Source organism: Piliocolobus tephrosceles, chromosome 15, assembly GCF_002776525.5.
Source record: "Piliocolobus tephrosceles isolate RC106 chromosome 15, ASM277652v3, whole genome shotgun sequence".
NCBI lineage: Eukaryota > Metazoa > Chordata > Mammalia > Primates > Cercopithecidae > Piliocolobus > Piliocolobus tephrosceles.
Genome location: NC_045448.1, coordinates 90,651,241 through 90,720,580, shown reverse-complemented (window position 1 = coordinate 90,720,580; position 69,340 = coordinate 90,651,241). Strand labels below are relative to the sequence as shown.

The 69,340-nt window shown below is 42.8% G+C and overlaps 1 non-coding gene and 1 pseudogene across 1 annotated transcript; both read left to right on the top strand.

The window, feature by feature from the left end:
• Positions 1 to 18,108: 18,108 nt before the first annotated feature.
• On the top strand, positions 18,109 to 18,212 carry LOC111528211. Its single transcript, XR_002726908.2, has one exon. It is a non-coding gene; the product is annotated as a U6 spliceosomal RNA (small nuclear RNA).
• Positions 18,213 to 25,669: 7,457 nt separating this feature from the next.
• Positions 25,670 to 38,023, top strand: LOC111528193 (annotated as a pseudogene).
• Positions 38,024 to 69,340: the final 31,317 nt, after the last annotated feature.

Here is a 69,340-nt window from a genome sequence, read left to right as displayed (position 1 = left end):
ATTTATTTATTTTTGAGACAGAGTCTTGCTCTGTTGCCCAGACTGGAGTGCAGTGGCGTGATCTTGACTTACTGCAACCTCCTCCTCCTGGGTTCAAGCAATTCTCCTGCCTCAGCCTCCCGAGTAGCTGGGACTACAGGCATCTGCCACCATGCCCGGCTAATTTTTGTATTTTTAGTAGAGACGAAGTTTCACCATATTAGCCAGGCTGGTCTTGAACTCCTGGTCTCAGGTGATCCACCCACCTCAGCCTCCCAAAGTGTGGGATTACAGGCATGAGCCACAACACCCTGCCTACTTTTTTGAGTTTAGGAAGATCGTTTCAAAAAAAATTAACCAGGTGTGATGGTGTGAGCCTCTGGTCTCAGCTACTCAGGAGGCTGACATGGGAGGATTGCTTGAGCCCAGGAGTTTGAGGATGCAGTGAACTATGATCATGCCACTGCACTCCAGCCTGGGTGACAGAGTAAGACTCTCTGAAAAAAAAAAAAAGAGAGAGAGAGAGAGAAAGGATGTTCATAGCATTCCATATATATATGGGAGCTTATTAAATATTAGCTTACAAAATCACAAAGTCCCACAATAGGCTGTCTGCAAGCTTGAGGAGTAAAGGAGAGCCAGTCTGAGCTTCAAAACTGAAGAACTTGGAATCAGATGTTTGAGGGCAGGAAGCATCCAGCATGGGAGAAACGTGTAGGCTGGGAGGCTAGGCCTATCTCGCCTTTTCACACTTTTCTGCCTGCTTTATATTTGATGACAGCTGATTAGGTTGTGTCCACCAGATTAAGGGTGGGTCTGCCTTCCCCAGCCCACTGACTCAAATATTAATCTCCTTTGGAAGCATCCTCACAGAAAAACCCAGAATCAATACTTTGCATCCTTCAGTCCAATCATGTTGACACTCTGTTAACTAGCCCAGCATCTACTGATATTTCATAATGCTCCCAACGGATCTAGGGTAGCATCCTGTAATCAGACATATTAATTTTTTTTGCAAGGAAAGAAATGAATATTCACACAAAGTAAGATAAATAAAATCTACAAATAGCTTTACATCAGTCCTGGTCAGATTTTGCTGCAAATAAGTTTGTACCAAACTTAGGGGAGAAAAAATCTTTCTGTTTTGAGAACCTTTTGGATTTAAGAATTGCAGACAGGAGACAGTGAATCTATTATTTGACTTGGAATTTGGTGTTTCTCTGGATTTCTTTTTCTTCCTCTGTAGTTTTTGACAGAGTATGTTTGGAGTTTCTCCTCTCATTCATCTGTTTCCATTCTACATTCTGTCTTCTGGGAATTCTTCATGATTTCTGGTCTGTTAGTGACATCTGTTCTTATTTGCTATAATAAACTTACCATTAAGCCACTTTTCTGTCATTTTACGGGATTTGGGGTTGGCGAGTTTAAGAGATGTGTTTGCACTTGCCACCTGGATCCAGTGCACACCGTATCAGCCTGCTTTCTGCTTTATACATTCATGATGCACAGATGCACACACACAATACTTTTTTTGAATGATCATGTGCTACTGTTGTATTCAGTAAGTAAACATAGTCTTAAGCAGTTATAAATGGGATCCTGCCACCCTGAAGCAAGGCGGATATTGGCTATTCTACTTGTAAGAGAATGGTGGAAAGACAAAGGGGGAAGGGGCTTGCTCAACAGAGCTGGGTCCCTTGCCACAGCTTCACCACTTCACAAGATGTGGGTGGGACTCAAGGAGGCAGAAAAAGACCAGATAGAAGCATGCCCATGTGCCATCAGTGGTTCACTGTGGTTGGTCAGATCCTGAAAGACATTTACTGTCTTTTTTCACTTTTCCATATTTTACAGATTTTCTCTGGTGACCATGTTAAGTCTATTTCTTTTTAAATTATTGAAGATTTCTTATGGCTTGGTAAAAAATTGACACTTTGATTCTTATCTTTGCTTTTTTATTCAATCCATTGTACTATGTTTTATTGCTAAATTAAAGAAATTCATGATATTTTGGGCTGAATGATTTTGAAAAAGGAAATCCAGCCTCACATGAGTATATAGTTGAAAAGGTAAAAAACCTTCAGAATCTTCAGGGTTCTTGGCCCCCAATTTGACAATTATTTTTCTAGAGTAATTATTTTGGGGGTACACTTTACACTTTTTGTTAAGTTTACAGTTTAATAATTTTCAGTATAGTCATAGAGTTGTGTAACAAATACTATAATCAATTTTAGAATCTTTTCTTTTTTTTTGAGATGCTGTCTCACTCTGTCACCCAGGCTAGAGTGCAGTGGTGCGATCTCGGCTCACTGCAACTTTCGCCTCCCAGGTTCAGGCAATTCTCCTGCCTCAGCCTACCAAGTAGCTGGGATTACAGGTGCCTGCCACCACACCCAGCTAATTTTTGTATTTTTAGTAGAGACAGGGTTTTGTCATGTTGGCCAGGCTGGTCTCAAACTCCTGACTCACCTCAGGTGATCACCTGCTTTGGCCCCCCCAAAGTGCTAGAATTACAGGTGTGAGCCACTGAATATTTTCGTCACTTCAAAAATAAATGTCACATTCCTTAGCTATTTACCCCTAAATCCTTTATGCTCCTTAGCCTGAAACAACCACTAATCTTTCTGTCTGTCTATATCTGCCCATTCTGAATATTTTGTATAAATAAAATAATATGCATTTTGTGTGTATGTGTGACGGACTTCTTAGCATGTTTTGAAGGTTCACCCATGTTATAACATCTATCAGTACTTCATTCCTTTTTATGATCAAATACTATTCCATTGCATGGATATACCACATTTTATTTATCCGTTTATCAGCCGATGTACATTTGTGTTGTGTTCACTTCCTGGCTATTATGAATAATACTGCCATGAATATTCAGGTACAGCTTTTTGTGTGAATGTATGTTTTCATTTCTCTTGGATATGTATATAGAAGTGGAATTGCTGGATCAAATAGTAACCCTACATTTAACCATTTGAGAAACTTACAGATTATTTTCCAAAGTGGCTGCACCATTTCACACTCACCACAGCAGTGAAGGTAACCACATAGACTTCCACAACGAAAAACATTTGTATTTTCTTTTTCAAGAGAAAGAAAAGAAACATTGAAAAATAGTTATGGGTTCTAATTTTGTGTTTTCTGCAAAGAGGAAGTCACTTTGTTTTTATCAGTAAAATGGGAACAACCAACCATCTGGAATTCTCTGACCAGCACAACAGGTCTGTGCTTGCTAAATACCATGAACATAATTCTTTCACGGAAGCTCTTTGAACCTGAAACTGAGTAGTACTCAGTGACCATGGGTCCTCAATCTTAGGAAAGCCTTAATCAGCCTTGGCCAGGGAGGCAGAACCGATACAGGAGTATGTGGGGTCTGCCCCCAACCCTCAATTAAAGGGCAGTTTATGCAACATGCCTTCTTTTTGAATCAGAGCCAGGGTCATTGTTGGGCTGAGGTAACATTAATTATTTTTCCGCTTGTCGGATTCCATGAAAAAGATGTGAAAATGGCCTGTTTGTGAAAGAGTGCAGGCAGAGGCTGTGAGCTGATTATGTCAAACCTAGTCAAAGCCTCCTTGGTGTGGGAGATTGTAATCAACAAAGCATGGCGGCATCTGCGCCCAGTTCAGGAGGAGCCCCATCCAGCCTGGCTCCCCAGCAGAGACAGGAAGCCAGCTTTAACTCTTGCTGGGCTGAATTGCATTGATTATCTAAAGCAAATTTACTCTCATCAATTTCCCAGTACACATTCAGGGGACAGGGAAATGAAGGAGGTGATTATCCTTGTTTTAGGGGTGGGAAAAGCATTGAATTGCTCTCCTGATAGAGAAGATAGAGAAGAACATAATTCTTTCTGTGACTTGGGTAGCTATACTGATAGGTCAAGACACAGAACTGCAAATCTTTGAAAGATGTAGAAATAAACTGGGAACAAAAAGTCTGAAAAAGAACTTAGACTTCACTAGCAGAGTGCCCCAGACTTTCTACATAGATGGGGCTCATGGGCTGTGTTCTGTTTGAAAGAGATGTCCCAAGGTGGCAACTGACCTGCACTCTCTTTATGCCAAGTTGAGATTTCTCAATTATCCTTATCAGAGAACTGAGTAGGGTAGCTAATGATGCTATGGGCAAACTAAAGCCCCTCACCCAATGCTGCCATGCCCTGCTCCTGCGCTTGGCAATCCACCCTTAGATCCAATGATATTAATCCCATTGTGCCCAGTTTTCTTTTTTCATAACAGATATTTGTTATGTCCTCTTTCCTTTTCTGAAATAAAATACATCTATAATAAAGTTTATATACATGATTATAAAAGAACAATTTGCTGTAAACATAAAATAAATTGTTACTGATTTGCAATGAGGTAAAAACTTACACCAGAATAAAAACCAATACATCACTAAGCACACTAGTTTTGTTGACATTGTTTTTAGTCTCCATCAAGCAAGACTTTCTTTACCAGGCACAGTGGCTCATGCCAAGACAGGAGGCTAGTTTGAACCCAGGAGTTCAGGACCAGCCTGGACAACATAGTGAGACCCTTCCTTTTAAGACTTTTTTGTTTGTTTGTTTTCTTTTTTGAGACAGAGTCTCACCCTGTCACCCAGGCTGGAGTGCAGTGGTGCAGTCTTGGCTCACTGCAACTTCCACCTCCCGGGTTCAAGAGATTCTCCTGCCTCAGTCTCCCGAGTAGCTGGGATTACAGGCACATGCCACCACGCCCAGCTAATTTTTTTTTTTTTTTTTTTTTTTTTTTTTTGTATTTTTAGTAGAGACAGAGCTTCACTGTGTTAGCCAGGATGGTCTTGATCTTCTGATCTCATGAACCACCCGCCTTGGACTCCCAAAGTGCTGGGATTACAGGTGTAAGCCACCGCGCCCAGCCAACTTTTTTGTTTTTTGTTTTTTGTTTTTTTTGAAACGGAGTCTCCCTCTGTCTTCCAGGCTGGCGTGCAGTGTTGTGATCTCGGCTCACTACAACCTCTGCCTCCTGGGTTCAAGTGATTTTCCATCCTCAGCCTCCTGAGCAGCTGGGATTACAGGCATGTGCCACCACACCTAGCTAATTTTTTTACTTTTGGAGGGAGGATGGAGTTTCGTTCTTGTCACCCAGGCTAGAGTGCAATGGCCCGATCTTGGTCACTGCAACCATTACCTCCCAGATTCAAGCAATTCTCCTGCCTCAGCCTCCCAAGTAGCACCTCCACACCTGGGATAATTTTTGTATTTTTAGTAGAAATGGGGCTTCATCATGTTGGCAAGGCTAGTCTCAAACTCCTGACCTCAGGTGATCCACCTGCCTCGGCCTCCCAAAGTGCCGGGATTACAGGCATGAGCCACCGCGCACCCAGCCTAATTTTTGTATTTTTAGTAGAGACAGGGTTTCACCATGTTGGCCAGTCTGGTCTCAAACTCCTGACCTCAAGTGATCCATGGGCCTATGGCCTCCCAAAGTGCTGGAATTACAGGCGTGAGCCACTGCACCCAGCCAAAGACTTTCTTGATGAAAGAAGCAAGATGTTAACAGAAACATTCCAGTGCAGACTCCTTATCAGCATACTGACACTTTAGCCTGCTCTAGATGATGTAACATTCGGATGCTTAGACCCCTACATAGAGTCAACGTGAATGTTATAGCTACAAGCGAAGACTAATACAGACTTGAAATATTGGTAATTTAATTAAAACCTACAAGTAGTGATGCAATATTCCAAAGTTCTCAGCAAAGTTCAGAATATATCAAGTACAACTCTCTCAATTTGCAATGTAGTTGCATTCCTGGAAATTTTAGTGCATATTAAACCATTTATATACAGTTTGAGATTAGGTTGTAGGCTTGGATCATTGGTATCCAAGATAATCAGGTTTATGTTTTTTTTTTAACCTCCTGTGTGAATGTCCAGAGGAACGTCAGAAGATCATACAACCTTCAAGATATGAAACTATCTGTCATGCCACAAATCTCTAGCATCCATAGTCCTTTTCCATACTCCATGTCAGTAGTGATCCCCCCAAGTCACTGACAAGTAAAAATGGCCTCATACATTTCCACACCCTATGGGGTAGTGCCAACCAGTCTAATTCAACCCCTCCCTTAACAGATGGTCCTGGGAGGAAAGTGGCTTCCCCAAGATGAAACATGAGTTTGAGGGGACACCAGGACTAAAATTTAGGTGCTTGATTCCTAATTCATTCCTATCGTCATCAGCCTGGAGTTTCCTAGGACATTCCTGATACTCATCCTGCCCATTTCTGCTCTCTGGCTACTAGTCCTCCTGGCCATTAACACACTATTACCTGGAAAGTATTAATGATCTAAATGTTAACTTAAACCCTTGAAAGTCTTTTTGTAAGATTTTGATAAAGTTACCCTCAGGTGATTCTCATATAGAATGCCTATGACTCACACTTCACTAGTCCCTAAAGTTAGTGCTGGAAAATCTATTTTCACTAGTCCCTAAAGTTAGTGCTGGAAAAAAAAATGGTTCTATTGTCAGATATGTTTTGGAAATTCTGGATTAGCCAAAGTTAAAATATTATTTTTCAGGCCCTTTAATAAGTGAATATGCATGTAAATTCCCAAGATGGAATATGACTTGACTCATTTTCCAAATGTATTTGCTCATGAACTGCTCCCAACCACCTCTTTGGTGTTTTCTGGTGAAGTAGCTTGTTGCTAATCGGATGTAGATTATTCACATCTTTACCCTCATTTTGTAGATAAAAGAAAGTGGGGAATAGATACTAACTAAAGTGAGTAGTTTCAAAAAGCTGTAGGAAGTTTGTGTATTATTTTAAGTAGAACATAAAGGAGACAGTTGGGGACAGTGGTACACACCTGTAGTCCCAGCTACTCAGTAGGCTAAGGCAGGAGGATCGAGGAGTTGAGCTCTGGAGTTTGAGGCTATAGTGTGCAATTATTGTACCTGTCAATAGCCACTGCACTTCAGCCTGGGCAATATAGCGAGACTCTGTCTCAAAACAAATTTTCTTTTTGACAACTGTTTTCTCTTTAAGGAGAAAAGAAAGGAGAGATATTTTTGACTTTCGAATTTTAATTTTCTAATCCCCATGAGGACAATTTATGTTGTTTTTTTTTTGCAGTTGGGGAATTTTATTCCTTTCATTGCTTGGGCACAGAGTCTGGCCCGTAGTTGTTACCCAAATCATGTTTGCTAAATGAATTATTTGATAAATTAAATAATCAATAGCAGTCTACTTAAAAGGTGGCAGGATAGCTTCAGGTCATTCTGAGGAGGGGGATTGTTCTCTGTATTTCTTACGAAGATCAGGAAGATCAGAAAACTTAAAGAATACAGAAAGAGTATTACAGCAAAACCTTTTAACCTCCACATATAAAACTAACCATAATCAGGACAGGCAGGAACAGTTGGGTAGATTATACACTATATAAATTATGGTGATGCCATTCACTATTCCTAAAACGTGTGTTTACAATTGACCTGAGCTGATATGACATATACATAGAAATAATTAAAGAACAATCAGAGATTTACAGTTTTTTTTATGTGCCAGGGGGTGCTGTGGTTCAAGCTTTGAGATATATATATATATATATATATACACACACACACACACACATTTATGTTTTTTGTTATATTCTTTTTTTTTTTTTTTTTTCCTGAGATGGAGTCTCACTCTGTCACCCAGGCTAGAGTGCAGTGGCGCATTCTCAGCTCACTACAGCCTCTGCCTCCCAGCTTCCAGTGATTCTCCTGCCTCGGCCTCCTTAGTAACTGGGATTATAGGCATGCGTCACCACACCCGGCTAATTTTTGTATTTTCAGTAGAGATGGGGTTTCACCATGAGCCACCACACCTGGCCCTGAAAATGCTTTGTCCTTCTCTACCATGGGGGCAGGTTGCAAATATTCCAAATTTTTGTACTCTGTCTCCCTTTTAATTATAAGTTCCAACTTTAAGTCATTGCTTTCCTCCTGTACCTGACCATATGTTGTTTGACCAGGCCACGTCTTCATCTTGAACATGTTGCAGCTTAGAAATTTCTTCCACCTGGCCAGGCATGGTGGCTCATGCCTGTAATCCCAGCACTTTGGAAGGCCAAGGCGGGGGAATCACCTGACATCAGAAGTTTGAGACCAGCCTGGCCAACATGGCGAAACCCTGTCTCTACTAAAAATACAAAAAATTAGCTGGGCGTGGTGGTGGGCGCCTGTAATCCCAGCTATTTGGGAGGCTGAGGCAGGAGAATAGCTTGAACTGGGGAGGTGGGGGTTGCAGTGACCTGAGATCGCACCGTTGTACTCCAGCCTGGGCAACAGAATGAGACTCTGCCTCAAAAAAAAAAAAAAAAAAAAATTTCTTCCACCACTCTTAAGTTAAACCTTCCACAAATTCCTAGATCATGGACACAATCCAGCCAAGCTCTTTGCTAAGGCATAACACATTCGAGGTTTTTTTTTTTTTTTTTTTTTTTTCGGTTTGAGGTTCCTCATTTCCATCTGAGACTTCCTCAGACTGGTCTTTACTGTTGACATTTCATCAGCATTTGTGTCACAACCACTTACCCAGTCTCCAAGACATTCCAAACTTTCCCTCATCTTCCTGTTTTCTTCTGTAACCTCCAAACTCTTCCAATCTCTGCCCAATACACAGTTCCAAAGCTGCTTCCACGTCTTCAGATAGCTTTATAGCAGCACCCCACTCCTCAGTACCAATTTTCTGTGTCAGTTCATTTGTATTGTTCTAAAGGGAAGCCTGAGGCTGGGTAATTTATTTCAAAAGAGGTTTATTTGGATCATAGTTCTGCAGGCTATGCAAGCATGGCACCAGTATCTGGTCAACTTTTGGTAAAGGCTAAAGACACTTATGATAATGGGTGCTAGATGTAGTGGCTCACATCTGTAATCTCAGCACTCTGGGAGACCAAGGCGGGCAGATCACCTGAGGTCAGGAGTTCAAGACCAGCCTTGCCAACATGGCCAAACCCTGTCTCTACTAAAAATACAAAAACTAGCTGAGCATGGTGGCATGCACCTGTAGTTGCAGCTACTTGGGAGGCTGAAGCAGGAGAATCACTTGAACCTTGAAGGTGGAAGTTGCAGTCAGTCGAGATCATGTCGCTGCACTCTAGCCTGGGTGATAGAATGAGACTCCATCTCAAAAAGACAAAGAAAAAAAAAAAAAAAAAAAAAGAAAGAAAAGAAAAGAAAGGAAGAAAGAAAAAAAAAGAAACTTACAATCATGGTGGAAGACAAAGGGTGAACAAGTGCAGGGTGTCATACGGTGAGAGAAAAAGCAAGAGAGAGAAGGGGGAGGTCCTAGAATCTTTTAAACAGCCAGATCTCATTACCACTGGGAGGGGAAGGATGTCATTCATGAAGGATCCACCCTTATGACCCAAACATCCTACTAAGCCTCACATCCAACATTTGGAATCGCATTTCAACATGAGATATGGAAGGGACAAACATCAAAACTATACTATATCTGTGATCCCAACACTTTGGGAGGCTGAGGTAGGAAGATGGCTTGAGGCCAGGAGTTCAAGACCAGCCTGGGAAACATGGTGAAACCCCATCTCTACAAAACATAAACAATTAGCCAGGCATGATGGTGTGCATCTGTAGTCCCAACTACTCAGGAGGCTGAAGTGAGAGGATCACTTGAGCCCTGGAGTTCAAGGCTGCAGTGAGCTATGTTGGCTCCACTGCACTCCAGCCTGGGAGACAGAGCAAGACCTCATCTCTAATAATAATGATAATAAATGAAAGTTTTCTTAGTCTATCACTTATTTTTGGCATTGGGATTTGCTTACTCTTTTTTTTTTTTTGTCTTATAAATGGCACTAGTAGAAATATCTTTGTCCACTTCATTTTTGGTTATTTTTTGAGGGGGTTTATCTTCCAATGAAATTACCTAACCATGCCTATTATAATATTTGCAAGTTACTTACCTGATCCAACAATTCGCAGCTACCAAGTGATGTGCAAGCGAACCTGTTCCTCGTAATCACAGAATGTTACCCTTTTCATTTTTGAAATCAACTCGGTAGAGATATAATAATATCTTAAACCTGTTTGGTGTTGCAATTTTTTCCCCTCTACTGGGAAAGTTGTAAGTTTTTGAAGTGATCATAGACTGTCTGCATTTTCTTGAGTATAAACTATATTTGGTCACATTGAGTTAGTTACTCACTTTTCACCCGGTTCTGTTGAACATTTAATAATAATGAGACATAGTCAGAGATGGAGGTGATGATATTGACCAATATTGGACAGAACATAGCTGCTCATTTAGACAAAGATTAAGAAAGATAAAGAGCTGTTTTAAACCCCCCAAATAGAAGATATTTACAACAATCCCTAAATGGAAAGGATTAATGGCAGACAGGACTTCCACGACTCTTGAAGATTAGCAGGGTCCATCCATATACCAGTAGAAATCCTGAATACAATCACTGTCTTTCTTGTCTTAGATTCTAAAATTCAGACGCCTACAGGGACAAGGTAAGGAACATAAATGTGTACTGGGCCAGAGGATCACAAGGCAGTGGGAGGCGAGGACTAGGAAAACTAGCAAGTGATGCCCACCTGTGGCATTCTTATTAAGGAAAACATTCTTTGGGCCAAGCAACACACATCTGTGGGCAGAGTTTGGCTATTGGCCAAGACTTCTTTTAGAGACAGTGTACTCGAAGGAGTGTACAGGAGCCACACACAGGAAAAGAAAATAGGGCAAACAGGAGAGGTGTGAAAAACATGTCAGTAGACTATCTGTTTTCTTGTTTTTTGTGAGACAAAGTCTTGCTCTGTCGCCAGGCTGGAGTGCAATGGTGCGATCTCAGCTCACTGCAATCTCTGCCTCCTGGGTTCAAGCGATTCCCCTGCCTCAGCCTCCCTAGTAGCTGGGACTACAGACGCGCACCACCATGACTAGCTAATCTTTTGTATTTTAGTAGAGACGGGGTTTTCACCATGTTGGCCAGGATGGTCTCGAACTCTCGGCCTCAAGTGATCCACCTGTCTCGGCCTCCCAAAGTGCCAGGATAGACGTGTGAGCCATCACACCCGGCCATCAGTAGACTTTTAATACTACTAAGACAAATAGTAGCTCAATTCCAGTGAATGGTAACCAACACTCTGCCTCAATTACGTAGCACAAGGTGGGGACTGTGGCCAATTGAAGAATGCATACCCTGACTTTTTTGTTTGCTTTAAACCTATTATTATAGACATCTAAAAATACATGCAAAGAAGAGATGACAGCATAATGCAGCCCCTTGAACCCAACACCCAGTTTATCAATCCTAGGCAGGTTATGGAAATCTTGGTCCATTTGTGTATCTGATGAGTGGAAACAGCTACTATTCTATGCTAGCTTGGAGTTATATTCCAGTAGAGAGGTCCAGCACTGCCAGGTTTTTAAAAAATATATTTTATTTATTTGTTTATTTTAGACACAGTATATTGCTGTGTCACCCAGACTGGAGTGCAGTGGCATGATCGTAACTCACTACAGCTTTGAACTCCTGAGCTCAAGTGGTCCTCCCTCCTGAGCCTTTCAATTAACTGGGACTATAGGCACACGCCACCATTACCGCCTGATTTTTGTATTTTTGTGGAGATGGGTTTTGCATGTTGCCCAGGCTGGTCTTGAACTCCTGGGGTTCAAGCAATCCACCTCCCAAAGTGCTTGGATTATAGGAGTAAGCCACCACACTCTAGCCCAGGTTTTTTTTTGTTTGTTTTTTGTTTGTTTGTTTGTTTTGAGACAGAGTCTTGCCCTGTCACCCAGGCTGGAGTGCACTGGCATGATCTCTGCTCACTGCAACCACCGCCTCCCGGGTTCAAGCCTCCCAAGTACCTGGGATTATAGATGTGTGCCACCACGCCTGGCCAGTTTTTGTATTTTAGTAGAGATGGGGTTTCACCCTGTCAGCTAGGCTGGTCTTGAACTCCTGACCTCAAGTTATCCGCCTGCCTCAGCCTCCCAAAGTGCTGGGATTACAGGCATGAGTCACGGCACCCAGCCCAGCCCAGATTTTTAAAAGAAACTAGACATTTTGATTTTTATTTAAAACCTTTTAATTGTTATTACACATTTATTTATTTATTTTTATAAACTAATTTTTTTTTTTTTTTTTTTTTTTTTGTAGAGAACAGGTTCTTGCTATGTTGCCCAGACTGATCTCGAACTCCTGGTCTCAAGCGATTCTCCCACATTGACCTCCGGAGTTCCTGGGGTTACAGGCATGAGCCACTGTGCCTGGCCACTATTTTTTATATGTTACCGATTTGTTTAAAACTTTAATTTTGGCCGGGCACGGTGGCTCATGCCTATAATCCCAGCACTTTGGGAGGCCGAGTCTGGCGGATCATGAGGTCTGAAGATCGAGACTATCCTGGCTAACATGGTGAAACCCCGTCTCTACTAAAAAATACAAAAAATTAGCTGGGTGTGGTGGTGGGCGCCTGTAGTCCCAGCTACTCAGGAGGCTGAGGCAGGAGAATGGCGTGAACCTGGGAGGTGGAGCTTGCAGTGAGCCGAGATGGCGCCACTGCACTCCAGCCTGGGTGACAGAGCAAGACTCTGTCTCAAAAAAAAAAAAAAAAACTTTAATTTTTATTTATTTGTTTTTCTTAAGACAGGCTCTTGCTCTGCCACCCAGTCTAGAGTGCAGTGGTGTCATCATAGCTGGCTGCAGCCTCAAATTCCTGGGCTCAAGGATCCTCCCATCTCAGCTTCCCCAGTAGCTAGGACTACAGGTGCACCACCACTCCAGGCTAATTTTTTTTTTTTTTTTTTTTTTTTTGAGACGGAGTCTCGCTCTGTCGCCCAGACTGGAGTGCAGTGGCCGGATGTCAGCTCACTGCAAGCTCCGCCTCCCGGGTTTACGCCATTCTCCTGCCTCAGCCTCCCAAGTAGCTGGGACTACAAGCGCCCGCCACCTCGCCCGGCTAGTTTTTTGTATTTTTTAGTAGAGACGGGGTTTCACCGTGTTAGCCAGGATGGTCTCGATCTCCTGACCTTGTGATCCGCCCGTCTCGGCCTCCCAAAGTGCTGGGATTACAGGCTTGAGCCACTGCGCCCGGCCCCCAGGCTAATTTTTTAAAAGACAGGGTCTAGCCGTGTTACCCAGGTTAGAGTGCAGTGGCTATTCACAGGCACAATCATAGTACAGTGCAAGGCACCCCTGAAGTCCTGGGTTCAAGCAATCCCCCCCGGCCTGAGCCTCCCAAGTAGCGGGTCCCACAGGTGATGTGCTACTGTCCATGGCTACTTACTTCACATTTTCGAAACATTGTAGAGGTCACGATTGTGCTCTCAGTTGACAATTTGGGGTAATAACATATACCTGGAGAAAATGCTGCTGGTGAGAGAGGAAATGCAGTTAAATGCTGGGCTGATTCTGGGACCTTTGAGAATATCTGTGCGTGAAAACAATTGCGCTGTTGGTCAGGCCACTGCTGGGCCTAGAACGTTGCGTGATGACCCTTCTAGCACATTATCCTCAGCACTACAAGGATTTGGTCACAGGTTTACCTCTTACCTTAGACACTGAGGTCCTTGAGGAAACTCACAGTCTCTCCCCAGGGCCCAGCACATATTAACAACCAGTAGTAGTTTGAGAGATGAATAAGTGAACAAATCAGAACATGAGAGTCTTTGTGTCATGTTTGAGTCCTAAAGTCACTCCTCACATCATCGAGCAGAGGTGTCTCCAGGCCTACCGACATGACTATTATTTTCCTTGTTGCTTAGGAAAAATGTTTTACATTCTTATTAATTAAAATTTGAATAATTAATGCTATTTATTTTCTGAACTTCTTTCCATTTTTTGTCTTTTAGGAGGTCACAAATCAATTAATTCATCAAGAATAATGTGATTTGTGGTCACCTCAGAAAATAGAAATGTAAATTATTGATAATTAGATGATGTTGAACAGCAATGTTTGAACACTGAAGACCGTCGGCTATTTGAGAGAACTGTGCTTTAGACTTAAAAAAATTGATATATAATTTGCATACCATAAAAGTCATGCTTTAGAAGTGTACTACTTGGTGGCCTTTAGGGTATTCATAAAGTTGTGCAAGCATTACCACTGTCTAATTTGAGAACTTTTCATCAAGCCCCCCAAAACCCTCATACTCTTGAACCCAGGAGGCAGAGGTTGCAGTGAGCCGAGATCATGCCAGTGCACTCCAGCCTGGGTGACAGAGCGAAACTCTCTCTCAAAAAAAAGAAATCCTCATACTCCTTAGCAATCACTCCCCATTTCCTCCTCCTCTAGCCCCTGGCAATCACTAATATACTTTCTGTCTCCATGGATTTGCCTTTTCTGTTCATTTCACATGAATGTAAATGGAGTCATACACAGTTGGCCTTTTGCAACTGGCTTCTTTCACTCAGCATGATTTGTTTTGTTTTGTTTCGTTTTGTTGAGACAGAGTGCTCAGGCAATCTTGGCTCACTGTAACCTTCACCTCCCAGGTTCAAGAGATTCTGGTGCTCCAGCTTCCCAAGTAGCTGGGATTACAGGCATGCACCACCATGCCTGGCTAATTTTTGCATTTTCAGTAGAGATGGGGTTTCACTATGTTGGCCAGGCTGGTCTCAAACTCCTGCTTTGGCCTCCCAAAGTACTGGTATGACAGGCTTGAGCTACCACATCCACCTGTAGTATAATGTTTTTCAGGCTCATCCACATTATAGTATGTATCATACCAAATTTGTTTTCATTACTCTGTAATATTCCATTGTATAAATATACAGGTTGAATAGCCTTTATTCAAAATGCTTGGGACCAGAAATGTTTCAAATTTTGGATTTTTAAAAAATTTGGGAATATTTGCATTATACTTACTGGTTGAGCATCCCAAATCCAAAAGTCCAAAATTCTAACTGTTCCAATCAACATTTCTTTTGAGCATCATGTCAGTGCTCAAAAACCTTCAGATTTTGTATTTCAAATTATCAGATTTGGAATACTCAACCTGTACAACATTTTATTTATCCATTTATCTGATGATAGACATTTGGGTTGTTTCTACTTGCTGGATATTGTAAATAATGCTGCTATGAATATTCATGTTCAAGCTTTTGCATGGACATAACGTTTTCAGTTCTTGTGAACTAAGAGTAGAAGTGCTGGTCAATTTTATTCATAGGATTCCATGTTTGACTTTTGAGGCACTGCCATACTTTTTCCAGCATGTAAGTGGCTGCACCATTTTACATTCTCAGTAGGAATGTATGAGGTTCTGATTTTTCCTTGTCTACACTTATTATTGTCTATATGTCTGATTATAGCCATCCTGGTGGATGTGAAATGATAGCCCATTGTAATTTTGGTTTGCATTTTCCGAATGATTGTGTTGAACATTGTTTCATGTGCTTATTGGCCATTTGCATTATTTATTTATTTAATTTATTTTTTGAGACAGGGACTTGTTCTGTTGCCCAGTTTGGAGTACAGTGGCTCAGTCTCAGCCCACTGCAGCCTCAAATTCCTGATCCCAAGTCATCATTCTACCTCAGCCTCCCAAGTAGTGGGAACTACTGGCACAAGCCACCATGCCCAGCTAATTTTTTTCTTTTAGTAAAGATGAGGTCTTGCTATTTTGCTCAGGCTGGTCTCAAACTCCTGGCCTCAAGGGTTCCTCCCTCAGCCTCCGAAAGTAATGAGATTACAGATATGAGCCACTATGCCCCGCCCAATTTGTATATTTTCTTTGTAGAAATGTCTGTTCAAATCTTTTTCAATTGGATTATCTTTTTTTTTTTGCCTTGCCTTTGTCAGGCTAGCATTGTTTTTTTCTATCATTAAGCTGTCATTGTTCTTTATATATTTTCGATACTAGGCCACTGTCTAGGAGATAATGTACAAATATTTTCTCCCATTCTGTGAGTTGTCTCTTCTTGATGATTATAAATTATAGGATTTGATTTTCCAAGTTCAAGCTAGTTTATATTTGTCAAATTTACTTATGCTATAATGTGTGGTTTGGTTTATCATATTTTGTGTGAGATTTTTACTTAGATACTAATGTGTTTTTCTCTCTTATTTTAAAGGTATCCATTTATCATATCACATAATGAGATCCAGACATGGATGGGCTTAGATGCCCTTTCTCTGAAGTTCTCTGGGCTCTTCCACTTTCCAGGAACACACTTTTTTTCCTTTCCTTTTTTTTTTTTTTCAAGCTTCAGACTGTTTGTTGTCAAATAGAAGTACTATCACTCAGGTCTACCCATGAAGCACCTGGACACTAAGCATGGCTGGCAAGTAGATCCCAGGGCTGAGCCAGTACAGCTGGCACAAGGCATTGATGATCAGGGTAACATCACCCAGTAGAGAGGCAGTAAAGGGTGGTGTCACTGATGCAGGCTTGCTGAGGTCACCAGCATCTTCAGCTTTTGTGAAGGGGCTGGCGGGCAGGCATGCTGCACCTCTGCAGGCTGCCCTGAGTTTGCCCAGGGTGGCAGTGGTGGGAAGTGCCAGCCAGCACAGAATGAGGGGAACCCAGGTAGCAATTAAGTGGGGATAAATAGCCATTACCAAGGAGGCCTGACAACTGCAGGAGACCGCAGTCTATTCACAAGCAACTGCTTATTTTCCCATTGATCCTTGGCGGGATAGGGCCTTGCCTTCTGCAGCGCCCCAAATAACAGGCTCGCAAAGCCCAGTGCTAAGAGGTGGCATCTGAGAAGAATCCGCTCAGGTCTTCCTGTCTGTTTCATCTTAAGGCCTGCCAGGAGAAGAGATAATTACGGGTCTGAGATTTTGTTCCATCATAGACAATGGAGGGATCAACACATGCCTCTCTGAAATCAGATTAACAATTTTTTAAAAGGTTTCAGCTCAGGAAGATACCAGCATTTCCCACAGGTTTCAGTTGGATGAAAAAGGAGAGATTGAGAAAAAAGAAGGAAAGGAAGGAAGGGAGGGAGGGAGGGAGGAAGGAAAGGAAACTTGATGATTCGAAAAACAGAAATCATCAACATGGAGTGTGCTAAAGAGACTTTGCTTTCCTATTGTCCCGTCCCTTTCCCCCAGAATATCTTTCCCTTGGCTTGTCACCCAACCCGAAAGGCACCCATTCAGGACTTATTCCATTTGGAGCCAAGAATCCCTAGTGAAGCCCAAGCTCTCCAGGGAGGTTTCCCTGGGTGTTAGACCCTCTGCTGGACCTGCCTTTATCCTTCAAGGTCACTATAAGGCATGGTTTGGGTCTCTTTAGGGAGGCGGTACAGTCTAGAGTTAAATGCACAGGGTTCAGAATTAAATTTCTGCATTTGACTAGAGCCCTGTATTCACTAGTATTGACCTTGCACAGGCTACGTGACCCATGGCCTTATCTGAAAAATAAGGAGAGCAGTGCCTTTCCTCTAAAGCTAGTCCCTGGGATCTGATGACGTAATATATGGAAAGGCACTTAGTTCGTAGCAGGGACCTGTACATGTTAGCTGGAATTTTCCCCACCCCAATGAGGGGAGTAACCAGTCCATCAATGAGGACTGAGCGTACAGAAGGGGTTGCAAACTCACATGGCTTCAGTGGCCCAGTGATGATGGAGACTAGTTAAGCAGGCAGGATGTCACTTTTTCTTTCTTTCTTTCTTTCTTTCTTTTTTTTTGAGATGGACTCTCGCTCTGTCACCCAGGCTGGAGTGCAGTGGTGCGATCTCGGCTCACGGCAACCTTTGCCTCCCGGGTTCAAGCGATTCTCCTGCCTCAGCCTCCAGAGTAGCTGGGACTACAGGCAGGCACCACCACACCCAGTTAATTTTTGTATTTTTAGTAGAGATGGGGTTTCACCATGTTGGCCAGGATGGTCTCAATCTCTTGACCTCGTGATCCGCCTGCCTCTGCCTCCCAAAGTGCTGGGATTACAGGAGTGAGCCACCAGACCTGGCCAGGGTGTCACTTTTCAAGAACCACAACACTTTTTACAGCAGTGTCATGTAATTTGTTTCCACTGTAAATGACTCCCTATTGAAATTAGAGGCATTTACCACTCCCCCCAAATCTAAGTCAGAAATGTTTATATTTCTTTGGTTTGGTTTTGTTTCTACAATAAGAATGTATACTTTTATAATAATTTTTAAAAAAAACCAATGAAGATTTAGGCTTGCTTCCACAGCACATATGCTAAAAATTAGAACAATACAGAGAAACTTAGCATGGCCTCTGCACCAGGATGGCATGCAAATTCCTGGATCATTCCATTAAAAAATAAATAAATAAAGATTTGGGGTAATAAGAGAGAGAGAAGGGGAAATTGAGATGAATAAAGCCTAGTTTAAGCCAGAAAGGAAAAGTCCTTTCTTTTTCTTTTCTTCTTTTTCTTTTCTTACCCTCCCTCCCTCTTTCCCTCCCTCCCTCCTTCCCCGCCTCTCTCTCTGTCTCTCTCTTTGTTTCATTCTTTTTTTTTTTGAGACAGGGTCTCACTCTGTCACCCAGGCTGGAGTGCAGTGGCACCATCTCGGCTCACTGCAGCCTTGACTCCCTGGGCTTAGGAGATACTCCCACCTCAGCCTCTTGAGTAGCTGGGACTACAGACTCAAGCCACAATGTTCAGGGAATTTTTGTACTTTTTGTAGAGACATCATTTTACCATGTTGCCCAGACTGATCTCAAACTCCTGGGCTCAGGCAATCCATCTGCCTCGGCCTCCCAAAGTCCTGGAATTACAGGCATGAGCCACCATGCCCGGCCAGAAAAGTCCTTTCATATTAAATGATATTTTTCAGCTTTATTGAGGCATAATTGAAAAATAAATATTGTGTATATTTTAGGTATACGTTGTGATGTTTTTATATACGTATACATTGTGAAATGATCACCATAATCAAGCTAATTAGCATATCCATCACTACTCATATTTACTTTTTTGTTGTTTTTGGTCGTAAGAACACACCAAGTCTTTTGTGACAGTTTTAAGAGTGAAAGGAGTGGGTGAGGTGCTGTGTCTCCTGTCTGTAATCCCAGCACTTTGGGAGTCCAAGGCGGATGGATCACTGGAGTTTAGGAGTCAAGACCAGCCTGGCCAACATATTGAGTGTCCCTCTCTACAAAAAAACAAAAACAAAAACAAAATTAGCTGGGCGTTGTGGTATGTGTTTGTGGTCCCAGTTACTTGGGAATCTGAAGTAGGAGAATCCCTTGAGCCCTGGAGGTCAAGGCTGCAGCTACTACTGCATTCCAGCCTGAGCAACAGAAAAAAAAAAGAAAGAAAGAAAAGAAAATAGTGGAAGGAGTTCGCTGGGTGTGGGGGTTCACACCTGTAATCCCAGCACTTTGGGAGGCCGAGGCGGGCGGATCACTAGGTCAAGAGATCAAGACCATCCTGGCCAACATGGTGAAACCCTGTCTCTACTAAAAATACAAAACAATTAGTCCGGTGTGGTGGCGGGTGCCTATAGTTCCAGCTACTCTGGAGGCTGAGGCAGGAGAATCGCTTGAACCCGGGAGGCGGAGGTTCCACCAACCTGGGTGACAGAGCAAGACTCTGTTTCTTAATAAATAAATAAATAAATATATAGTGGAAGGAATCACGGGACCCGAGTCTGCCCACAATGGCTATCCCTAGGTCTGAGTAGGCTGTAAGGAGCTTCAACAGGGATGGCTCACACAGAAGCTGTGGCTCTGGGCCTGGCAAATTTCTGATCTGCAGAACAAGGACTCAGAGAGGCCGTGAGGTGGTGCCAGGTTAGATGTGGAATCACAAAAACCGGGTCCCAGTACTAGCCTCTGAACTTGACTAGCTCTGGGTTCTTGAGAAATTCTCCGAACTTATTTGAGTCTCACTTTCTTTGTCCCCAGGATGAGGATCCAGGCAGATACCTCGCAGGGTGGTTGGGAATATTAAAGGGATTATATGTGTGAAAATCATCTGTAGGTTGTTAAACTCTGTGTAAGTGTACATTACAAAAGAGCTGAATTTGTAATCTGAATGTCTAGTCCTCACTTCCTCACTTGCCAATCTAAGCATCAGTTATCTCCTATAAAAAAGGGATTTAGAAATCTTCCTCCTCTACCTTAGCAGGTTGTTTGGAGGTGATGTCCAGTCTACTCAGTGTACTTGGAAGTGCATTGGTTGTGGAACAGGTAAAATGTAACAAGAATAAATGACTTTTATTTGTATTATTTATTTTATTTTTTTTTTTGAGACAGAGTCTCGCTCTGTGGCCCAGGCTGGAGTGCAGTGGCCGGATCTCAGCTCACTGCAAGCTCCGCCTCCCGGGTTTACACCATTCTCCTGCCTCAGCCTCCTGAGTAGCTGGGACTACAGGCGCCCGCCACCTCGCCCGGCTAGTTTTTTGTATTTTTTAGTAGAGACGGGGTTTCACCGTGTTAGCCAGGATGGTCTCGATCTCCTGACCTCGTGATCCGCCCGTCCTGGCCTCCCAAAGTGCTGGGATTACAGGCTTGAGCCACCGCACCCGGCCTTTGTATTATTTCTATCAGAATTGCTGCACTATCTAGCACAATGCCTTGCCCCAACAGCTATTTGGTGAATTAAAATGATTCTGATTAATTTCATCCTATCACTCTCTGGTAAGCAACTATGGTGGTTTCTTATTGGCTGCAGGATGCAGCACAAGCTCCTCTTCAATCTTCATACCTCTTTCTAATTTGGTCCCACCCATGTAAAAATAAATAAATAAAACTTGAAGGCCAGGTGCAGTGGCTCACGCCTATAATCCCAGCACTTTGGGAGGCTGAGGTGCGTGGATCACCTGAGACCAGCCTGACCAACATGGTGAAATTCTGTCTCTACTAAAAATATAAGAATCAGTCAGGTGTGATGGCACACGCCTGTAATCCCAGCTACTTGGGAGGCTGAGGCAGGAGAATTGCTTGAACCCGGGAGGCAGAGGTTGCAGGGAGCCGAGATCACGCCATTACACTCCAGCCTGAGCAACAGAGCAAGACTCCGTCTCAACAAACACACAAACAAACAAAAAAACAACCAACCAAACAAACAAACAAAAAAACCTTGATTGAGGTATAGTTATGTACAGGAGAGGGACCCATTTTGGTAGTCAGTTGGCTTTGTTTTGGTACATAAAGTCATTTACCCACCACCCAGTCAAGATGTAGAACACTTCCTTCACTTCACAGAGCTCCCTCCTGCCCCTTTGTGGTGACTGCTCACCCAGCTCATGGCAGATCTTATTTCTGTCACCATAGATCAGTTTTGCTTGCTATAGAACTTTATATAAATGAAATACACAGTGTAGTATTTTTGTCTGGCTTCTTTCACTCAGCATGATCATTGTGAGATTAATCTGTGTTATTGCATGTATCAATAATTCATTTTTTTTCTTGTTGAGTAATATTCTGCTGTGTAGATGTACTTCAGATTATTTATCTAGTCCCCCATTGATGGACATTTGGTTGATTTCCAGTTTTCAGCTATTATGAATAAAGTTACTGTTTTAGTCTGTTTTTGCTTCTATAATATTAGAATTCTAGACTGGGTAACTTGTAAAGAACAGAAGTTTATTTCTCAGGGCTCTGGAGGCTAGAAAGTCCATGATCAAGACATCAGCATCTGGTGAGGGCTGCTCTCTGCTTCCAAGATGGAGCCTTGAACACTGCATCTTCCAGAGGGGAGGAACACTGTGTCCTCACAAGTGGTAGCAAGTGGAAGGGAAAAAAAGGGTCTAATTTCCTCCATCAAGCCCATTTATAACAGCATTAATCCATTCATGAAAGCAGAGCTCTCCCGGTCTAAACACCTCCCCAAAGGCCCTACCTCTCAGCACTGTTGCATTAGGGCTTAAGTTTCCAAAACATGGCCAGGCATGGTGGCTTGCACCTGTAATCCCAGCACTTTGGGGGGCCTAGGCAGGAGGATGGCTTGAGCCCAGGAACTCAAGACCAGCCCGAGCAATATAGTGAGAACCTATCTTTACAAAAAATAAACAACCAGCCAGGCATAGTGGTGTGCACTTGTGGTCTCAGCTACTCAGGAGCCTGAGGCAGGAAAGTTGCTTGAGCTCCGGAGGTGAAGGCTACACTCAGCCATGATCGCACCACTGCACTCCAGCCTGGGCAGCAGAGCAAGACCCTGTCTTTAAAAAATAATAATAAAATAAGTTTCCAATACATGAATTTTGGAGGGACACATTCAGAATATGGCAGCTACTATTATATAAACATTTATATGGAAGCGATTTTGTGGACATCTGCTGCTACCTGGAAGTGGAATTTGCTGGATCATAATATAGGTGGTTTTGCCCTTTTTTTTTTTTTTTTTTTTGAGACAGAATCTCGCTGTGTCACCCAGGCTGTAGTGCAGCGGCACGATCTCAGCCCACTGCAACCTCTGCCTCCTGGATTCGAGTAATTCTCTACGAGCAATTCTCTGCCTCAGCCTCCAGAGTAGCTGGGATTACATGCACCTGCTACCATGCCCTGCTAATTTTTGCATTTTTAGTAGAGAAGGGGTTTCACCATTTTGGCCAGGCTGGTCTTGAACTCCTGACCTTGTGATCCACCCACCTAGGCCTCTCAAAGTCCTGGGATTCCAGGCATGAGCCACAGCGCCCGGCCGTGTCATTTTTATATGAAACTTAAAATCTGTGTTCAAAGGTGGTTGTACCATTTTACCCTCCCATGATCTGTGTATGAAGTTCTCATTGTTCCACATCCTTGTCAACTCTTGCAATTATCAGTCTTTTAACACTTAGCTATTATTGTGGTTTTCATATGCATTTCCTTGATGACTCATGATGTTGAACATAACTTCATGTGCTTATGAGCCATTTGCATATCTTTTTTGGTAGTTTCTGTTGAGAATTTTAAACATTTAAAAAACTGGGTTGGGGGCTGGGCATGTTGGCACACACCTGTAATCCCAGCACTTTGGGAGGGATTCTTGAGACATTCTCTGAACCTTTTTGAATCTCACTTTCTTTGTCTCCAGGATGAGGATACAAGCAGATACCTCACGGAATCGTTGGGAATATTAAAGGGATTATATGCGTGGAAATCACACACATAATTTCCAGACAAGCTGAAGTGATCCTGTGGCCTCCACAACTACTTGGGAGACTGAGGTGGGAGGATCCCCTGAGCCCTGGAGGTTGAGGCTACAGCTACTGCACTGCAGCCTGAGCTGATCACTTGCAAGGCAAGATGATCACTTGAGCTCAGGAGTTCAAAACCAGCCTGGGCGACATAGCAAGACCTCATCTTAAAAAAAAAAAAGGGGTTGGTTTTCTTATTATTAATTTGTATGAATTATTATTATTAATTAATTTACTTATTTAGTTTTGAGAAGGAGTTTTGTTCTTGTCACCCAGGCTGGAGGGCAATGGTGCAGTCTTTGCTCACTACAACCTCTGCCTCCTAGGTTTAAGCAACTTACCTGCCTCAGCCTCCCAAGTACCTGGGATTACAGATGCCCACCACCACACCTGGTTAATTTTTGTATTTTAAGTAGAGACAGAGTTTCACCATGTTGGTCAGGCTGGTCTCAAAATCCTGACCTCAGGTGATCCTCCCGCCTCAGCCTCCCAAAGTGCTGGGATTACAGATGTGGGCCGCACACCAGGCCTGAATTATTTCTTATTGGGATTCAAGACATTTGCTACATATGCACATTGTGAATATTTTCTCCCAGTCCCTGGCTTGCTCTTTTATTATCTTTGGAGAATAGAAGTATCTATAAAGTCAAATTTATTTATTTCTTCTTTAACATTTTTTGTGCCCTGTTCAAGAAATCTTTGATAACTTCAAGATTGCTTTTTGTTGTGTTTTGTTTCTGGAAGCTTTCTGATTTTGGTTTTCATGTCTTATCTGTGATTAATTTCAAATTAATTTTACATGTAGAGTGAGATTGGGTTGGGATTAAATTTTTTTCCTTAAAAGATACACAGTTTCAGCACTGCTTTTTAAAAATAACTTTCTTGGCCAGGCCCAGTGGCTCATGCCTGTAATCCTAGCACTTTAGGAGGCTAAGGAGGGTGGATTTTCTGAGGTCAGGAGTTCAAAACCAGCCTGGCGAACATGGTGAAACCCCATCTCTACTAAACATACAAAAATTAACTGGGCATGATGGCAGGCGCCTGTAATCCCAGCTATTCAGGAGGCTGAGGCAGGAGAATCACTTGAACCCAGGAGGCGGAGGCTGCAGTAAGCCAAGATCATGCCACTGCACTCACTCCAGTCTGGGTGACAAAGCAAGACTCTGTCTCAAAAAATAATAGTAACAATTCAACATATTTAATAGATATGAAACTATTTGGATTTTTAAATTTCTCCTTGGGTTAATTTCGATGTTACTTTTTTCTTTTAATTTTTTAATAATTTTTCTTCTTTTAATTCTAATCTGATGACAGATAAGATAAATTATGTTTTTGAAGGAACCCGTCCATTTTATCTAGGTTGTTGAACATATTGGCATGAAGTTGTTATGATTCTCTTATTATTTGTTTATATGTGTAAGATCTATAGTAAATAAAAAGGACACTCCTGTGCTGAATGGGAGTTGGCAGAAAATCTCTAAGAATCTTTCTAATGGGAGACTTCAGGATTGATAACCTGTCATGGAATGAGAGACCATATGGGCTTTCTCTGCAGTCCTCTGCTTCTAGATTTTCTTAGTTCTTCAGCTATTGATCAAAAACAGGAATTGTGTTCTCACCAGTAACATCCTTTCCTTTTTACTTCATCTTCCTTTCTCTCTCTCCCTTTTAGAGGAGTTGCTCCAATCTTTTACTGTATTGCAAATGAACTTAAAATGGCAATTTAAATTTGCAATGGTAATTTGAATGCAGTGGTTTCCTTAGCAACAAAAACTTATTTGTGGTTCAGACTTTGGAATTTAAAAAATCTCAGAGGTCTAATTAGTACTTTTCCTGAGCAAGTCATTTACAACCAATATTTTAAAAACCCAATATAATTTTAAAATAGTGAATTAAGATTATTTTATCACAGCAGGTACGTGGGGCTTTGGATTCCCCAACCTCTTCCCACAAACTTCCTGGAACTAAAACTTAACAAAAATTCATAACACAGTGCCAGCTTCTACAACCCAGCAAGTCCAGCATGGATGAAATACTGACCACAAAAAGACAGCCATTCTTGCCAAATCCCTGACCATTTTAACCCAGTAACAGACATAGTTTAGTATTAGAAAGATTTCATTCCTGGGTGGCACAGGCATATGGGGTCAAATCCTCCTCCCAAACCACCTGCTATCTCCTACCTCCAACACATACACACAGACACACACACACACACACACAGTAGTGTTCTGCACTGTTTCTTCTCCAAATTATCAAATTATCCAGTGGTCAAAAGGTATTTGGTCCCATCCAGTCTCTCTCAGTTTGTGGTACGACTAATTTGTTAATGGGGCTCCAGAAGGAAAGTGTCTAATGTTTCTTCTAATTGGACATGACTGCTTCAGAATGACTGCGGCTGCCAGCCAGTTCTCACTGTCCCCGAGGCTGGATAATAAGCTTCTGCCATCGGGCCCTGGGTCCTGACCAGGACCATCTGCGGTAATGAACTTGGAAGGCTCATTGTAGATTGCAAAAAAGGAAAAGAGAGAGAAAAGCACAGTCCAGCTCTTGTCAAGAGGCTCAATTATGGCTTCTGTCAGCTTAACAAAAGAAATTCAGAAAAGCTAGGATTGGAAGGGGTGGGAGGGAGCAGGCAAAGAAGGACGGGTGATGGGGGAGACCCATGATGGCAGAACCAGACTGAAATTCTTCCAGGACCAAGGTTTCTGGAAGGAGAAGCTCAGAGGTCACCACAATAGGGATTCAGTTCCCAGCGTCCAAACGTGAGGCTCTGCAGTCGTGGGCACCAGGGGTCAGGGTTCACTGCGTGTCACTGATTTGAGGGTACAAGCTTTTCCCTACTCGCTGCAAATCCCCATCACCCACACTGCAGAGGGATGGAGCCTATGTGCACATTATAGGCTGATTAGTATTATCATCATTGTTGATTGTTTTCTAAGACAGGATCTCGGAGCATTAAGATTTTTTTAAAAAGCCCTTTTATTGTGAAATGATACATATACAGAAAAGTGCCCAACACGTAAATCTATGGCTTAAGGTATTATATAAAAGGAAACAGTTGTAACCAGCACTCAGACACAGAAATAAAACTTTGTCAGAAGCTTCATCCTGCCCCTTCCTGATTGTAACACCTTCCATCACCCCAAAAAAGAAGTCACTCCCCTGACTTTTATGCTGATAAGTTCATTGTTTTCTTTATAGTTTTATCACCTAAGTAGGCAACCCTGAACATTTTAGTTTAGATTTGAGTGTTTTAAGCTTTATCTAAATGGGAACTAACACAGTGTATATTGGTCTGGCTTCTTTAGTTCAACATTGTGAGATTCATCTAGGTTGTTGCATATGGCCATAGTTGGTTAATCATGAGAGTGGGTTTATAGTTGGAGTATTATGTCATATAAATATAGCACAACTTATGTGGTTAATTGCTGAATGGTGCTTGGGCTATCAAATATATTTTGTCCAAGAACAATGCTTTTAGGGATATTCTTGTCCATTAGTACACATATCTCCAGAGAATACAGCTAGAAGAGAAACTGCTGAGTGATAAGCATCCCAGAGAGATTTGACAAGACTAATTCTTGAGTCACTGTAAAGAGCTAGAGAAGAGACCACTCATTGGAAATTTATCTGTTAGATCAGGTGAGGTGGCTAATGTTTGTAATCCCAGCACTTTGGGAGGCTGAGGTGGGAGAATTGCTTGAGCCCAGTTCGAGACCAGCCTGGGCAACATAGCAAGATTTTGTTTCTACTAAAATAAAATAAAATTAGCTAGGCATGGTGTTGAGTGTCTATAGTCCAAATTATCTGGGAGGCTAAGGTGGGGAGATCACTTGAGCCCAGGAGGTTGAGGCTGCAGTCAGCCATGATTGTGCCACTGTACTCCAGCCTAGGTGACAGTGAGCAGTGGGACTCCGTCTCAAAAAAAAAGAAATTTTTCTTCTGCCTTGTGTGATTACCAGCCTCCAAGATGACCTTGAATGATCCCCACATTCTGATATTCCTGTTGTTCTGCAGTTTCCTTCCACACTGTACAAAAGTGGCTGTAGTCAACTGAATAGGGTAGAAGTGATGGTCTGTGACTTCCAAGGCTAAGTCGTAAAAGACATTGTGACTTCTACCTTGCTCTCTTGGATCACTCCTTCTGGAGGAAACTTGCTGCCATGTCATGAGGCTCCTCAAGCAGTCTTATGGAGAGGCCCATCTGGCAAGGAGCTGAGGCCTGTAGTCAGTGTAGATGAAGCATCTGATTCTCCAGCCCCAGTCAAGCCTTCAGATGACTGCAGCCCTGGCTGTATCTTGACTTCAACCTCATGAGAAACTCTGAGCCAGAAGTACCCAGCTAAGCAACCCTTGCATTCCTGACTCTTACAAACTGTGTGAGATAACACATGTTTGTTGTTTAAGCTACTAAGTTTTGGGATAATTTGTTATGCAGCAATAGACACCTTGGTTTATTTAGACTGGCCGAGGTCAGAAAGCAAAGCATTCCCAAATACCAGCTGTTCAGAAACAACCTATAGTATATATTTATCTTCTCCTCCTACTTGGCTTAGAAATTAAAATGGTAGTCACCATCAGGTTGAGTTTTTATTCCTGTTCTCTATTATCTCTTCTGTTTTGTCTTCCCTTCTTTCTTTCCATCCTTTCTCAACTGCCCCTCTTTGACCTAAAATTAAAGTGATAAGAATTCCTCTCCTTTCCTCCTCTCCCCTCATATTTCCTCCTTTCCTTTTCCTTCCATTCCCTTCACATTTCCTCTCCACCTTCTTTTCCTCTCCTCTGCCCTTGCCTGTCCCGTCCTGTTCCCTTCTCTCTTCTCCCATCTGCTCCCCTTTGTTCTTCTCCTCTCTTCTTTATTCTCTTGATTCATTTATTCTTCCACTTCTACTTTCTCATCTCCCGGCCCCTGCCACTCTCCCCATTTCCCTTTCTTGCCCCAGGGAAGAAAAACAAGCTTTGCCTTGGCTGGGAACCCTGGCAAGAAGAAATGAACCATTTCTAACTGTAGGGTTTGGATGTTGTCCTTGCTAAACCTCATGTTGAATTGTAATCCCCAAAGTTGGAGGTGGGGTCTGGTGGGAGGTGATTGGACCATGGGGACGATTTCTCATGTGCCATCCAACAGCTTTATGTTAAAAGATGTGATCCTGTTCTGGACGATAAGTGTTATTTATTTATTTATGTATTTTGAGACAGTCTTGCTCTGTCGCCCAGGCTGGAGTGCAGTGGCACGATCCCAGCTCACTGCAACTCCCGCCTCCCGGGCTCAAGCAATTCCCCTGCCTCAGCCTCCTTCAGCCTTCCAAGTAGCTGGGATTACAGGTGCCCACCACCATGTCCAGCTAATTTTTTGTGTTTTTAGTAGAGATGGGGCTTCATCATGTTGACCAGGCAGGTCTCAAACTCCTGGCCTCAAGTGATCCACCCGCTTTGGCCTTCAAAGGTGCTGGGTTTACAGGCATGAGCCACCGTGCCTGGCCATGGACACTAAGCATCTAACTAACAATTCCAGCACCAAGGCAGTGGGTCACATCTTACCTGCTCAGCTCAAGGCAGGTGCCAGAGAGGTTGCTTTAAACTTCTGGTATCTCTTTGGAAGGTTATATTTCCCTAGCATGACACCAATTTGCAGATAGCTCTTTGCCTTCAAATTTACCTCAAATTTATATTATTACATAAACACACAGTTTACTGTAAAGTGCTCACACAAAATAGGAATAAGTAGAGGAAAAGAAAAATGCTCTTTTTCCTATTCTTCCACTCCTGCTTGGTGTGAGGCTTTCTGGACCTTTTTCTATATCCACACAGACTGGTGGCTTTGTTGTTTTTACATGAATGGGAATACACACTCTATATGTGCTGTGATTTTCTTCTTTGACATGCAATATTCAGTACCATGGACCTCTACCCATGCCGGGACTTACTGATCTACTTCACTCTTTTTAATGGCTGCATATGTACAACCATTTTACCATTCCTTTCTTGAAGGGTATTTAAATTCTTAACAATTTTTTTCTCTTAAAAAATGGCCAGGCTGGGCATGGTGGCTCATGCCTATAATCTCAGCACTTTGGGTGGTGGAGGTAAGAGGACTGCTTGAGCCTAGGAATTTGAGACAAGCCTGGGCAACATAGTGAAAGCCCTTATCTATTAAAAAAGGAAAAAAAAGAAAAAAGAAAAAGAAAAGACTGGTGTGGCGGCTTTCACCTGTAATCCCAGCACCTTGGGAGGCCAAGGCAGGAGAATCGCTTAAGCCCAGGAGTTCAAGATCAGCCTGAGCAACATGGTGAGACCCCCCATCTCTACAAAATAATTTAAAAATTAGTTCGGCATGGTGGCGCATGCCTGTAGTCCCAGCTACACAGGAGGCTGAGACAGGAGGATTGCTTGAGCCTGGGGAAATCAAGGCTGCAACAAGCCATGATTGTGTCACTGCACTTCAGCCTGTGCAACAGAGCAAGACCCTGTCTCAAACAAACAAAGAAAAAAATGCTGAGCTGAGTGTGGTGACTCATGTCTGTGATTCCAGTGCTTTGGCAAGCCAAGGCGGAAGGATTTCTTGTGGCCAGGTGTTCAAGATCAGCCTGGGCAACAAACTTAGACCCATCTCTATAAAAAATAAAAATAAATAAAAAAATTAGTGAGGAGTGGTGGCGCGCCTATAGTTCCAGCTACCAGGGAGGCTAAGGTGGAAGGATCACTTGAGTTCAAGAGTTCAAGGCTGCAGTAAGCTATGATTGCACCACTCCACTCCAGCCTGGGTGACACAGCGAGACTCTGTGTAAAAAAATAAAAATAAAAAATGTTGCAATAAGCATCCTTTTAATGTTGTGGGGTACTATATGAATATTTCTTCATACGGGCTCATAGGTGGATATCTTACATCTTGACAGTTACTGTCTAATTGCAACAAACCCGAAGAGAAAGAGGCAGTCAATCACTGAAGGAGTCTGGAAAACACTTCAGGCTAAAGGACCTTGAAGGTGAAGGCAGAGGAGAGGGGCACAAGAGAGCTAGACCTGTACTAGAGGCTGAAGGACAGTGGGATGATTGACTTTAGTGAGAAAGGAGAAGAGGAAAGTGACCTTAACTGAGTTTAGTAAGATAAGGTTGGCTCAGTCAAGGAGGGAAATTGCGAGACTGCATTCTATCCTCCGCAGTATTTGGCACCATTGAGAGGTATTAAACAAGAGTGGCCCTGAAGGGCTGTGATTACCTGATGCCTTCAGGCACTCACCTTGAGGTCAAAGTCAGCCTTCAGCCTTAGGTCACTCATAGACAAAGATACAGGAGGCTGCCTGGATTGTTCTGGATATAACCTGAATGATTCAAGGTCCAATACAGTCAGATCTCTGTTTCTATGGGTTCTGCATTGGTGGATTCAACCAACTGCAGATTGGAAATATGTGGATCAACACTGACACTGGAGAAAGAAAAAAGAAAAAAAAAATTGGAGAAAAAAAATTGCATCTGTCCGTGTGTGGTGGCTCACGCATGTAATCGCAGCACTTTGGGAGACGGAGTCGGGAGGACCGCTTGAACTCACGAGAGTTTAAGACCAGCTGGGTAACATGACAAAACCCATCTCTACAAAAAAATACAAAAAGTAGCTGGGCATGGTAGTGTGCACCTGCAGTCCCAGCTACCAGCTACTCGGGAGGCCGAAGTGGGAGGATGGCTTGCACCTGGGAGGTGGAGGTTGCAGTGAGCCGAGATTGACCACTACACTCCAGCCTGGGTGATAGAGACAGATCTTGTCTCAAAAAAAGAAAAAAAGACTGTACTGAACACACACAGACTTTTTTCCTGTCATTATTCCCTAAACAATACAGTACAACAATGGTTTATATAGCATTTACATTGTATTAGGTACAATAATAAATCTAAAGATGATTTAGAGTATACAGGAGGATGTGTGTAGGTTATATGCAAAATACTATGCCATTTTATATAAGGGACTTGAGCATCCACAGATTTTGGTATTTGAGGGAGTTCCTGGAGCCAGTCCCTCTTGGATACCAAGGGACAAATGTACTTTTCAATTAAGTGACTTAGATGATGGCAGTAAAGTTCATTTTTAGTCATAAAGGTATAAATCCTTTCAAGTTTACGGGCAGCTCAGAGCTCCAGCCAGGCTAAGAGGGACTTAGACTTTAGGATGATGGGAAGGGAGTTTGGGGAAGGGTAGGAGAGATGGAGGCAGGGACAGGTGCACTGTTGAACCAGAAAGGGAAGAGGGCCTAAGGTTGATGGGGTGGATCAAATGCCTCATTGTGGTAGGAAATCTTGAAAAAAAGAATTTTTTAAATCAGTAAATATTTCAAGGCAGATGTTAGGGGAGAGGAGTTCCCAAGATTCTATACTTTCCTGAAGATAGGCCATCTAGAGGAATGGCTTCCAACATTTTTGGCTCATGTACCCTGTTATAGGATTTTTTAAACCTATATACTATTGTATATAATAGACATTATAATTTTTTAATTCGTTTAGTTTGAAAAATGTGATTTTTGAATATGTAAACACATATACATACATACATAATTTTAAAATATGATTGTTTGGGCAATTTATACTTATCCAATGTAATCTAAATTCCACAATGACTTTTATATTTATCAGCTACTGAAAAATACATAAACAACCTTCGTAAAGTTGGAAATTTTATATTTCTTTTTTTCTTCCAGAATCTTATCCTAATACATTTTTGCTTGAAAGTCTTTTATTGACCAGCCATATGGCTCATTCCTGTCATCCCAGGACTTTGGGTGGCCAAGAGGGGAGGATCGCTTGAGCCCAGGAGTTCCAGACTAGCCTGAGCACCATGATGAGACCCTGTCTCTGTGAAGAAGTTTAAAAATTAGCTGAATGTGGTGGTGCATGCCCCTGTAGTCCCAACTACTCTGAGGGCTGAGGTGGGAGGATCACTTGAGCCCCAGAGGTCAAGGTTGTCGTGAGCTATGACCATGCCACTGTACTCCAGCCTGTGTGACAGAGTGAGACCCTGTGTCAAAAAAAAAAAGAAAGAAGTTTATTATAATAATGAAGGCTTGAGATCATCATGGCTTGGACCAGATAGGTGGCAATTTTGGATCCTACCTCTTTGTTGGTGGGGATAGAACTCAGGGAGATAACCATACCAATTACACAATGCTGAAACATGGTGGAGTGGGATTCTCGGTAGCCTGTGGGTAGTTTGTGAGGATTAAAGCAAGTCAACATATGAAAAGCAAAAAAAGGGCTGGGCGCGGTGGCTCATGCCTGTAATACCAGCACTTTGGGAGATCAAGGTGGGCAGATCACGAGGTCAGGAGATTGAGACCATCCTGGCTAACACAGTGAAACCCCGTCTCTACTAAAAAATACAAAAAATTAGCTGGGTGTGGTGGCGGGCACCTGCAGTCCCAGCTACTCGGGAGGCTGAGGCAGGAGAATGGCGTGAACCTGGGAGGCGGAGCTTGCAGTGAGCTGAGATCCCACCACTGCACTCTTGCCTGGGCGACAGAGTGAGACTCTATCTCAAAAAAAAAAAAAAAAAAAAAAAAAAAAAAAAAATCAAAAAAAAAAAAACCATTAAGTGAAGAAAATAAAGTGTTATCAAGTTATTAGTGTTATTCCCTCTTTCAGTTCCTAAGACATATATCAAAAAGGCTTTTACAAAGTTAACAAATAGTTTTTAATTATATCTGTTACTGTTTCTCTTAGAGACACCTTTTTGATGAAATCAGGTTAAAAGCTATTTTCAAATCGGTAATGGTGCATTTTATAATTTTTCCTGACATCTGTGAACAAAGTTCCAAATATACACGCCACATTTTATTTTATTTTAATTAATTAATTACCTTAAAAAGAGAATAGAGATGACATATTGCTATGTTGTCCAGGCTAGCCTTGAACTCCTGACTTCAAGTGACCCTCCCACCTAGGCCTCCTAAAGTGCTGGGATTAAAAGTGTGAGCCACTGTGCTCAGCCCACATTTTAGTTTTAAAGATAATTTTGGAATATCTTCAATGAGCATGATATACAAACATGTATAACGGACACCTGAGAATTGAAGTTTAGTAATTTTATTTTATAATGGAACATGATTATGTTTAATAATAAAATATTTACAAATAAACTGATATAATGTCTAGGTTTTATTTCAAAATAATGACAGTAAAGAAGTAGGTGACAGTATAGATGAAAATATTGTCCATTACTTGAAATTTGTTGAAGCAGGATGTTGTTACATGATATTTCATTACACCATTCCTTCTAACTGAGCATATTTATAATTTTCCAAAATATTTATAATTTTCCAAAATAAAAAGGCCAGGTGTGGTGGCTCACACATGTAATCTCAATACTTTGGGAGGCCAAAGCGGGAGGATCACTTGATCTCAGGAGTTTGAGACTAACCTGGGCAATATAGTGAGCCTTATCTCTACTAAAAAGTAAAAAAAAAAAAAAAAAAAAGAAATTAGCCAGCTGTGACAGTCTGTGCCTGTGGTCCTAGCTACTTTAGAGGATGAGGCAGGAGGATCACTTCGGCCCAGGGAGTTCAAGGCTGCAGTGAGCTATGATCACACCAGCAATGGGTTACAAAGTAAGACCCTGTCTCTAAATAATAAATAAATAAATATTAAAAATACAAAAATAAAAGTTAGAAAAAAGAGACAAAAAACAAGTTATGTTTAAAATCATGGGTAAGCCAGGTGCGGTGGCTCATGCCTGTGATCCTAGCACTTTGGGAGGCTGAGGCGGGCAGATCACTTGAGGTCGGGGGTTCGAGACCAGCCTGACCAACATGGAGAAACCCCGTCTCTACTAAAAATACAAAATTAGCTGGGCATGGTGGTGCATCCCTGTAATCTCAGCTACTTGAGAGGCTGAGGCAGGAGAATCACTTGAATCTGGGAGGCGGAGGTTGCAGTGAGCAGAGATGGTGCAATTGCACTCCAGCCTGGGCAACAACAGTGAAACTCTGTCTCAAAAAAAAAAAAAAAAAAAAAAAAAATTACGGGTAAAAGCTGGGTGCAGTGGCTTATACACCTGTAATTACAGCACTTTGGGAGACTAAGGCAGGTGGATCACTTGAGGTCAGGAGTTCAAGACTAATATGGTAAAATCCTGTCTCTGCTAAAAATACAAACATTAGCCAGGGGTGGTGGCACATGCCTGGAGTCCCAGCTACTCAGAAGGCTGAGGCAGGAGCTTGAACCTTGGGAGGCAGAGGTTGCAGTGAGCCAATATTGCGCCACTGCATTCCAGCCTGGGCAACAGAGCGAGACTCTGTCTCAAAAAAAATAATAAAATAAAATCATGATTAGGACAGAATTAATAAGCATATCAACAGTTTAACAGGATGAATTAATCTTAATAAACGAAACCTCATTTTTAAAACTTCCGGTCATTATGTCTTAGATTGCATTTAAAGGAATGGAAGAAGCCAGGTATGATGGCTCATGCCTATAATCCCAGCACTTTGGGAGGCCAAGGTGGGCAGATTGTTTGAGCCCAGGAGTTTGAGACCAGCCTGGGCAACATGGTGGAAGCCCCCTGTCTACAAAATATACAAAAGAATTAGCCAGGCATGGTGGTGCGTGCCTGCAGTCCCAACTACTTGGGAGGCTAAGGTGGTAGAATCACTTGAACCTAAAAGTTTAAGGCTGTAGTGAGCCAAGAATCACTTGAACCGGGAGCAGAGGTTGTGCTGAGCCAAGACCACACCACTGCACTCCAGCCTGGGCGATAAAGCAAGACCCTGTCTCTAGAAAGAATATTTTAAAAATAAATAAATTAAAGAATAGAAGAAAAAATGAAAAGAGCAAACAAAGAAAAGGCATTGGTAAATAAAGCTTATAAAAGTTATATGGTATCCGCTTCAGCAGCACATATAGTAAAATTAGAATGATGCCAAGAATATTAGCATGGCCCCTGTGCAAGGATTTTTTTGTTTTGTTTTCTGAGACAGTTTCATTCTTGTTGCCCAGAGTGGAGTGCAATGGTGCGATCTTGGCTCACTGCAACCTCTGCCTCCCGGGTTCAAGTGATTCTCCTGCCTCAGCCTCCCAAGGAGCTGGGATTATAGGCATGCGCCACCACGCCTGGCTGATTTTGTATTTTTAGTAGAGACGGGGTTTCTCCATGTTTGTCAGACTAGTCTCGAACTCCCAACCTCAAGTGATCTGCCTGCCTCAGCCTCCCAAAGTGCTGGGATTATAGGCGTGAGCCACTGCACCCGGCCAAAGATATTCCTTAAATAAATTTTAAAAATTAAAAGTTATACTCATAGTGGTTATTGAGAGTATCAAACCCACCACATAAGGTAGAGAGGTTCAAAGGTAGTATTTCACTCTCCTGCTCAGACCCATCAAAATCTTCCCAAGGTCGCTTAAGATAGTCCAAACCCCCTGATAGACTCTTATCATGACTGGTTCTTGCCCATTTTCTTCAGCCTACCTGTCACCAAGCACCACCCCATCCCACACTCTGCTCTCCAGCCGTTAAATGTTTTTCTGACATTTCCACTCAACTACACATTTGGGTGTTGGAAAATTTGGAAGAATTCACTTGTAAATCCACTTGGGTTTAGTGTATTTTTTGCGGAAAGATTCTCAAATAGTCATTCAATTTCTTTTTTTTCTTTCTTTCTTTTTTTTTTTTTGAGATGGAGTCTCCCTCTGTCGCCCAGGCTGGAGTGCAATGGCGAGATCTCGGCTCACTGCAAGCCCTGCCTCCCAGGTTCACGCCATTCTGCTGCCTCAGCCTCCCAAGTAGCTGAGACTACAGGCGCCCGCCACCACGCCCGGCTAGTTTTTTTGTACTAGTAGAGACGGGGATTCACCGTGTTAGCCAGGACGGTCTTGATCTCCTGACCTCGTGATCCACCCGCCTTGGCCTCCCAAAGTCCTGGGATTGCAGGCGTGAACCACTGCGCCTGGCCCATCATTCAATTTCTTCAGTTGTTACCGAGTCTCCATGTTTTGTCTTTATTCTTAAGTATTTCTTTATTTTTCTTTTTCAATCCTAACTAATGTGTAGCATCAAGTAAGTTTTTTTTTAAAACTTGAGATAAAATTCACCATTTTAAAGTGTATGATTCAGTGGCATTTAGGATATTTATAATGTTGTACAACCACCACCTCTATCTAGTTCCAAAATATTTGAATTACCCGCAAAGGAGATTTCATTCCCATTAGCAGTCACTATCTTCCCTTCTGCTTAGGCCCTGGTAAACCAAGACTTATCTGCTGTCTGACTTCATGGGTTTGCCTATTGTGGATATTTCATATAAATGGAATCATGTAATACGTGACCTTTTGTGTCTGGCTTCCTTCATTTAGCATGTTTTAGAGGTTCATCTGCATTGTAGCATGTATCAGTTCTTCCTTTTTCTTTTTCTTTTTTTTTCTTTTTTGAGACAGAGTCTCACTTTGTAGCCCAGGCTGGAGTACAGTGGCATATTCACTCATTGCGGCCTCCATCTCCTAGGCTCAAGTGATCCTCCCACCTCAGCTTCCCAAGTAGCTGGAACCAGGAGCATGTGCCACCACACCCATCTAATTAATTTTTTTTTTTTTTTTTTTTTTTTAGAAACAGGGTCTCCCTATGTTGCCCAGGTTGTTTGCAAACTCCTGGGTTCAAGTGATCCTTCCACCTCAGCCTCCCAAAGTGTTAGGATTACAAGTGTGAACCATCATGCCTGGCCTTTCATTCCTTTTTAAAAATTGTGATAAAATATACAGAACATTGGCTGGGCATGGTGGCTCATGCCTGTCATCCCAACACTTTTGGATGCCAAGGTGGGTGGATTATTTGAGATCATGAGTTCGAGGCCCAACCTGGCCAACATGGCGAAACCCCATCTCTATTAAATATACAAAAAAAAAAATTACCTGGGCGTAGTGGCGGGTGCCTGTAGTCCCAGCTCCTCGGGAGGCTGAGGCAGGAGAATGGTATAAACCCGGGAGGTGGAGCTTGCAGTGAGCCGAGATCGCGCCACTGCACTGCAGCCTGGGCGACAGAGCAAGACTCCGTCTATAAAAAACAAAACAAAAAAGAAAAACAAAAAGAAAAACAAAAAACCTTCCCAGCAGCCTTTGCGTGAACAAAACGGCAGCCCCCATATCTCAGGGGCTGTCTCTTTCATCAAGGGTTTTGGGCTGGTGGTCTCGGCAGCCAGTTCTGGTGACTCAGTTCCAGTAAGAACTAAAAAACGTTTCACACCTCCTATTTATCAACCTAAATACAAAACAGAAAAGGAGTTTATGGAACATGCCTGGAAAGCAGGACTGGTTATTCCTCCATAACGTTTGGATCGTCCCATACATCTGGCCGGTACAGCTGGTATCTTTGATGCCTATGTTCCTCCTGAAGGTGATGCTCATATGCCATCTCTTTCAAAGGAAGGACTGAAACAGAGAACTGAACGAATGAAGAAGAATGTGGCATCACAATTGTCAATCCAGAAGATAAAAGAGTATGATGACAATTTTAAAACAAAGGACTTCCCTGAAAAAGCTAAGGATATATTTACTGAAGCTCACCTTTGTCTAAACAACTCACACATGACGGACTGCATACCTTGGTACCTGAACACTGTTTTCCAGACATGATCTGAGACATCAAATATAAGACCATCCGCTGGAGCTTCGTGGAATCTTTAGAGCCCTACCTTGTGGTTCAAGTTCACTGTTCAAGTCTGATGAACCAGGACAACATATATGGCCAGGTTACCGTAGGCATGCACACCCAGCAGACTCTGGCCATCTGTGACTGGTTTGGCTGGCTGATGTATGGAGGGGAAGATGTACCCAAGAATGTCCTGGAGTATGCTGTATTTGAAAAGCATCTGACAAACCCCTATAGCAGCTGGAGAATGCATGGCAAGATCATTCTCCCATGGGCACCCGCTAAGCACCATCCTTAAGATGGTTACGATCCCTGGCCCTCAGCTGAAACCAGGGGAAGAATATGAAGAGGCACAAGGAGAGGCCCAGAAACCTCAGCTAGCCTGATGGCAAGAATAACTTCTGGGGTGAAGCCTGGGTGGTGAGGCTGCTGGAAGCTTTGCAGTCTTCCATCTCCATCATGCTATAGAAAGAACTACCTTTGTTCTCTCTCATCCTGCTTGGGTCTTTTCAGCAGTCTCACCATCAACAACCATGGCTGATGGCTGGCCCCAGGCAGGTGGTGGGTATAACACAGCCATGGATCCTCTTCTTTTTAAAATTGTATGTCTAGCTTCTGAGTATAGATGAAAGGCAGTATGTTTCAGAGAACATAGGATACCAGTTTTTCCCATAGCAGGGACTGTGGGAGATAACCAGCAGTATTCTCTTTGTAATCACAGGGCAGGGATCAGTTTGAAATAAAACACTGTCAGAATGTGTGGGGGTCAGGGGGCGGGGAACAGAACATACAACTCACAATTTAACTTTTTTTTTTTTTTGGAGACGGAGTCTTGCTCTGTTGTCCAGGCTGAAGTACAATGGCATGATCTTAGCTCACCGCGACCTCTGCCTCCTGAGTTCAAGCAATTCTCGTGCTTCAGCCTCCCAAGTAGCTGGGATGATAGACATGCGTCACCACACCCAGCTAATTTTTATATTTTTGGTAGAGATGGGGGCTTCACCATTTTGACCAGGCTAGTCTTGAACTCCTGAACTCAGGTGATCCACCCACCTCAGCCTTCCAAAGTGTTGGGATTACAGGTGTGAGTCACCACGCCCGGCCCAATTTAACCATTTTTAATGTACAATTCAGTGGCATTGAGTATATTCACATTGTTGGGTCACCTTCACCACCATCTATTTCCAGAACTTTTCGTTATCCTAAACTGGAAGTCTGTACTCATTAAGCAGTAACTCCTCATTTCCCCCTTGATAACCACTATTCTACTTCTTGTTTCTATGAATTGGACTATTCTAGGTTTTCCATATAGTGGAATCATACAATGTTTGTCCTTTTGTATCTGACTTATTTCACTTAGCTTAACATTTTTAAGTTTCATCCCTGTTGTAGCCTGTGTCAAAATTTCTTCCTTTTTAAGGTTGAATTATATTCCATTTTATGTATATACCACATTTGTTTATCCATTCATTTGTTGATGGACATTTAGGTTGTAACTACCTTTTGGCTATTGTAAATAATACTGCTATTGGCCAGGCACGGTGGCTCACGCCTGTAATCCCAGAACATTGGGAGGCAGAGGCGGGCGGATCACCTGAGGTCAGGAGTTCAAGACCAGCCTGGCCAACATGGTGAAACCCCATCTCTATTAAAAATACAAAAGTTAGCCAGGTGTAGTGTCAGGTGCCTATAATCTCAGCTACTCCGGAGGCTGAGGCAGGAGAATCGCTTGAACCCGGGAGGCGGAGGTTGCAGCGAGCTGAGATCACACCATTGCACTCCAGCATGGGGGACAAGAGCGAGACTTTGTCTCAAATAATAGTAATAACAATACTGCTATTAACCTGGGTGTACAAATATCTGTTTGAGTTCCTATTTTCAATTATTTTGGGTATATACCCCAAGAGGAATTTCTAAGTTCTATGGTAATTCTACATGGTTTAACTTGTTTGTTTAATTTATTTTGTATTTCAATAGGTTTTTTGGGAACAGGTGGTGTTTGGTTACATGAGTAAGTTCTTTAGTGGTGATTTCTGAGATTGTGGTGCACCCATCACCCAAGCAGTGTACACTGTACCCAAATGTGTAGTGTTTTATCCTTCACCCCCCGCCCACCCTTTTCCTCAAGTCCCCAAAGTCCATTGTATCATTCTTATGCCTTTGTGTCTTCATAGCTTAGCTCTCAATGATGAGTTAGAACATACAATGTTTGGTTTTCCATTTCTGAGTTACTACACTTAGAATAATAGTCTCCAATTCCATCCAGTTTGCTGCAAATGCCATTGTTTCATTCCTTTTTTATGGCTGAGTAGTATTCCATGGTAGATATATCTACCACATTTTCTTTATCCACTCATTAATTTAACTTTCTGTGGAACCACTGGACTGTTTTCCACAGCTGCTGCACCATTTTAAATTCCTACCAGCAGTGCCTAGGGTTTCAATTTCTCCACATCCTAATGAACACTTGTTATTTTCTGTTTGTTTGTTTGTTTTGAGATGGAGTTTTGCTCTTGTTGCTCAGGCTGGGTGCAATGGCATGATCTCGGCTCACTGCAACCTCCATCTCCCAGGTTCAAGGGATGATTCTCCTGCCTCAGCCTCCTGAGTAGCTGGGATTACAGGCACTTCCACCATGCCCAGCTGATTTTTGTATTTTTAGTAGAGATGGGGTTTCACCGTCTCTACTACAGATCAGCCAGGCTGATCTTGAACTCCTGACCTCAGGGGATCTACCTGCCTTGGCCTCCCAAAATGCTGGGGTTATAAGCATGAGCCACCATCCCTGGCCTCTTTGTTTGTTTTTAGTGATAGCCATCCTAATATGTGTGAAGTGGTATCTCTTTGTGGTTTCAATTTGCATTTCCTTAATGATTAGTAATGTTAAACATCATTAAGAATACAGAAAATTAGAGCAAAACCTATTGACAAGGTTGATCTGATGGGCACATATAGAAACAATTGGAGAATATAACATCTCTTAAGGGACATTAGAAAGCTTTATAAACTAGGGCCGGGCGCGGTGGCTCACACCTGTAATCCCAGCACTTTGGGAGGCCAAGGCGGGTGGCTCACGAGGTCAAGAGATTGAGACCATCCTGGCTAACGCGGTGAAACCCCGTCTCTACTAAAAATGCAAAAAATTAGCTGGGTGTGGTGGCAGGTGCCTATAGTCCCAGCTACTTGGAAGGCTGAGGCGGGAGAATGGTGTGAACCCAGGAGATAGAGGTTGCAGTGAGCCGAGATGGTACCACTGCACTCCAGCCTGGGCGACAGAGTGAGACTTTGTCTCAAAAATAAATAAATAAATAAATAACAAAACAAAACAAAAAAACAAACAAAAAAAGCTTTATGAACTTGACTAGGCACTACACCATAATATAAAACTAAACTTCAAAAATCTGGTCTAGACTTTGTGTTCTTTATCAGTAAAGATTTTCAGTGAGACATCATTAATAAATAACTAAAACAATCACCTGGAACCTTAAAAACACACTTCTAATTATCTCATGGGTCAAGAAAGAAATCTTTAAACTGAAAGAAATGTTGATTTCCAAATCTGTTGAATATTAGAAATCATTTATAATTTAATTTTAGCAAAAATATAAACAATCATGAGATGCAACGAAAGCTCTAATCAGCTCTAATCAGCTAAAGCTCTCCTGCTGAGGCAGGAGAATCGCTTGAGTCGGGGAGGTGGAGGTTGCAGTGAGCCGAGATTGCACTACTGCACTCTAGCCTGGGCGACAGTACGAGACTCCATCTCAAAAAAGAAAAAAAAAATTTAGATCTTCAGATGCTTGTATTAGAAACTAAGAAAAATTGGCCAGGCACAGTGGCTAACACCTGTAATCCCAGTACTTTAGGAGGCCGAGGTGGGTGGATCACCTGAGGTCAGGAGTTTGAGACCAGCCTGGCCAACATGGTGAAACTCTGTATCTACTAAAAATACAAAAAAATTAGCTGGGCGTGGTGGCAGGCGCCTGTAATCCCAGCTACTCGGGAGAATTGTTTGAACCTGGGAGGTGGAAGTTGCTGTGAGCTGAGATTGTACCACTGCACTCCAGCCTGGGCAGTAAGAGTGAAACTCCTCAAACAAAAAGAAAAAAGAAAAAAAAAAAAAAAAAGAAGAAAAGAAAAAAGAAAAGAAAAGAAAAGAAAGAAAGGAAGAAAGAAAGAAACTAAGAAAAATGAAAATTAATGTAATAAGCATCCTGCTAAAAGTTAGGAAAAGAATACTATCTGACTTGCTATGCATCGCAGTCTCTGAATTTGTAATTTCAGTTATTGGAATTTTCCTGTCTACCATTTCCATCTTTTTTTTTTAAGTTTGCCTGTTTTTTCTGATGTTTTCCTATATTATGCTCATCTTTGTGATTGCATCTTTTCTTTATTTCTCACACACAGCCTTTCTGTACTCTCTACCTGACATTTCCAACTCTTTATAGTTGGGGATCTAAATCTATTGTCTTGTTTCTATAAACTGTCTCACAGTGGCTTGCTTTCTTACGTGTTGTGAGTTCTTCATTTTTTAGTTTATTCCTGATTTTCATTTATGACAGTGCTATAGGCCTACTTTGGGAATGTTTTTCAGATTGGAGTTGCCTTTGCTTCTGCAGGGGATCGGGTACACCCTCACCCTTTTTGTTATTAAAAAAAATCAGTATAGTATTTTAGTGCTGGGGTAGTAAGGGCATTATTAGGAATGGAATGTTTGTGTTCTCCCAAACACAAATCCTAACCCTCAAATTGATGATATTCAGAGTTGGAGTCCTTGAGAAGTGATTAGGTCATGAGCTTGAAGCCCTCATAAATAGGATTAATGCCCTCATAAAAGGAAATCCCAGAGAGCTCTCCTCCCTCTCTGCCATGTAAGAGCACAACTAGAAGTTGGCCATCAGCAACCCAGAAGAGGGTCCTCATCAGAACCTGACCATGCTGGCACCCTGATCTTAGACTTCCAGTTTCAGAACTGTGAGAAACAAATTTCTGTTGTTTATAAGCTACACAATGAATGGTACTATGTTATAGCAGCCCGAACAGACTGATACAGACACCGTGCTATCCCTGCTGCCAGCTTGTTATGTCTGACTTCTTGACTTTCCCACTGCTGTCCTCCTGCTCTGGGCCATTCTGGCCCTGATCTCCTGTCACCATGGCCTCACCTACCTACATGTATAGAGCTGGCCTCTGACACCCTAGGCCCCAGGGCCCAGATTTTCCAAGGCCCCTATTCCTCCCTCACCCAGGATTTAGCTTTTTAAATTATTTTGTCTGGTTAGTTAATTTTAGGGAGTTGTCTTTGGGGATCTCTAGCACCTCTTATGAGATTGAGAGATTGATCAGCATTTCCTAGCAAAGTGCATCATATCTGGAGTCTTACTGTTTTGGAACAGAATTCCTTTTTTTTTTTTTTTTTTTTTTTGAGATGGAGTCTCACTCTGTCACCAGGCTGGAGTGCAATGGTGTGAGCTCAGCTCACTGCAACCTCCACCTCCCAGGCGCAAGCGATTCTCCTGCCTCAGCCTCCCAAGTAGATGGGACTACAGGCATGTGCCACCACGCCCAGCTAATTTTTGTATTTCTAGTAGACACAGGGTTTCACCATGTTGGCCAGGATGGTCTCAATTTCTTGACCTCATGATCCACCTGCCTCGGCCTTTGCTCAAAGTGCTGGGATTACAGGTGTGAGCCACCACACCCAGCCTGGAACATAATTTCTTGGAGCTCCTACTCACTCATGATTCTTGAAGTAGAGAAGTTGGATTAGTCTTTTTCTTATCTACTATAATATCTGTTTACATCATTTTACTTTCAAATGTTCTAAGGTTTTTTGGTTTTATTTTTAGGTGTGTTTTCTAATAACATATAGTCTGACAAATTATGCCCCTTAACTGCAGGGCTTAATCTGTTTCCACATATTGTTACACATTTAGATTTATTTCTACCATATATTTTCTACATTTTGTTTTTCTTAACTTTTCTGCATTGTGATTTTATTTATTTATTTATTTATGAAATAGGGTCTTGCTATGTTGCCCACCTGGCCTCAAAGCGATCCTCCCACCTTGGCCTCCCAAAGTGCTGGGATTACCAGCATGAACCACTGTGGCTGGCCTAATTTGCATTTTTAACTTTAAGTTAAAGTTAAATTTTAAGTTTAACTGCTCTTGGACAATTCAAATATATCTGAAAGCCTTACCTCTAATCACGAAGCTTCCAGCTTATATGCTATTATTTGTTGTCCACTGTTTTACTACTACTTACTTTTATTATTATTATTATTATTATTATTATTGAGACGGAGTCTTGCTCTGTCACCCAGGCTGGAGTGCAGTGATGTGATCTCAGCTCACTGCAACCTCCGCCTCCCGGGTTCAGGCGACTTCTCCTACCTCAGCCTCCCGAGTAGTTGGGATTACAGGTGTGCACCACCACACCTGGCTAATTTTTGTAGTTTTAGTAGAGAAGGGGTTTCACCATGTTGACCAAGCTGGTCTTGAACTCCTGACCTCAGGTGACACACCTGCCTCAGCCACCCAAAGTGCTGTGATTATAGGTGTGAGCCATCACACCCCGTCTCTAGTATTGTTTTGTAGTGGAAATGTTTGTTCAACAATTCCCTTCTTCTTTACCATTTTCTTTGCTGAAACTGCTTTGACACCAAAATTTGGTTTCTTGAAATACACACTTTAGGAATTCCATTAGTGAAGTTTTACTGCTATAAACTCACTCAGTTTTTTATTGTTTAACAAAGGTCTTCATTTTTTTCAATGTGAAGATAACTTCACATTGAAGATATTTTCCACTGTCTTTGATATTCATTTGTTTCTGTTGGGAAGCTAGCTTCCAATACAATTCTTATTACTATATAGAGATTCTTTTTTTTCTTAGTTACTTTTTTTTTCTAATTTCATGTCCATCTCTGATCCATTCTTAGTTACTTTTCAATAATCTTGCTATCTTCAATGTTCTTCAGATTTATTAAGATATGTCTCAGTATGGAGTTCTTTTTATATGTTCTGCATGAGAGTTTTTATCTTTTCAATGTTTATCATCAATTTTGAAAAATTCTATCAATCATCTTTTTTTTTTTTTTTGTGAGACAGAGTCTCACTCTGTCACCCAGGCTGGAGTGCAATGGCACAATCTTGGCTCACTGCAACTTCTGCCTCCCAGGTTCAAGCAATGCTTCTGCCTCACCTCCCTAGTAGCTGGAATTATAGGCGCCTGCCACTATGCCCAGCTAATTTTTGTAGAGACAGAGTTTCACCATGTTGGTTAGGCTGGTCTTGAACTCTTGACCTCAGGTGATCCGCCCGCCTCGTTTTCCCGAAGTGCTGAGTTTACAGGCGTGAGCCACCGCATGCAGCCATCTATCATTTCTTTTACTTAACCTCTTTATTATATTTTCCACCTTTTTTTCTCCAAGTCACATTTTTCATAATTTCTTTGTATTTATCTCCCTTTCATCAGTTTTCACTTTAATGTATATTCTTCTATTTAATTCTTCTATTGCATCTTAAAAATCAACTGTAATTCTTGTTTATAGAGCTATACTGTATATTCATACTAATTCTTATTTACAGAAATATACTAAATAAGTGTATTCATACTAAGAGAACATTTGTATATGAGTCTGTTTCTGAACTCTTTATTTTGTTCCATCAGTCTACTTGCTTATCCCTTGCCAACACCACAGTTCTATCACAATTACTTTATAATAAGTTTTGATATCAGCAAAAGTGGTCCTCCTACTTTGTCTTTTTCCTTAAGATTGTCACAGTTACTCTTGACCCTAAGCAACTATAAACACACACACACAGGCACACACACAGTTGAGATTTTGATTGTGATTGCATCAAATCTATAGATTATGTTGGGGGAAACTAACGTCCTTATAAACTTGAGTATTCAAATTTATGAAGGAGGTATGTCTTTGTATTTATTTAGATTTTAATTTTACTCAGTAATGATTTTAGTTTTCTCTGTAATGCTCTGTTCTTCTTTTGTTAGATTTTTTCTTAGGTAGTTGGTGTTTTTCAATGCTATTGGAAATCATATTTTTAAAATTTGATTTTTGAATTGTGTATTTCTAGTATATAGGAATGCAATTAAATTTTCTAAGAAGATTTTGTATCCAGCAATTTTGCTAAGGCCACTTATTACTTATTTTGTATTTCTGTCCCTAATACTATTCAAGTAATGAATATTTTATTTTATACTTATTTATTTTGAGACAGAGTCTGGCTTTATCTCCCGGGCTGGAGTGTGTCAGTGCGATCTTAGCTCACTGCAGCCTCTGCCTCCTGGGTTCAAGTGATTCTCCTGCCTCAGCCTCCCGGATAGCTGGGATTACAGGCGTGTCACCACTCCTGGTTGATTTTTTTGTATTTTTAGTAGAGACGGGGTTTCACCATGTTGGTCAGGCTGGTCACAAACTCCTGATCTCAAATGATCTGCCCGCCTCGGCCTCCCAAGGTGCTGGGATTACAGGCGTGAGCCACTGTGCCCGGACTTCCATTTAATATTTTTGAACCATGTGAACTCATGATAGAGATTTCCAAACATATGCAAAATTGGAATAGTATAACATTCTATCTCTCCATCACCTAGCTTCAATAATTGTCAACTCATGGCCATTCTAGTTTCCACTGATAGCCTCTATCCATATCCCCCTCACTTATCATTACATGTAAATTACAACATCTTATAATTTATAATTGTACCTATAAATATTTCACTATGTACATCTGATAGATAAGTACTTTATTAAAAGCCCCAAACCACATTACCATTATTACACCTAAAGAAACTCAGGCCTTTGACTATGAGTTTTCTGAGAAGACTCTCCCTGAACCTACCTAGAGCCAAGGCCAAGACAAACTCTTTTCCGTGCTGTCTTCTTCCTATACAGATTTTTTTTTCCTGCTTCACTCTTTCCCTGTGGTGTAGCCATTTGTGGAGGTCCAGCTTTAAAAGCAGCTCTCTGATCTTACTCCTGGCTCTTTGTCTGGTTCCCAGCAAGTGGTCTAAACTCAGGCACCAGGGTGAAATGGTGCCCTCAGGGCTGCTGAGGATTCAGAGCTGGTGATTACCCAGCATTGCCTCTTCTTACAAGGCTTTCCCTTTGTTGTTGCTTGACTTTTCTTTTTGTAAGCTCATCCAGGCATTGTAAAGGGTGAAACTGTTTTATACTGGAGGATTTCAGTATATTTAGGTTACCTTATTCCTGGAAATCCTGAACTCATACTTAATTATGTAGTTTTAGAACTATCATTTAACGATCCCTTATCTAGAATTTTGAGCAGAAAGAATGGGATGTCACATGGAGAATTCTTCCATAAAATGATGTTAAATCTGAGACCTGAAGGATGCGTGTAAGAGGGGGCTGGGTAAGGAGCAGGAGGGACACAGTGTTTTGAAAATTGGGAAGAGTATTTTAAACAGAGGAGGCAATCATACGAAGCCTTTGTGGCAGGAAGGGGAGGCACAAAGGAAGGAGGCACAGTATGAACCAACCCAGAAAGACCTACTCCATCTAGGCTGGGTTGGAGCAATGAGATTCCCACTGCAGTTGAAATCTTTGGTGTGATTTCCCCAGGTAGCCTCTCTTATCTTTATAAAGGTTCCAGGATGTACAGAGGACCTTCCCCGCTCTCTTCAACAGCAGGTAGTTATTCTCATTTATCAGTTAGGACATTGTGGCTGGAAAACCTAAACTGCCCACAAGCTTGGGTCCATGCTTAATACATGAGATTACCCTGTACATTTATTAAGACTTAAAGCAAATGGGTGGTCTGGGTGGTAAATATCATACCCTCAGATTCCTTTACTCAATGTCCCACCTTCCTTTACTTGTGCTGTTTGAGAGGCATTTTCCTCAGCAGGTAACTGCAGCCCCAAACTAACGCAGGAAGCTTGGGTGGCTTCCCCTTGGGGGGCAGCTGCCTGGGAAGGCAGCCAAGTTGCCTTTTGGTCTTCTGAGGGAAAGTCAGGGTACAGCTTGAGGCTAGGGAGAGGGGGGTTCAGCCCTCTCATATGCCTGCCAGTAGCCTTGCACACTTACGTTACCAGCATCACTTTACTAAAAATACAAGAATGACTCCATTAAATATCATTTACTTGGTGGTTAGTAGACTTTCAAAGAACTCACTCATATAATGCATGAACTGTATTTCTCTTTTGTTTAGAGAATGCATTGGTTTCCCAGGGTTGCCACAGCAAAGTACCACAAACTGGAGGACTTAAAAGAGGAGAAAGTTCTTCTCACCCAGTTTTGGAGGTTAGAAGTCCAGAATCCAGGTGTTGGCAGGGACGGTTCCTTCAGAGGGCTCCCCGGGAGAATCTGTTCCATGGCCCTCTCCTAGCTACTGGTGTAGCTGGCAGCCCTTGGCATTCCTTGGCTTGTAGGTGCGACATTCCAATCTGTGCTTCCATCTTCACATGACTTCTCCTTGCGTGCAATTTTGTTTTTTTCCTTTTTTTTTAGATGGAGTTTCGCTCTTGTTGCACAGGCTGGAGTGCAATGGCACCATCTGGGCTCACTGCAACCTCCGCCTCCTGGGTTCTAGTGATTCTCCTGCCTCAGCCTCCCGAGTAGCTGGAATTACAGGCATGTGCCACCATGCTCGGCTAATGTTGTATTTTTAGTAGACACGGGGTTTCTCCATGTTGGTCAGGCTGGTCTGGAACTCCTGACCTCAGGTGATCCGCCTGCCTTGGCCTCCCAAAGAGCTGGGATTATAGGCATGAGCCAGTGAGGCGTCGCACCCAGCCCCTTGTGTGCTTTTTTTCCTTTTTCTTTTGATATGGAGTCTCGCTCTGTCACCCAGGCTGGAGTTCAGGGGCACAATCTAGGCTCACTGCAAGCTCCACCTCCCAGGTTCACGCCATTCTCCTGCCTCAGCCTCCCAAGTAGCTGGGACTACAGGCGCCTGCCACCATGCCCAACTAATTTCTCACCATGCCCAACTAATTTCTTTGTATTTTTTTAGTAGAGACGGGGTTTCACCATGTTAGCCAGGATGGTCTTGATCTCCTGACCTCGTGATCTGCCTGCCTCGGCCTCCCAAAATGCTGGGATTATAGGCGTGAGACACTGCACCCAGCTCCTTGTGTGCTTCTTGTATAGACAACAGTCATATTGAATTAAGGACCCACTGTAATTGAGTATAACCTCATTTTAGCTTAACTAATTACATCTGTAATTATTGTATTTCTAAATGAAGTTACCATCTTTTTTTCTTTTTTTTTTTTGTTTTTTGAGATGGAATCTGGCTCTGTCACCCAGGCTAGAGTGCAGTGGTGAGATCCTGGTTCACCACAACTTCCACCTGCTGGGTTCAACTGATTCTCCTGCCTCAGCCTCCCAAGTAGCTGGGATTACAGGTGCCTGCCACCACACCTGGCTAACTTTTGTATTTTTAGTAGATATGGGGTTTCATTATGTTGGCCAGGCTGGTCTCGAACTTCTGACCTCAGGTGATCTGCCTGCCTTGGCCTCCCAAAGTGCTAGGATTATAGGCATGAGCCACCATGCCTGGCTAAAGTTACCTTCTGAATGAAGTATTGAGGGTTAGAACTTCAACATATCTTTTTGGGGAATGCAACTCAACCCATAACAGAGAAAGACAATATATGTGAAATACAGTACTGTGGTCTCTGTGGTACAAAGTTCTCTCCTCAGCAATCTGGCAGAATGTCATCTGCTGGTTTTAACCTATGGTATTCTAGGCTTCTGTGTCAGGATATAACAGCCTGACTCCTCAAAGAAGGCAAATATATTCTCCTCATTTTCCTTACTCATGAACTCAGGCAGAGTCTGGGTTCGCCAATGTCAGTGTCCATGGGTTTCCATCCTTGATGAGGCCTTTACCTACAGATGCAAGGCTTGGCTCATGAGAACTCTGGCAAGAAGATTTAAAGTCACAAGCAAGGGAGGAGAAATACTAGAATCTTTTTGGAACTGATTTTGGAGTATGATGGGATCTTATTTTATAATTATTCTAAATGATTATCCAGTTCTCTATTCTTTTTAGGGAATATATGCATAGTAGGTTGATTTGAAAGTGCCTTCCCTTATTACACACTAAAGTTTTATGTATATTTGTGTCTTTCCATCTAGAATTGTAAGTGTCCTTCAGAAAGTGCTGAAGTTTTAGCCTAGGCAACAGAGTGAGATCCCATCTCTACAAAGACATTTTTTTTTTTTTTTTTTTTGATTAACAGGAGTGGTGGCAGGCCCCTGTCATTCTTGTTTACTCAGGAAGTTGAGGCAGGAGGATTGTTTGAGCCCAGGAGTTCAAGACTGCCATAAGCAATGATTGAGCTATCATGCCACTGCACTCCAGCCTGGGTGACAGAGCAAGATGGCCAAAAAAATACAAAGTGCTGGGACCGGGTGCGGTGGCTCCCGCCTGTAATCCCAACACTTTGGGGGGCCGAGGCGTGCGGATCATGAGGTCAGGAGACGGAGACCATCCTGGCTAACACGGTGAAACCCCATCTCTACTAAATAATATAAAAAATTAGGGTGTGGTGGAGGGCGCCTGTAATCCCAGCTACTTGGGAGGCTGAGGCAGGAGAATGGCATGAACCTGGGAGACGGAGCTTGTAGTGAGCTGAGATTGCGCCACTGCACTCCAGCCTGGGCAACAGAGTGAGACTTCGTCTCAAAAAAAAAAAAAGTGCTGAAATTTTGTTCATCTACATTCGGCACCTTTATTTCTTGCTCTTTTGCTTGTTGTTGCTATTGTTATCAAAAGGAAAACCTTTTTGCTCATTGCTTACTTCTAGAATTAAAAAAATCAAACTTGATTTTTTTCAGGTATATTTTGTAATCAAGTCTAATTAGCTCTAATACTTTTTTAGATGATTCTTTCTGGGTTCCTAGTGTAGATCTTCACATCATCTGAAAATAGTAATACTATTCTTCAACTATTGTCTGCACTTTCTTGCTTCAAGGTCTTTGATTCTGAAGTTATTGTCTGAGTTTCTATCATTCCTGTCATTCAAATGCCTACTCTTCATCAGGACCCAGTTTCTCTGTGAAACCTCTTTTAACGTCCCGGGAAGAGTTAATTTCCCTCTCCCTGAACTTCCAAAAAACTTGGTACATGCCTTTATTATAACCGTATCATACTGCATTGTAATTATCTGCTTATAAAACTGCTTTCCCCAAGAAAACTCAAAACAACACACGTTTCTTCTCTAGGCCATGAGTCAAGCTGGAGGTGTTCTCTGTGGAAGAGGGAGGAGTGATGCTCTGTTATTCATCCAGGTGTTCCCTCTTCAGCAGTTTGGTACCGATAGAGCAGAGAGAGGGCGGGGGTGCTCTAGGAAATCAATGAGTAGACAAGGGAGCCCACCAGTAGGGGACATGCTGGAACCAGATCTAGGACCCTGGCTTTTCTGCCCCACTGTTATGCCTGTCTAGGTGCTGAAATCCAGTTCGGGGACTTTAGTCTCTGGGCTGCCTGTTAGCTCTTGTGGGACTTCATTCACTTGGAAAAGTGGCTCTACTCTGTGCCCTGTACCCTTCTTCCCACGCCTCACTCTATGCCACAGCCGCAGGCCCAGCCAGGGTTCACCCACGCGTCCTCAGGAAGAATCGCGCCACCTAGAGGCCCGACATAGAACTCCTCTTCCTGCTAGTTGGTCAGCGGACTGAATTCCAATCCCCCCGCCCGCGCCGCCGCGGCGCAGGTCCATCTCCTCCCGCGCAGTGCTAGGTGTTTGAGGCGCGGTCCCCTGGCTAGGGGCTGCCCAGGCGTTATGGGGCCACACTTGCTGAGGTAGAAGCTGGGTCTGATCTTCCTCTGCTCCCCACTGCGAATTCCCAGGTGGGCCAGAACAAGTGGCAGGAAGAAGCTTCGCGGCTCACGGTGATTCAGCCGGGTCGCCGCTCTGGGATCCTCCCTCTCGCCAAGAAAGCCTCCGGGAAGCCCGGGGTTACCAGGCGCGGGAAACAAGGCGGCTTTATTTTGCATAATGCCTTCGGACAAACGGCCCGGGAAGGCGGCGGGGGAGGCGGCTGGCAGGCCTGGAATGCACACACCTGTACCTGAGAAGGCTCCTTTGAATTCCTTCTACTCTGTGGTCTCCTGGGGGCTTCGCCGGCGGCGGTGGGTGGGAGTTTGGCAGCCTGTGCCCTCGGGAGGAGCACCCCACCCAGACCTCCAAGTGGGGCGGCCACCAGGGGAGGGGAGGGGTGGCGCCAGCCTGTTTATGAACTTCCCTCCCCCACTCCCTCTCCACCTGCAGTTCCCACCCCTCCCCCGCCCCAGATCCACTGCAAGCAAAGCTTTCGGTAAAGAAATAGTTCGGTGACAGTTTCCTGAAGGGATTTCAGGTCGGGAACGGGACGTCCAGCGCATGCGGCGGGGCCTTTTGTCCTGCCAGCCTGAGTATGGCTTGTCCTTTTTCTTGCTTCCCAGTGCTTCACCTGACAGGTGAGGAAACTAAAGCCCAGGAAAGTCTGTTCTCCGGGCGATGGGTGGCAGAGCAGCATTCGTATCTATTTACCTTTTCTAGCCTGTTCTGTAAAATTATTTCATAGCTTAGCCTTGCTTGACATTATCAGGTTAGTACTGCACACAGATCAATAGCTGGGAAACTCCAGCTGGAAGTCACTCTAAGGTGGTCATCGGAAATACCGTGTTCTTTGAACCTGGCCTAGTCCTCCAGAAGGCGGCCCCACCCCATCTGCAAGGAGAAGTCCATCAGCTGTCACTCAAGAGAGGCGGGAGGCGAGGACCTCCTTCCCTTCACCCTGGGCTTATCAGCCCCTGCACCCGCCTACCTTCAGTCAGAAGGTGGCCAGAGTAGGAGAGAAACACATCAATTACATAAAGTTGTTCAGGCTATCCTTCTAGCAGTTGCCTGCCTTTAAATCTACAGAGATCCTTTCAAAAAGTTCAAGGACAAAGCGGGTTGTTGTTGTTTTGAGATGGAATCTCACTCTGTTGCCCAGGCTGGAGTGCAGTGGCGGTATCTTGACTCACTGTCACCTCCACCACCACTCCCCCACCCCGGGTTCAAGCGATTCTCCTGCCTCAGCCTCCCGAGTAGCTGGATTACAGGCGCCTGCCACCTCACCTGGCTAATTTTTGTGTTTTTAGTAGGGAAGGGGTTTCACCATGTTGGCCAAACTCCTGACCTCCTGATCCACCGGCCTTGGCCTCCCAAAGTGCTGGGATTACAGGTGTGAGTCACCGCGCCTGGTCCAAAGCAGATTTTCTTCTGAGTCAGGGCAGGCAGAGGTGAGACAGAGTGCTCAGGGACCCAGAGTCTGTCACAGTTCAAGCAGAGTTCCCAGGAGAGGGAACCAGAGGGGGTGGCAGCCCCTTTGGCCCTAGGCCACCACTTCTCCTAGAATGGGAGGTTGTATCTCACTTCCAGTGGATCCCTCTGCAGCTAGAACAGAAAGTGTCAAGGCTACATTCCGTGTTTTTTTTGTTTGTTTGTTTTTTTCCTTTTTTTTTTGAGACGGAGTCTTGCTCTGTTGCCTAGGTTGGAGTGCAGTGACATGATCTCGGCTCACTGCAACCTCTATCTCCCGGGTTCAAGCGATTCTCCTGCCTCAGCCTCCTGAGTAGCTGGGACTATAGGCACCCACCACCCCCAGTTAATTTTTGTATTTTCAGTAGAGACGGGGTTTCACTATGTTGGCCAGGCTGGTCTCAAACGCTTGACCTCATGATTCACCTGCCTCAGCCTTCTAAAGTCCAGTTCTGGCATTATAGGTGTGAGTCACTGCACCTGGCTTTTTTTTTTTCACTCTTTTCTAACTTTTATTTTAGATTTAGGGGGTACATGTGTGAGTTTATTACCTGGTTATAGATTGCATGGTGCTGAGGTATGAGGCATGAATGAGCCCACTACCCAGGTACTGAGCAAAGTACCCAACAGCGTTTTAACCCTTGCCCTCCTCCCTCTCCCCACCAGTAGTTCCCAGTGTCTATTGTTCCCATCTTTGCATCAATGTGTAATGTTTAGCTCCCACTTACAATGGAGAACACGCAGTATTTGATTTTCTGTTCCTGCACTAATTCACTTAGGACAATGGCCTCCAGCTGCATCCATGTTGCTGCAAAGGACACGGCTTCATTCTTTTTATGGCTGTATGGTAAGGCTCCATTGTTGAATAAGGCCTGGTGCAGAATGAGAAAGTGAGGAGAGGAAAGCAAGAGAAGGAAGCAGGGGAGGAGACGGCATGGCCACAGGGGCCACTAGGTCTCTCATTAAAAGGGCATTTCTTTGAGGCAGAGGAGCCTGTGCAAGATATGGTGAGCCGGCTGGTGATGATGGAGTTGAGCATGGGGGCTCAGGAGGGTCCCCCAGCTAAAGCAGGGGAGGGAGGGATTTGCTCGTGGCTGAGCACAGGACTCCCGCTGAGGGTGTAGAAAGTCCTGGGCTCCAGTTACAGCCCTTAGGCCAACACAGCCAGGCCCACATCTTTCAGATGGGATGTCCATGTTGACCAGAGACAAGGGAAGTAATATGATGAATGAGAAACTGTAGCTAGAAAACAATCCTAGACGTTTCTCATCCCTCAAAGGCTTCTGAATGAACAGCAGTGTGACAAACCACAAGAGCTCCAAGAAGGCAAACAGATGTGAGATCACTGGTTCCAGAGCTAGAAACCGTTCCCCATGTCTTTTGGGCCCAGCCAGACAGGTGGTTGGGGGTAGCTATGAGACTCCACTGCTCTCATGAGTAACAGAAGGCTCATCAAGGGCTGGGGTTACAATCTGGACACTGAGTCCAAAGCAAGTCACATTTTGACTCCTGTAGCACCTTGTAATTTCCACAAATGGCTCCAACAGTATTTTCAGTCTCATATGCCTTGTCTCTCCCCCATAAAGAGGTGGAGACTATTTCCTCTCCCCTAGAATGCTGGCAGGCCTTTGTGACTGCCTCAGCTGACAGAATGCAGGGTAGTGATGATCCCTGACTTCCAAGGCTTGGTCTTAAAGGTGATAAGTATCACTTCCACCTCCTAGAATGGTGGGTTGTATCTCACTTCCAGTGGATCCCTCTGCAGGTTTTCTCTCTTGAGATGTGTGTATTGAAGTTTAAGAAGTCTGGCTATCCTGAGGCCATTTTCTACAGAAACAAGAGAGATGGTGTGAGAGAAAGAGAGAGGGAGATGGAGGGACAGAGAGAGATGAGAGAGAGAGAGAGGAGGGAGGGGAGAGAGAGAGAGAGAGAAAGAGAAACAAGAGAGACGGGGAGAGATGGGGTGAGAGAGAGCTGTTCAAATCGTCCCAGCTCAGGTGTCAAGCATGGGAGAGAGTGAGCTTCAGAGGACTGCAGCCTCCAACCCCTCCAGATAATGCTGAATGGAGAAGAGATGACCTGTCCCTGCCAATCCCTGCCCGGACCACAGACTCATGAACAAAATTGCTGTTTTAGAGCTAGGCATGGTGGCTCACACCTGTAATCTCAACACTTTGGGAGGCCGAGGCAGGTGGATCACTTGAGCTCCAGAGTTTGAGACCAGTCTGGACAACATGGCAAAACCCCATCTCTACTAAAAATACAAAAATTAGCCAAACATGGTAGCACATGCCTGTAATCCCAGCTACTTGGGTGGCTGAGTCAGGAGAATCACTTTAACCCGGGAGGCAGAGGTTACAGTGAGCTGAGATTGTGCCACTGCACTCCAGCCTGGGTGACAGAGTGAGACTCTGTCTTAAAAAAAAACAAAATAAAATAAAATGCTGTTTTAATTCACTAGGTTTTTGGGTAGCTTGCTGTGCAGTATTGAATAATCAGAACAGTAAAGTTTCTTGGCCTTATTTGTGCTCTCAGTAACTCTGAAGAGGAGTGAGTTACCATCCTTAATTTACAGGCAAGACCACCAAGGCGCAGTGGGCATTAGTCACAAGATTTTATGGACTGAATTGTGTCCCAAAATTCATATGTCGAGGCCCTAACTCCCACTGTGACTATTTGGAGATAGGGCCTTTAGGGAGGTCATTAAAGTTAAATGAAGTCATTAGGGAGGGGTCCTAATCCAATGGGACTCGTGTCCTTGTAAGAAGAGAGACACCAGAACTCATTCTTTCTACACCATGTGAGGACACAGGGAGAAGGTGGCTGCCCACCAGCCAGGAAGAGAGGCCTCACTAGAAACTAACCCTGATGGCACCTTGATCTTGGACTTCTGTCTTCCAGAACTGTGAGAAAATGAATTTCTGTTGTTTAAGCCACCAGTCTGTGGCATTCTGTTATGACAGCCTGAGAGGACTAAGACACAAGATAAGTGGCATAGCCTTGATTCATAACACAGTTCTCTGACTCCAGAACTGGCAGCCTACTCGGCACTCCGCTGAAAGTCAGAATAGGACCCTGCCCACAAGCAATGATACTCCTGGGTCCAGACTCACACAACAGGGTCATTATTGAAGCATCAACAAAACCAGATTCGCTTGCTCTACTAAAAGCTCAAGGGCAAGGCCAAGAAACAACCCCAAGAAGTAGTTTCAGAAGGCAAGGGAGGCATCCAATTCTGACCTAGAATAGGACAGGCCTGGGGAAAAGCCTGGATGATGTTAGGGACCCTGGAACCGGGGACATAGCTAGGCTATTTTCTCTGGCTTCCTCTCTTTCATGGGCATTTGTTGCATGTCAGTGATCTGCCAGGCACTCTTCCAGGCATTGAGAAAAGAGCAGCCAACAAGCCAGACAGGGTCCCTGATCTCATGGAACTTGCATTCCAAGGGGGACAGAAGGCAAGTGAATAAACACAAAGCAAATTCCCTTCTAATTGTAATAAGTGCTGTGAAGCAAATGAACAGTGACCTAACAAAGAACATCTTGGGGAAAAGGGGATCTGTGGCGGTGACATTTGAGTTGGGATGTAAGGAATGAGAAGTAGCCACCCATGAAGAACAGGGAGATTGTTCTAGGCAGAGGGATGACAGGTGCAAAGGCCCTGCAGTGGGAAATCACAAGAGCCATCTGGAAAATACACAGGAGGGAGTTGCTGAGATTCGAGCATAGCGATGAGGTAAGGAGAGGTTGAAATGAAACTTGGTGAGGCAGGCCAGACTTTACAGGCCTTGTAGGCCACAGCAAGGACGAGTCTCATTTTAATAAATTAAAGGTAGATGTTTTGTCACTGTGGTGCAGAACAAGGGGGATAAGTGCCCAGATGTTCCCGGGAGGAAATGGAGCTCAGGTGAACTCAGGAGACTATTGTTGAAAAGCATGCTTTACTGGGCACGGTGGCTCATGCCTATAATCCCAGCACTTTGGGAGGCCGAGGTGGGCAGATCATTTGAGATCAGGAGTTCGAGACTAGCCTGGCCAACATGGTGAAACCCCATCTCTACTAAAAATATAAAAATTAGCCGAGCATGGTGGCAGGTGCCTGTAATCCCAGCTACTCAGGAAGCTGAGGCAGGAGGATCACCTGAACCTGGGAGGCGGAGGTTGCGGTGAGCGAAGATCATGCTGCTGTACTCTGGCCTGGGCAACAGAGTGAGACTCCATTTCAAAAAAACAAAAGCATGCTCGTCCCTTTGAGGTCATCACAAGGCCTGGTGATGAGCCCTTTGAGTCCCTGTTTGCCTGCTCAGCTGGGACTCTCTCTCCCACTGTTGGGGACATGGGAAAGAAGTAACCATTTGCTTACTTCCATAATTGATTCCCAGGGCATAGGGACATCAGAGCACTGAGTGCTCAGTGCTGAGATTAGGGACTCATCCCCAAATGTAGCCAGGAAGCGAGCAAAGGGAACTACAATGCTTGCATTAGTTTTCTATTGCTAAACTTCTGACATGCTTAGTGGCTTAAAACAGCACAAATTTATTATTGTACAGTTCTGTAGGATGAAATTCCAACACAGGTGTCATCAAGCAGAGTCTAGCTGTCAGCAGGGCTGCATCCCTCTTTGGAGCCCTTTGGGACAATCCATTTTCATTTCCTTGACTTTCGGCTCCTGAAGACTCTGCATTTCTTGGTTTATGGCTCCTTCCTATGTCTTCAAAGCTGACAGTGGCAGGTTAAGTCCTTCTCACACTGCTATATCTCTGGCTCTTTAATCACATGTCCCTCTGATTGCAGCCTGGGAGGGCTCTCCATTTTGAAGGACTCATGTAATCAGATTGGGCCCAACTGGATAATCCAAGATACCTTCCCCCTCTCACGATCCTTAATCACATCTGCAATGTCCCTTTTACTATTTTACAATGACTTACAGATTCCAGAGATTAGGATGTGGACATCTTTTGGGATCATTATTCTGCCTGCCACGATGCAAGTTGATGGCTAAAGGAAGGATAAAAGTGGATGGATCTGGGATTCTTCAGATTGACACATCTGAAGATTCTACTAAATATATATTTTTAAAATTTCAGTTTATATTTTAGATTCAGGTGGTACATGTGCAGGTTTGTTACAAGGATATATTGGCTAGGTGCAGTAGCTCATTCCTGTAATCCCAGCACTTTGGGAGGCTGAGGCAGGAGGATTGCTTGAAGCCAGGAGTTCAAGACCAGCCTGGGCAACCAAGTGAGACCCCCCCATCTTTACAAAAAATTAAACAATTAGCCAGGTGTGATGGTGCATGCCTGTGATCCCAGCTACTTGGGAGGCTGAGGTGGGAGGATTGTTTGAGCCTAGGAGGTTGAGGTTGCAGTGAGCTGTGATCATTGCCACTGCACTCCAGCCTGGGTGACAGAGTGAAACCCTGTTTCAAAGAAAAAAGAAAGATATATTTTGTGGTGCTGAAGTTTGGGCTACTGTCGATCTCATCAGCCAGATAGTGAACACAGTATCTAATAGGAAGTTTTTCAGCCCTTTCCCCCCTCCCTTTGGAGTCCCTAGTATTTATTGTTCCCATCTTTTTGTCCATGTGAACCCAAGATTTAGCTCCCACTTTTAAGTGAGCACACACAATACTTGTTTTTTGTCTGTTTGTTTGTTTTTCCTTTTTTAGATTTTATTTATTTATTTTTAGATACAAAGTCTTACTCACTATGTTGCCCAGTCTGGTCTTGAACTCCTGGGCTCAAGTAATCCTCCTGCTGCAGCTTCTCAAAGTGCTGGGATTACAGCCATGAGCCACTGTACCCGTCGATATTTGGTTTTCTGTTTCTGCATTAGTTCGCTTAGTAAAACGACCTCCAACTGCATTCACGTTGCTGTAAAGGACATAATTTCAATCCTTTATACGGCTGTATAAATCCTTTTGATGGGCTCTTTTTTCTAAAGTTTTATGCTCTGTCATATACAAATATGAACAGTAGGAATAATCATCATTTACTGGGAGCCCATCTGGTATCAGGTATTTTCTATAACTTCTACTACTTACTACTCATAGTAATAAACAGTATTTTATGTTTGTTGAGTGCTTGCTACATGCCAACCATTGTAAGAAGTGCTTTGCATGTGTTGTAAGAATGAAAACTACTTACACGTTAACAGTCTCTTTTTATCTCGCTCCAGCAGCTGAAGAAACTTTTACCTTTGTCCACTTATCTTCTCCCACTTCCCTGCTGTTCAAAGGGTATTTCATCTTTGTAAACTATGTTCTTAAACTTCAGGGGTTCAAAATCAGAAGAATGGGTAAACAGAGACTGCACTGTTACTTCAGAGCTTCCTTTCACTGTCATTTCAGAAGTGCCTTCCCAGGTCTCCTATATTGGCTCTCCCATGTTCCATTTTATTTAGCCGCTGTTGCCCATTTTCAGTATACCTGTATATACTCTGCTCTGGGAGCTGGGCCTGAGACCCTGCACACCACATGTCTGCTTTGCCAGCTTGCTCTCCGTTAGACTTTGCCCAGAGGGGTGCCCGTGGGAGGCTGGGAGGTTGAGGGAAGGAAAGGGATCTGCTCCTTCCTGTTTGCTCCTTTTTCCTGTCAGCGTCATCACGTCAGCATTTTCTCACCCTGGAAGCCACAGTTGGTTCCAGTGGCAGTGGCTGGTTTTCAGGTGCATTTTCCCCCACATTCTCAGAATCAGCTTCATTGTGCCCATGAAGTGACACTAGCAAGTCCCAGGTGATGGATGCATCCTCTTTAGAAATCTGATTCTCAGCCCCTTGTGGTTCCTTCTCTGAGGTCTTGAGGCACAGCACCAGAACAGCAATGCCTCTTTCTCAGACAGCCTGGTGCCAGCTCTGTAGAACTCTTCTTCAAATTTGCACATCCCAGTACTAATACTCTTCCTTTAATTATCCCATCCTAGGTGGTTGCTGCTTTCTGGAGCTATTACTTTCTTTTTTTATTTTTTTAATTATTATACTTTAAGTTCTAGGGTACATGTGCACAATGCGCAGGTTTGTTACATATGTATACATGTGCCATGTTAGTGTGCTGCACCCATTAACTCGTCATTTACGTTAGGTTTATCTCCTAATGCTATCCCTCCCCCCTCCCCCTACCCCATGACAGACCCCAGTGTGTGACATTTCCCACCCTGTGTCCAAGTGATCTCATTGTTCAATTCCCACTTATGAGTGAAAACATGCAGTGTTTGGTTTTCTGTCCTTGCGATAGTTTGCTCAGAATGATGGTTTCCAGCTTCATCCATGTCCCCACAAAGGACATAAACCCATCCCTTTTTATGGCTGCATAGTATTCCATGGTGTATATGTGCCACATTTTCTTAATCCAGTCTATCATTGATGGACATTTGGGTTGGTTCCAAGTCTTTGCTATTGTGAACAGTGCCACAATAAACATACATGTGCATGTGTCTTTATAGCAGCATGATTTATAATCCTTCGGGTATATACCCAGTAATGGGATGGCTGGATCAAGTGGTATTTCTAGTTCTAGATGCTTGAGGAATCGCCACACTGTCTTCCACAATGGTTGAACTAGTTTACAGTCCTGCCAACAGTGTAAAAGTGTTCCAATTTCTCTACATCCTCTCCAGCACCTGTTGTTTTCTGACTTTTTAATGATCGCCATTCTAACTGATGTGAGATGGTATCTCATTGTGGTTTTGATTTGTATTTCTCTGATGGCCAGTGATGATGAGCATTTTTTCATGTGTCTTTTGGCTGCATAAATGTCTTCTTTTGAGAAGTGTCTGTTCATATCCTTTGCCCACTTTTTGGTGGGGTTGTTTGATTTTTTCTTGTAAATTTGTTTAAGTTCTTTGCAGATTCTGGATATTAGCCCTTTGTCAGATGAATAGATTGTAAAACATGTTCTGCTATTCTATAGGTTGCCTGTTCACTCTGATGGTAGTTTCTTTCGCTGTGCAGAAGTTCTTTAGTTTAATTAGATCCCATTTATCAATTTTGGCTTTTGTCGCCATTGCTTTGGTGTTTTAGTCATGAAGACCTTGCCCATGCCTATGGCCTGAATGGTATTGCCTAGGCTTTCTTCTAGGTAAAAAAAAAAAAAAAAAATTTTTAAGACAGAGTCTTTCTCTGTTGCCCAGGCTGGAGTGCAGTGGCTGGATCTCAGCTCACTGCAAGCTCCACCTCCCGGGTTTACGCCATTCTCCTGCCTCAGCCTCCCGAGTAGCTGGGACTACAGGCACCCACCACCTCGCCCACTAGTTTTTTATACTTTTTAGTAGAGACGGGGTTTCACCATGTTAGCCAGGATGGTCTCGATCTCCTGACCTCGTGATCCACCCATCTTGGCCTCCCAAAGTGCTGGGATTACAGGCTTGAGCCACCGCGCCCAGCCCTCTTCTAGGGTTTTTATGGTTTAGGTCTAACATTTAAGACTTTAGTCCATCTTGAATTAATTTTTGTATGAGGTGTAAGGAAGGGATCCAGTTTCAGCTTTCTACATATGGCTAGCCAGTTTTCCCAGCACCATTTATTAAATAGGGAATCCTTTCCCCATTTCTTGTTTTTGTCAGGTTTGTCAAAGATCAGATAGTTGTAGATGTGTGGTATTATTTCTGAGGGCTCTGTTCTGTTCCATTGGTCTATATCTCTGTTTTGGTACAAGTACCATGCTGTTTTGGTTACTGTAGCCTTGTAGTATAGTTTGAAGTCAGGTAGTGTGATGCCTCCAGCTTTATTCTTTTGGCTTAGGATTGTCTTGGCAATGCAGACTCTTTTTTGGTTCCATATGAACTTTAAAGTAGTTTTTCCCAATTCTATGAAGAAAGTCATTGGTAGCTTGATTGGGATGGCACTGAATCTATACATTACCTTGGGCAGTATGGCCATTTTCACGATATTGATTCTTCCTATCCATGAGCATGGTATGTTCTTCCATTTGTTTGTGTCCTTTTTTATTTCGTTGAGCAGTTGTTTGTAGTTCTCTAGAGCTATTACTTTCATGATATCTCAATATGTCCTTTTTGCCTTTTCAGTTCTCCAATACTTGGTTAGCAATTCTTTATATTAAATTCTCCCTGCCACAATAACTGGTGTGGTTTCTGTTTCCAGGAATGGTCCCAGGAAGCAAACTTTCAAAGCTACAATATTGTTTGGGTCCTGTTCTTGAACTTGAATGCAGTGCTGAGGTCCTTGCCAGTGACAAATGGGAAGATAGTAATTCACAGCATGTAGTGGTAATGCAAATAATCCAACTGTCATCTGTGTTTGTTGTCAGTGCTTACTAACAATTATAGTACTTGACATTTATGATGGTAATAATGGCTACAAAGACTATGAAGTAGGATGGTTGCTTCAGAGTATATTGGAATGCTTATAGAAAGAAAATAACAAGTTTTGGGCTATGAACTCCTGGATCAAGTTATTGTCAGAGAACCAGAAAGTTCATATGGCAGCCTTAAGGAATCTCATTTCTTGCACACTGACAATCATGTGAATAATAACAAGTTTTAAAAAGGAATCTCATTTCTTATAGTCACAGGACTGACTTCCCTGAAAACTGATGCAAAATTGAAGAGTGCAGTTTGAAGAATTATGTAACTATAAACTACAGCCTTATCAAATCTCTTGCGTGAATATCAGGGTATTGATTGGAAAGTAGTAGGACCCTGAGACTTGGAGGGGGGATATCTGGGTAGAGTCAGATGAAGCTGAGAATCTTGAACCTCTAAGCCATTCTGATCTTCTATTTTCCAGTTGATATAACCTGCACTCTAACATCTGAGGAGAATAGCTTTTCATTGCTTGAAGACCCTGTAACAATATCATGACATATCCCAAGTATCCTTTGTTTCCTCTTCCTATAATAAGGGTCTTATCTCTTAATGCTCTACGGGACAAACATGAAGTTTGATTTATAAACTTGTAATTCCAAAAAACTCCAGTATTTTGCAAATATAAATTGACAGTAACATGAAGAATATATGTGGGAATGATTCCAAGGAATAGATTGCAAATTTATATCAGGCTAAATTTGGTATGAGTGCTCTTACCCGAGGTTCTGTATTTTATATGTTTACTTAAGTAGCTGAAAGTGGCTTTAACAGTTTACTTAGTTCATTGAATTTTGGACTCAACAATAATTTTATGAGTTTGAGATGCTACAACATCCGTGACATATGCGAAAAAAAGGAATACAAAGAGGACGAAAGTGTTGGGATAGTTTTATTGCCTGAATATCTCTCTCTTTTACTACATCACCCTAGAAAGTCAGGGGACACAATTTTCACTAAGAAATTGAGAAAGATATGCATGAGGGGAACACCAGTGTTTAAAACTTAGTGGTATGTATGACAATAGAACTTGCACAGTTGAGATTTCAGTAAGATGATGAGATTTGGGTATAGTAGATATCAAGTGGCAGACTTTAACTACCAGAGACAAGGTATGCACATTTATAGTAATGGGAAACAGTAGTAGAGTAAGCATCAAGGTATTTTGACCCCATTTTGGTAGTGGCTAATTGATCACAGTATCCCCAGGAATGAAACAAATGAAGAGCCTACTAGAAAATTACTTAATCTGGCTGGGTGTGGTGCCTCATGCCTGTAATCCTAGCACTTTGGGAGGCAGAGGTGGATGCATCACTTGAGCCCAGGGTTTGAGACCAGCCTGGGGAACATGGCAAACCCCATATCTACAAAAAAATACAAAAATAGTTGGGTGTGGTGGCATGCACCTGTAGTCCCAGCTACTCAGGAAGCTGAAGTGAAAGGATCACTTGAGCCTGGGAGGTTGAGACTGAAGGGAGCCATGGTCATGCCACTGCACTGCAGCACTCCAGCCTGGGTGGCAAAGCTAGATCCTGTCTCAAAACAAAACAAAATAAAACAAAACAAAACAAAAATTACTTAATCTATGCAATAGGGAAAACTCCAAGTCAGGAACAATGAAAGGAAGAGGTTGGGATTATTACAATAGCAGCAGCTAAATCTAGTTTGTAGTTTTTCTAATACTTGCAGAACCAGCTTTATAATGTCTCATTCAGAAACACCAGCACCAGCTGCCTGGTGTCCCCTCCTTAAATGTCTAGTTCCTATGCTCACAGGGACCCTCCTCTGAGCTCAGAGATATCAACACCAGCTAGGTAGTACCTCTTTAGAGCTTTGAGTTTCGGCTCTTTGGTGCCCTTCTTCTAAGTTTTTAAGCATTAATACTTCCAGCCTCTTTTTTACGTTCCTTCAGCCCTGAGAATGATAGGAGCTTTCTGTAATTCTTACATTTTTGATGCCTTTAAGGTTAGGATTTACCCTTCTAGTTACCTAGTTAACAAATGTACACCTAGGTAGCATTTTTAACATTATCTTTTTTCTATTTATGTAATGGTGCAGATTGTGTCATCTGGATGGTCACTGACATACAGAAATTGGCAGCAAAAATGACCTCGGGAAACAGACTCTCAAAGATGGTATTTTGGGATTGGTTCAGTCACAGCCTTGCACTTCTTGCCAGTGGAAAATGGGATGCTAGTGTCCAGGCACACAGTGGCATCGTGTGTGTTGGATTATGCTGAAGTACCTACTGGAGACTTCTCCCAAAAAGCTTTCTGCCATTTCCTAGAATGATTGTAAGAATCATTTAATAGAATTTCTCACTTGCTGAAAAAAGGGAATTACCCAGAGCTTTCAGGAATTACTAGGCACTATCTCTAAATTGATGCTGATTTCTGGAGATTCAAAATTCCACAGTGCCACCAATAAAATAAGGGCTATTATGGCCAGGTGACATAAGGACTCTTAAATCAATTTCAAATCACAGATGGCCCAATATGTCCATGGACCAATTGTGTAGTTATTTCCCCAGTTAATTAATGTAAATTGGATAGACATATTTAGTAACTAGAAGAGTACCAGTCTTGGTTGTCTGACCCATGGAGTAAGGACCATGATGGTTGGGAGAATCAAATGGAAGCCACTGGAACTTACTCTATCAAGATAGTAAACAGAAAAACAATACCATATTTCTGAGAGAATTACAGAGATTAGCACCACCATCAAAGACTTAAAAGATGCTGAGGTGATGAAGCCACATCTACCTTTCCTGTTTGCCCATGCAGAAGGCAAATAGATATTGGAGAATGACTGTACATTATCATAAACTTTATCAGGTAGTTATTCCAAGTTGTGGTTCTATATATAGAAACTTTACCAGAAAAAAAAAAAAATCAATATAGCTCCTATTACCTGGCATGTAGCTACTGACCTAGCGAATACTTTTCTCCCTGTACCAATTTGTAAGGACCATCAGAAGCAGCTTGCTTCTATCCCACAGGGCCAACAGCATACCTTCACAAATTTGCCTCAGGGCTTCATCAGTTCTGCTCTGTACCATATTACATGCTGGAGACATCTCAATCATCTTGATATCACACTGGTCTGCAATCTTGTTAACATTATGTTGATCTGGTGAACTAGAATTAGCAGTAATTTAGATGCCTTAATAAGACTTACGCAAATCAGAGAGTAAGAAATAAACCTCACGGAAATTCAGGAATTGTCACTCCAGTGAAGGTTCTGGGTATCTAATGGTCTGGAGCACATCAGGCTATCCCCGAGGTGAAAAATGAGTTACCATACTGTGTACCACCTACCACAATAAAAGAGACACAGTGCTTTGTGGGCTTTTCTGAGTGTTACAAATAATATCTACCACATTTGAATGTGCTATTTAGACACATTTACCAAATAATATGGAAGGCTACAAATTTTGAATGATGATCAAAGCAAGCAAAGGCTCTGCAGGAAGTCCAGTCGGCTATGCAAACTGCTTTTCCTTTTGAGGCTTTTGATCCCCAGACTCTTTCCAACATCAGTTTCTGCTGCATTGCCTTCTCTCCATCAGTATACTCCAGTGGTTTCATGCACTCCTTATTACCAGTTGACCAAGGAGAGAAAAAAACTCTTCTGCACATAAATACATAAAACGGTTAAGATTATATATTATAGAAAGAGTTATATACTTTGAATTGGAGATCAATTTATGTTTCTATCTCTCCCATTGCCAGAATACATGGGTCTGAAAATCAAGAGGTAGAAATGGGAGTGAGTCCTCTTACTATTATATCTAACAGCCCACTTGTAGAATTTGTTTCTCATTTCCAAAATTTTCAGATCTTTTTTTTTTTTTTTTTTTTTTTTTTGAGATGGAGTTTTGTTCTTGTCTCCCAGGCTGGAGTGCAATGGCACAATTTCAGCTCACTGCAACCTCCGCCTCCTGGGTTCAAGCAATTCTCCTGCCTCAGCCTCCCAAGTAGCTGGGATTACAGGCACACACCACCACGCCTGGCTCATTTTTATATTTTTAGTAGAGACAGAGTTTCACCATATCTGCCAGTCTGGTCTCGAACTGCTGACCTCAGGTGGTCTGCCCGCCTCAACCTTCCAAAGTGCTAGGGTTACAGGTGTGAGCCACCATGCCCGGCCTGAGATCTGTTGACTTTGAAATTTTTATTCCCCCTAAAAGAATGCTTCCCCCAGGAGACACATTTATAATTCCATTGGCTTCCTAGATGAAACTGTTTGGCCACTTTGAGCTTCTCATGCCAAAGACCCAAGAGACGAGGAAGATTATCACTCTTCTTTTGTGGAGATAGAGTAATTGACCTTGGTTACCAAGAAATAATTGAATTGTGGCCACACAACAGGAACATGAAGGTCAGTGTTTGGAACATAAAAAATTCATTGAGGTATCTCTACGTACAGGTTTGTGTTGCTTAAGATGGGGATACATTCTGAGAAATTTGTCAGGCAATTTCATTTTTGTGTGAACGTAACAGAGTGTGCTCACATCAACCTAGATGTTATAGCCTAATACACCTATGTACCTAGGCTATATGGTATAGCCTATTGCTCCTGGGCTACAAACCTGTAAGAATGTTACTGTATTCGGCCAGCTGCAGTGGCTCACGCCTGTAATCCCAGCACTTTGGGAAGCCGAGGCGGGCGGATCACGAGGTCAGGAGATCGAGACCATCCTGGCCAACATGGTGAAACCCCGTCTCTACTAAAAATACAAAAATTAGTCAGGCATGGTGGCATGTGCCTTAAGCCCAGCTACTCAAGGGGCTGAGGCAGGAGAATCGCTTGGACAAGGGAGTCGGAGGTTGCAATGAGCCAAGCAAGATTGCACCACTGCACTCCAGCCTGGTGACAGAACGAGATTCTGTCTCAAAAAAAAAAAAAAAAAAAAAAAAGTTACTGAACTCAATACCATAGGCAATTGTAACACAAGGGTATTTGTATGTCTAGACATATCTAACCATAGAAGAAGGTACAGTAAAAATTCATTATTATAATTTTATGGAACCTCTGCCATATATGCAATCCATTGCTGACCAAAATGTTATTATGTGGCACGTGACTTTACTTGCATGTTCAATAGTAAAAGGTAATAGAAAACTTCAGCAACCAAAAATGTCAAAGACACTGAAGATTCAGACCTTTCAAGATGAAGATCTGTGCTATTCTACCAGGTAAGGGACCCTGATCAGCTGAGGTTCTGGCTGAAGACAAAGAAAACAGGATGAGTAGTAGAAGAAGGAAGTTCATGAATGTCAGCTACAGCCTTGTAACCATTTACAGAATTCAGACTGTAACAGCTGTGCATATTTGCTTTCTCATTTGTGTGTGTGTGTACATATTATTTTCTTCTTCTTTCTCATCCTTTCCTTTATTATTTTTATTCATTCATTCATTCATTCATTCATTCATTCATTCATTCATTCATTCATTCATTTATTAGAGATGGGATCCCTTTATGCTATCCAAGCTGGTCTCAAACTCCTAGGCTCAAGCAATCCTCTTACCTCAGTCTCCCAAAGTGCTGGGATTACAAGCATGAACCACCATGCCCGGCCTCCCTTACTATTATATACAAATTTTGTTAGATGATAACTTCACAATTTAGTACTTAGATAACAGAATATTCAAATAAGATTTTGAATACATTTGAGAAGTAATTAACATATGTCAGAGAAGACTATCATGACCATTGGGCTTGGCATCTCTTTCTTTGGGGTAGTAAGAAGATCTGTATCTGAATAGTGCTGTGAGTAAGGAAACACAGAATTGTTTTGTTGTATGAATATTCACATATATGTAGAAGAGTGTCCGTGAGTAAGTTATTGTCAGCTCCTTCAGTACTCAGCTTTGTGATACTAGGATTGGGACTCTGTAAACTACATTTTTTCTTTGCCTACTGGCTCCCTTCTTAGCCTCTGCCAATATAAAACACTAGAGCTGGTTTTCCTCTGATGCCTGTGAGCATCATCCCAGGGAGGCTTCTTTATCCCGGCAGCAGCAATTCCTTCTGTTGGCAGAAGCTGATGCTAGTTTGCACTTTGTTCAATATTTGAAGAACAAGCCTCATTGTACCCACCTCAGAGATACCAGCCCTAGTAGGGCAGGAACATCAGCTCAGAGGCCTGAGTTTTAGCTCTGTGGAGCCCCTTATCTAAGCTTCTAAGTTTTCAGTACTCCAGTGTCTTCTTTTGGTTCCCTAAGTCTTAGAGATGGTAGCTGCTTACTGCAGTTGCTATGTCTATGATAACTTAATATTGGTGTTTGTACCCTTTTTGTAAGCTAGTTGACAACACTGTGTTTAGTTAACAATTACGATATTAACAATATAACGATATTATATTCTATCTATTTAAATAATGAGTGTGGTTTTGGTCTCTCAACTGGACCCTGGCCAATATGGACCCTTTGGTCTGTTTGAAATTGTGGCATGAACCAGAGCTGCAGCCCAAGTTTACATCTCTTCGATGCCTGTACTCTCACTACAGATAATGTACTTTATACCTTTAAACCTTATTTATATGCTAATGAACCTGAAATTCACGCCTCTTGCCCTGGCCTATCATGATAATTACAGACATATATTGTACTATCTACTTGATATCTCCACTTGACAAGTTAAGTATATTTCAAATTTAATATGGTCAAAATGGGACTCATCATTCTCTATGTTCCTATCACCCACCCAAGTCTGTCCTCCCTAGGTTTTCTTCATTACGGTAAATTATACCTGCCACCAGTTCCTCAAGTATAACATAGAAATCACCCTTGATTTCTTTCTTCCTCACTCTTCATATCCCATCCATCAGCAAGTCTGATAAAAATATCTCAAAAATATTTCCACATCTCACCACTCTGGTCGAAGACACCAGACTCTCCAGCCTGGACATCTGCAAAGCTTTCTTTCATTTATTTTTTTGAGACGGTCTTGCTCTGTCGCCCAGGCTGGAGTGCAGTGGTGCGATCTTGGCTCGTTGCAACCTCTGCCTCCCGGGTTCAAGTTATTTTCCTGCTTCAGCCTCCCTAGTAGCTGGGATTACAGGTGTGAGCCACCATACTCAGCTAATTTTTTTGTTTTTT